Source organism: Microtus pennsylvanicus, chromosome 12 (assembly GCF_037038515.1).
Source record: "Microtus pennsylvanicus isolate mMicPen1 chromosome 12, mMicPen1.hap1, whole genome shotgun sequence".
Lineage (NCBI taxonomy): Eukaryota > Metazoa > Chordata > Mammalia > Rodentia > Cricetidae > Microtus > Microtus pennsylvanicus.
The window spans coordinates 45,561,428-45,632,720 of record NC_134590.1 but is presented as its reverse complement, the minus strand read 5'-3'; the positions used below and the strand labels follow the sequence as shown (position 1 = coordinate 45,632,720).

Sequence of the window (71,293 nt, the reverse complement as noted above, 5' to 3'; positions counted from 1 at the left end):
CCCCCAACTCTCTGAAAGGCAAGCTGAAGGAAACATTGTGTATTTTGTAAATCACCAGAGGCACCATGAGCAATACATCACTAAATACTTTAGTCTTCCTCATGGCCCCTTTCCATGTTCCAGCCCAGCCTCACCCCCATCACCATACCTCAAGGAAAAGCCATTTTTAGCAGACACTGAAAGCATAGAGGTGAAGTGACTGGACTGAGCTTTCTATCTCTGAAGCAAGAGAGATGGCGCAATCTGAGAAAGGGAAATGTTGGATTTAAATTCTCTCTAGCCTGGCATGGCAACACACAGCACTCAGGAGACAAAGGCAGGCAGATCTTTGTGAGTTCAAGACCTGTCTGGTCAATATAAAGAGTTCCAGACCAACAAGAACCAGCCTCTAAAATAACTTTGTTTAAGTGTTTAGTGTTTCAGTTGCTTTATCGTCACCTTCAATGCACAAGGTCTTTGAAATGATCAGCACGTGGAGCTTGGTGTGGCCTCCAACATTCTCCTTATTTAGGAAGCACTGGGCAGACTTCATAATGTGTCCTTAAAATAGTCACTGATCACATTCTGATCTGGAAGCCAGCCGCTCACCTGGCAGTAATTAGCATGAAGCCAACCCATGTCCGCTTCTCATTTCACACTTTATAGACCCCTTAGTTCCACTTCAGCAGTTCCGGAGGGAAACTATTTAAGTATTTATATATGCTAGATCACACAGGGAACTCTCAGAAGGGCAATGGCTCGGATAGAATTTAGCAGGGGAATTCTTGTCTCTTGTAATACACACCAGTTTTCCAGCTGCCCAGCATCAATCTCACGGCAAAGTCCTTTTCCTTCCTTTCCATGTTGGGCTCTCGGTGACCACCCCTAAAGCCATGTGACTTTTTGGCTGAGCTTGAGAGACAGACACTGAGCCTGGCGGTGGTGGTACATGCCTCTAATCCCAGCACTTGGGAGGCAGAGACAAGTGGATCTCTGTGAGTTCGAGGCCAGCCTGGTCTACAGAGTGAATTCTAGGACAGGCTCCAAAGCTACACAGAGAAACTTTGTCTCAAAAAACCAGAGAGAGAGAGAGAGAGAGAGAGAGAGACAGAGACAGAGAGACAGACAGACTGTAACTATAAATCTCTTTTCATAATCTCCTGTGGCAAGCTGCTATACCAGTTGGCACAGGTAGATCAAAAGAAACCTTTCTTACCCCTGGACCCAGCAATACCACTCTTGGGAATATACCCAATAGAGGCCTTATCATACAACAGAAGTTTATGCTCTACTATGTTCATAGCAGCATTGTTTGTAATAGCCAGAACCTGGAAACAACCTAGATGCCCTTCAATGGAAGAATGGATGAAGAAAGTATGGAATATATACATATTAGAGTACTACTCAGCAGTAAAAAAACAAGGACTTCTTGAATTTTGCATGCAAATAGATGGAAATAGAAAACACTATCCTGAGTGAGGTAAGCCAGACCCAAAAAGAGGAGCATGGGATGTACTCACTCATATTTGGTTTCTAGCCATAAATAAAGGACATTGAGCCTATAATTAGTGATCCTAGAGACCTAAATAAGAAGGTGAAGCCCCCCAAAAAACATATAGGCATCCTCCTGAATATTAACCTTCATCAGGCGATGAAAGGAGACAGAGACCCACATTGGAGCACCAGACAGAAATCTCAAGGTCCAAATCAGGAGCAGGCCAGGAGGTGGTGGCGCACGCCTTTAATCCCAGCCCTTGGGAGGCAGAGGCAGGCGGATCTTTGTGAGTTCGAGACCAGCCTGGTCTACAAGAGCTAGTTCCAGGACAGGCTCCAAAACCACAGAGAAACCCTGTCTCAAAAAACCAAAAAAAAAAAAAAAAAAAACAACAAACAAAACAAAACAAAACAAAAAAACCAAATCAGGAGCAGAAGGAAAGAGAGCACCAGCAAGGAACTCAGGACCGCGAGGGGTGCACCCACACACTGAGACAATGGGGATGTTCTATCGGGAACTCACCAAGGCCAGCTGGCCTGGGTCTGAAAAAGCCTGGGATAAAACCTGACTCGCTGAACATAGCGGACAATGAGGACTACTGAAAACTCAAGAACAATGACAATGGGTTTTTGATCCTACTGCATGTACTGGCTTTGTGGGAGCCTAGACAGTTTGGATGCTCACCTTACTAGACTTGGATGGAGGTGGGCGGTCCTTGGACTTCCTACAGGGCAGGGAACCCTGATTGCTCTTTGGGCTGATGAGGGAGGGGGACTTGATTAGCGGAGGGGGAGGGAAATAGGAGGCGGTGGTGGGGAAGAGACAGAAATCTTTAATAAAAAAAACAACCTTTCTTCCCCTTTTTCTCTTACAGTGCTGAGGATGGAATCCAGAATCCTCCATTCTAGACAAATGCTCTCCCATAGTCCCTGACCTTAGCCCCAGCGACACAGATTCGACTGATCTGTTACACGCTGTAGTGACACACTTGTCATACAGGTAATTGCTCAGTCAGTTCAGGTTCTGAGTCCTGCTGCCTACAAAGTAGAAGACTGAATGCAGATTACACAACAGGCCCAGAATGGCACTGCTCCTCTTTTCTCTTTTGCAGACATTACTTTTGTCATAGGCCACCCGTTTCCTGGAGCATATGTCCTCAGAGGGCTGAGAGACCTGAACTGACCTAAAGAACTTCATGTGTGAGAAAATCTCTCTCTCTCTCTTTCTTCCTCCGTCCCTCCCTTCTCCTTCCCCAGTATTGGGGAATGGAGCTTCAGACTTGGCCTGTTAGGCAAGCATTCTGCTATGTTCTCAAGCAGCTGTGACTACCTGTTTTCTTTCCATCAATATTTGAAAGTAAAATACAATGACATCATTTCCCTTCTAACCTCTGCCATGTAATCCCTCTTTGCTTTCAAAGTCACAGCCTTTTTGCTGTCATTGTTTTATATATATTTATCTTGCTCAGTCTGTATATTGCTTGTATGTATATACATGTGTGTTATTTTAGGACTCAACAGTCTCCAGGTTCAGTAAGCAACCCTGTCTCAAAAATGGTTGTAATTATAGTTTGTGTTTTAGTAAATAAAGTTTGCCTGAAGATCAGAGTGCAGAGCTAAGGCACTAGAGGCCAGGGATAGTGGGACACACCTTTAATCTCAGGACTCTGAAGACAGAGGCAGAGAGATTTCTGTTAGCTCAAGGCCACTGCAGCTACACAAGATTGAATCTGTCTGAAAGAGAAACAGAGCTCACACAAAAGTGATCCCAGCACTTGGGATCACATGCCTTTAATCCCAGCACTAGGGAGGTGGAGACAGGAGTGTGTGGCTGGGCGGAGAGATGAATATAAGGCAGGAGGAGACAGGAACTCAATGCAAGCTGAGGTTTGGTGGAGACAGATGCAGTCTGAAGAGGTCCTCTGAGGACAGGATCTCCCCTTCCATTGGTAGAGGTAAAAGAACTCTCTAGTGGCTGGCTGCTCTGCTTCCCTGATCTTCAGCATTAACCCCTGTTTCTGACTCTGGGTTTTATTTATTAAGACCAACTAGAATTCGTGCTACAAAGGGTGAAGAGCGGCTGAGAGAGACACTAATGTTGACCTGGGACTTTTGCATGAGCATGTGTGCACACACTGATACGTACACAGAGATATTTCCATTGTACAATGGGTATTGTTCTTGGAGTTGAAGAATGACAGGATGATTTGGGCTCAATCAGACATGGTCCTAGATGGGATTAACCGCATGCCTGTGGAGCGTGAAGCCCAATGGTGTGGGTTCTGAAAGCTCAATCACACTTCCTCCTAGATGGGATTAAACACATGCCTGTGGAGCGTGAAGCCCAACTGGACTTTGTCCTGGGATTTCTTGCTGGGAGCAGGTGAAAGTTTTGTAACCAACCTTTAGGGGAAGATGCCAGGTGCTCAAATGCACAGAAATTAACCCTGCAAACCAGCAGCCGTCCAAAGGGCGGTGTAGACAATGTCACGGATTATATTTTAGAGCCAAGTAGGACAGCCCCTATCCCTAGAGCGATCAGCGAGAGGCTTCTGGTCGCATAGCTTCATGTCAAAGAGCCAGGCTGTGGGATGTCTCCAAAGTAGGTCACAGTAGAATGACAGACAGTAGAGCCCACTGGGAGTCAAAGAGCTCCAGATCCTCTCCTATGAATTAGTGATGGTCAGAGTTCAGTTATTGATTCTGGTCTTCAGGGAAGAAGCCTTGATTGCTAAGCCAAGGAGAAGGAAGCTATCATATCCACAGGGAGCCTTAACTTCACGGCTGACATAGTCTTCAGGTCCTAAAGGACAGCTTTCTGACTAGCTCACAGGCATCACAATAACTCTTTCTAAAAATCAGGAATTCATTCCGATCGCTCCTTGCTAGGTAAATGTGGTTGATAAGTCTCTTTCTTCCCACCTTAAGCATGCTGCCAATGATTCCCTGAGACAAGGAGTCTTCATCTGGGAAGACTCTGAGGTCCAGGAGGGTGAGACACAAGTTCAGGAGGCAGGGAGAAGAGCATTACTTGCATCTTCCTTAGTCAGGGTTTCCATGAGCACCCAGCATCATTCATTCTCAAACCTACCCTGCCTAGCCTAGCATTCTGATGTAGGTTTGTACATATAACAATATCTATTAGTGTTTTCCATTATTTTGCTTGCTTAAATATTTCCTTGCTTGTGGTCTTTTCCTCACTCAGTATGTAAACAATTTTCTTCTTGTCACCTTCTGTCCTCAGCATCCATGGCTGGTTTATGGTGGGTATTCAATACACCTTCGCTGAATGAGAAGGTGAATGGAGATAGAATAGAAATGAGCTGGGTATGCACCTTCTCTTGAGTCCTATACTTTCCTTTAAAAGAGCCACACTGTTGTCTTAGAAATTTATTAACATGAAACGGGGTGTAGAGGTCCACTCTTTTAATCCTTGCACTCTGGAGGTGGAGGCAGGCAGGTCTCTGAGTTTGAGGCCAGCCTAGTCTATATAGTGAGTTAGGGGACAATCATAGCTACATAGTGAGACCCTGTGTCAAAATAAATAAATAAGACTGGAGGGATGGTTCAGCACTTAGGAACCACTGGCTGACCTTTCAGAGAATGTGATTTCAATTTACAGCACCCACATGGTAGATCACAACAGTCTATAACTATAGTCCTATGGGATCCAATGCCCTTTTCTGGTGTGCAAGCATACAAGCAGATAAAACACCCATATACATATATACACACTACATATTTTCAGAAATGGATAAATAAAACAACAACAATAACAAAGACATTTATTAAAATGAAGCCTGGAGATATGGGTTAGTTGGTTTAGTGTATGCCTGAATAGCACATATGAAACCTTGAGTTCAGTGCCTAACACCAAATAAAGCTGGTGTCTTAGCTACTTCTCTGTTGCTCTGACAGAAGCCATGACCAAGACACCCTATAAAAGAGAGGATTTAATTGGGATTACTGTTGCAGAGGTTCGAGTCCATGATGGTGGAATAAAGGCATGGTAGCAGGAACAGCTGAGAGCTCGCATCTCTTTGTTTGGTTTTTGAGGCAGGGCCATTCTATGTAGTCCTGGCACTTGCTAGATAGACCGGACTGGTCCTCCTGTATCTGCCTCCCAAGTGCTAGGATTAAAGGCATGAACTACCATGACTGGCTAAGAGCTTGATCCACAAGCATGAGACAGAGAGAGAAAGAACACTGGGAATGGCAAGCATCTTTGGAAACCTCAAGACCTGCCCTCAGTGACACACCTCCTCCAACAACGCCACACCTCCTAATCCTTCTCAAACAGTTTCACCAAATAGGGACCAAGTATGCAAACATCTGACTCAACAGGGGCCATTCTCATTTAAACCACTGCATTGAGCACCAGTCGGCAGTCCCAGCACTAGGAAGATGGATCAACATCATTAGCATTATCCCTGGCTACCTAGGGCTGCACAGTGAGTTTAAGGCCTGCCTGGACTATCCAAGACCCTGCCTTAAAATAAAGGAAAGGGGGAATCCTAAAAAAGAGATTGTTTACTTTTTTTTTTTTTTTTTGGTTTTTCGAGACAGGGTTTCTCTGTGGCTTTGGAGCCTGTCCTGGAACTAGCTCTTGTAGACCAGGCTGGTCTCGAACTCCCAGAGATCCGCCTGCCTCTGCCTCCCGAGTGCTGGGATTAAAGGCATGCGCCACCACCACCCAGCGATTGTTTACTTTTGTGGCAGCTTGTTGTTTCCACTTATGTGAACAACAATCTAGCAGGGTGTGACAGCATACCAGTAACCAGAGCCCTCTTGAGACAAGATCTAGGCGAGTTCAAGGCCAGTCTGGGTGACAGACCCAAAATAAAAAGTAAGGAGAGGACACAGGGTGAGTCTCCGTGTCAGCATTGTCTAATGTGTGCAGCCTTAAATTTAATCTCCAGTACCACAAAACCAAACGCTATGGGGTCCGGGCCCTGCTGTATGACCTCACTAATCCTTAGCTATGCTTTTAGGATCCCATTTCAATAGCATTGGGAAATAGAGTTCTTCATAGGAATTTCAGGGAGGGAGGCCAACACCCAGGCCATAAAGAAAATGTTAGCCAGGCATGGTGGCATATACCTTTAATCCTAACACTTGGCTAAGGCAAGCAGATCTCTGTGGGTTCAAATACAGCCTGATCTTCGCAGAGAGTACCAGGACAGCTAGGACTGACTATATTGTGAGATTCTCAAAATAAACTTAAGCTGTTAGTTATTAATTATTATTAATATTATTATTAATTGTTCATAAAGAAAGCTAGTCCTACTAAGTTCACAGAAGTACAAAGACCCTGTTCCCACCATTAGGAACTCCATCCATCCATCCATCCATCCATCCATCCATCCATCCATCCTGTCATTCTCTAAGATCCTGGCTTCTTTCCCTGTCTTCATCTGACGATGCCAGACACCATGGCAGTTGTGTGCATATTAAGAGAAACTTATCTGGCCAAGAAGTAGGTTTGGCAACACACTTTCTAAGCCTTGTCTTACCTCAGGGTCTTCTGGAAACTCTCCCCAAACCACATTGCCTTAGCCTCACTTTCTCTGATTCTATTTCCTATTGATCTTTAAGTGAGCTAGAAGTCACTTATTTCACTGGGTGGTTGTAAGGGTTAGCTGAGTGGAACATCATAAGCGCTGTTCTCTCTCTCTCTCTCTCTCTCTCTCTCTCTCTCTCTCTCTGGTGGTGGTGAGGCAGGCTGGTCTAGAGTTACAGGTATGCCTCACCACACTCAATTTTGTTAGCGACAAGGCTAGGCTATCCTATAACTCAATATGTACCAAGGCTTGCCTTGAACTCGTGTTCCTTCTGGCTCTGCCCCCAAGTGCTGAAATTATCGGTACATACCACCATACTTTTGGCTTCGTACGTATCGAAGAGGTTTATCTAGGGTAGAAGAAGAATGTTCACGGACCACAGAATTTCCTCATTGTTCAGGCATGAAGGGATTGACATCTCAGCACTATTTCAAAGTTCTAGGCAAGGGGCTAATTAGCACAGCTCCGGTCTGAGGGCTCTGGTCTAACCAGTTGGGGTGGGGGTAGGGAGAACACCATAGAAGCATTTGGACGGGCAGAAGATTGCAGAGCAGGATGAGGACTTCCTGGAGCGTTGGAGCTCCAGGCTATGTGGCTCATAAGTCCCTAGCTTTCCTGAATGATTTGTCCTCAATGCGTCAATGCACTGAGCTGTCCAGGCTGAAAGTCCAGGGAGCTAGAGCTGATCTACCTTGGGATCCTGCCAACTATCTGGGTCCGTAGATGGCACTAGGACACGCATCACCCCAGGTGAGAAGCAGGCTTCACCGGTCCAGGCAACCCCTGTGACCCTGGAAGCGGGTGGGGAGGCAGCCTGTGCCGAGTTGGTGACCTCAAGGTGCAGAGAAGAAATGAGAAGCCAATTCCTGTCACTAAGGGAAAGTGACCTGCACACTGCTAATTAGATGTGACCCCCACTTTTGGGGTCTGCGGGGGCGGGGGTGGGAGGAGAGGCTGAGGATGACAGGAATGGGGTGGGCAGAGCTCAAGAAACCAGCCCATCCCTTAACACCACAGATGCAGAGGTGTCACGATCTGGGCCTTCTTGATGACCTTTTTGGGGACAGAACTTCAACTTGGGGTCTGTGCACCCGTTCACTATCCTGCGTCTCATTTGTAGAAAGGTGCTTTATTCTGAACCTTGGGACCAGGCCAGGAAGGAGTAAGGGAATTCCTATCAGATGATCTGTGGTTTGGTGCCCCTTGGACTCCACAGTTAATCCCCCATGTGAGCTTCTGGCTGACACAGTCCCCCCACCCTCCCCCCACACTCCAGTGACCACCAGAGGATTAGGGGCCAATTGGTTGGGTAGGTTACACCCTCTCAGCACATTCTTAGGGATGCTTGGTTGAAGCTGCTTTTGGGTCTGAACCATCTGGAGTCCCAAAGAAAATCATCTAGGCCAAGATCCTCCTGGTCCATCTGAGATCAGCAGGAAGTCATGCATCTAGGTGGTTTTGAGGACACACGGAAGTTAGGCTCTCAGAGACAGGCTTACCTTGTCAACCAGAGAAGTCCATTCTGGGAGCCTGTCCTGGTTTGCTTCCTGTTTCTGTGATAACCAAAAGCAATTTGGGAAGGAAGGGATTTCTTTCCTCCAACAGTTTATAGTCCACCATGAGGGCGAGTGAGGATAAGAGCTCAGGGCAGAAGCCTGGTGGCAGAAACCGAAGCAGAGTCCATGGAGAAAAGATACTACTTATTGGTGTTCTTTCCCTGGCCGGCTCAACTATCTTATACAATGTAGGACCACCTGCCGAGGGGTGGCACCGCCCACACTGGGCTGGGCTCTACCATGTCATCAATTATTAACCAAAAAAATGCCTCACAGACTTTGCTACAATCCAACCTGATGGAGGTGGTTCATTGATGTACCCTTCCCCCAAATGAAGTTAGGTGGTATCAAATGGACAGAAAACTAACCAGAGCCAGGCGGTGGTGGTGCACGCCTTTAATCCTAGCACTCAGGAGGCAGAGGCGGGCAGATCTCTGTGAGTTCAAGGCCAGCCTGGTCTACAAGAGCCAGTTCCAGGAAAGGCTCCAAAACTACGGAGAAACCCTGTTTCGAAATACCAAAGGAAAAAGAAAAGCCAGAAGAAGAAAAAGAAGAAGAAAAGGAAGTCTCCCAGTTGGCTCCAGAGAACCTTCTGGTATTCTTGAGCTACAATAGACTGATGACCTTCAGTTGTCAGGGTCAGTGGGACAGTAGCTGCCAGGAGAGGAGTTAATGAGCCTTGCTGTAGGCGATGCAGGGAGGTGGGATGTCATCCTCTGTAGAGTGTGGCTGTTGGAGGAAGGCCTGTGCATGAGACGCCAAAGTGTTTCTCTTAGCATCCAGAGGAGACAGGACCTGCCAAGCTCTGAGAAGCCATGCGCTAGAAAGCCAAAGCCCTGGTGCCAGAGCCAAGCTGCCATATCCCAGAGAAAAGAGGCGGCTCCGTTGGCACAGGGGGAGGATGCCACAAGGGAAGGGACAGGTCCCTTGACTCACTTGACCCCTCCCTCCATCTTTCCAGTTCTGGATCACTTTCAAAGTCCTCGCAGGCTGCTGTGGGTGGGCTCTGCAGAGAGACCTCAGAGGCCAGAGACCACGCAGCCACCGCCAGCAGATCTCTGGATTTTGTGAACCCCATTGCTACAGAGACCTGCCTCTTTCCTCTGGGAAGGTGGCTCAGTTGTGAGCTGCAGTTACAGATTCAGAGTGACTTTGCTTTTATTCGGGTGTCTATTTTCGTATCCACTTTCTATATCTAGATCTGAGGTAGCTACGGGTCTGAGTGCTGTATTAATGGCTTTGCCACTTGCCTGAGATACACAGAGCTCATTATGGGATCTTGGAGAGCTGACTTCTTGACCTGAACGTGTTCTGCTTCCTTCCTGCATCCCCTTTAAGAGAACTACCTCGCAGTTGTTCAGGCTAAATTGCTACCTGCCCCTGTACGTTTCTTTCCTTCGCTCTCTCAGCAAGTGCGGTGAGCTTGGCTTCCCCCGGGGGGTGCCCAGCTGTCCAGATTTTCCAGACACTGCCCCATTTAACATTTAAGGTCTCTGCACAATGCTTGCTCCTTCCTAGCTTTACAGGCACACTGTCAAAATGCCAACCACCTTAGTGCCTACCTGACTTGCTCCTTTTCCTCGGCACACTGTGCCATGTCTGAATCTCTCCTACAAGGGTCGCCACTCCTCATCTCTCATAGCTTAACGTAAGGCAAGAGGATCCAGATGTTAGACCCCTACACTTAAGCTAATGGAGGCTAACGTTCATACCGTGGGAGGCTGAGGTGGGAAGGATTCCTGTGCCAACACAGTGAGCTCCAGGATAGGCTGGGCTATAAATTAATTTATACTACTTTGGTTTTAAAAAATATCTATTTGTCTTGTGTGTGTGTGTGTGTGTGTGTGTATACGACATTGCACGAATGAGGTCAGGGGACAACTTGTAGGAGTGAGCTCTCTCCTTCCACCATGTGGGTTCTGGGAATCGAACTCAGGTCATCCACTGGCAGCAAGTGCTTTTATCCACTGAGCTATCTTTGGCTCCTCCTCCTCCCTCACTGCCTTCTCTCCAAGGCTTCTTTTTCTCCTTCTGTTAAACGTGGTTTCCACCCTGCCCAGGCTGACCTTGAAATCCTTAGCTCAGAAGGTTGAGTCTTTAGGCTCCTTCCGCCACGCGCCACCACACCCAGTTGAATTAGTGCTGTTTAGTGCTGGGGACTGGAATCTAGGACTCGGTGCGCGCTAGGCAAGCACTCTACCTATTGAGCTACACCCCAAGCCCATACATTCGTTGTATAAATACCTTTATATGATTTATAAATCTGCTGAAACAGTTTGAACAACCAATGTTAAACGTCTTTTATTTACAACTTATAAACTTTAATTATATTATTTTCTTCTGTTCTTTCTCTTGCAGTACTAGGGACCTCTTGGTCCTCATACAGTCAGGCTGATATCTTACACAGCCACAGCCTCACTTACAGAGAGAGAGAGAGAGAGAGAGAGAGAGAGAGAGAGAGAGAGAGAGAGAGAGAGAGAGAGATCTCATTAGGAGACCCCAACACAACTCCATAGGTAGCTGAGGATGACCTTGAACTCTTGAACTTGATACTCTCGCGTCCAGCTCTCAAGTACTGGAATTTAATTTACAAGCATGCCAGTAGTGTTGCACACCTTTAATCCCAATACTCCCGGAGGCAGAGGTAGGAGGATCTCTCTAAATTCAAGGCCGGAGTGGTCTATACCAGACTGGTCTACAGAGTTCCAGGACAGCCAAGGCTACACAGAGAAGTTCTGTCTCAGAAAAAAAAAAGAAAGGAAGGACTTTACAAAGTCCTTTCACCTGAAAGACAGTGAACTTGGAGGAATTCTTCTCTAAATCAATTTTCTTGCCCCCGGGCCTCACACCTGAGACACTCCTGCCAGATTGCGTCAGTTCAGGTGCTGCTGAGTTGTTGCTCACGTAAATCTCTGGCCGCGCTGGCCACAGCAGCAAGATAGTAAGAGACTCACTAGTTCCATGCTGTGACCTTGGAGTTGTGCAAGCAGAGAGAATCGCTCCTAGGGTTGAGGGAAGTCAAAAGGACGCCAGTAGGTGGGGAGAGTTTTGGGAGAGACTTTTGAGTTGTCAAAGTTGCAGAAAGATTGACACCATGAGGACGTGTGACAGACCAGACGCCACTTGGATTACCAGAGCTTAGTCTCAGACGTGACTGCTGGCTGACAGATTTTGGTAGCAAGCACAAAGGCCAGCAGAGGCATCCCTTCAAATCGTTACTGGAATTTCTTTGTCCCCAGGAGCTGCTTGCTTGGGCTCCAGGAAGACATCCCAGGCATTTCAAACATCTGTCCGCCTCCCTTAATCTGTTAGCATTGGGACTAGAGGAAGAAAACAATCATTTGACTTCCCACGAGATACCTTTTGCAAGCTCAGTGATAAGAATAAACTACTTTTTATCCCATTAGCTTGGAGCTGAAATGGAAAGGAATAATGGGGTAGACAGGAGCCAGACCCCAGGCAGGAATTACAGGGGCAACCTCCACCCATTTGGAAAAAAGCAGAAGTTGCGACCCATCAGGATGTCTCATCCCTGGTGCTAGGAAGCTGCTGGTGGTTCTTCTCACCCCTGGTACTGTTGGACCCTAGAGTCCAATCACTGAGGAGAAGTCGCCCCAAGAGACCATCTCTCACACCACAGCTGATGTAAAAGCATGAGGATTTTATTAATTCTGTCATGACAGGGTCTTTCAGCATTAGAGGCCAAAAAGACCCCGAATAGCTGGTACAGGATACTTTTAAAGCAATAAGCCACAAAAGGAAGGGGGGCTTCTAGGGGTTGTTCTTTAGCTATTATGATTGGCTTATTCAAAAGGACTATTACCAATAATTGATTGGAGAGCAGTTGCCAGATCAGATGAGGTAAGAGGGAAACATCTGGGGTCACTTTGCCTCTTTCCCAGGGCCTGAGTCAAAACATCAGTAACTGAGTCAAAACCCAAGGCTTATCTTGCCCCTATTCAGGGAGATGGAAAGTTCCCAACATCTCAGTACATGCACAGGTAGCTGTTAGGTCCTTGGTTCCCGGGGGAAGGGGAGCACTACTGCTGAGACTGAGATTGCTCAGAATTGTCCTCAGAATTGTCTTAAAGTTTTACAAAAGAACACAATCATTTGACTTCCCATAAGGTACCTTTTGCAAGCTCAGCCATAAGAATAAACTACTCTTTATCCCATTAGCTTTGGAGCTGAAATGGAAAGGAATAATGGGGTAGACAGGAGTCAGATCCCAGGCAGGAATTACAGGGGCAACCTCCACCCATTTGGAAAAAAGCAGAAGTTACGACCTGTCAGTATGTCTCACCCCTGGTACAATGAGGCTGTTGGCAATTCTTTGCTGGGGCTTTTAGTCCTGTGTGTTCCAGGGTGTTCATAGAACCTCTGGCCTCTGCCTGCTAGAAGACAGTAGCAACCCTTGTCTTCAGTATGACAGTCAATGAGACCTGCAGATGTTTCCAAGCATCCCCTGGGTACAGTTGTCCTTTCCCACCTTGCTCTACCTATAAGTAGCAAGAAGAGTTTATCAGGCATCAAGAGAGTCTCATGTCAACGATTTCCTTTTCTTTCTTTCTTTCTTTCTTTCTTTCTTTCTTTCTTTCTTTCTTTCTTTCTTTCTTCCTTCCTTCCTTCCTTCCTTCCTTCCTTCCTTCCTTCCTTGATGTATGAGATAGGGCCTATCACATGCTAAGCCAACATTCAACAGTTAATTGGAATGTCAGAGGCCCAGTGTTTGACCCTCCACAGTGCCTATTCTGGGGTGACAGTGGCACACAGATCTCTAATTGCAGCCACTTCCAGTGGCACTGAAGCTGATCTCCAGCAGCAAGGCCATCTTCTCAGGAACAGACTCAAAGCAGGTTCAGCTGCTTTGAGCTGCCTCTGAGTTACAGCCAGATTGCAGGGCAGGTGTAGAAGCATTTCATTTAGTGCCTTTTGTTTTGCGGTTGGGGGTGACCAGGGAGTGGAAAGGGAACTTGAGGCATCCCTTCCAAGTGCTTGGCAATTGGTTTTTTTTTTTTCGAGACAGGGTTTCTCTGTGGATTTGGAGCCTGTCCTGAAACTAGCTCTGTAGACCAGGCTGGTCTCGAACTCACAGAGATCTGCCTGCCTCTGCCTCCCGAATGCTGGGATTAAAGGCGTGCGCCACCATCTCCTGGCTCCCTTGCTTGGCAATTGTTATAGCATCAAATCACTCCCACAGTTTGTCGTAGTAATTTTTTTCCTTTTCCTTTTGAGGCAGTTCAGGTTAACCCCAGACTTGTGGTATAGATTAGAATGATCTTGAATCCCATGATCCCCCTATTTTTGTCTCCCTAGTGCTGGGAATTCACACCATGCCAAGTGACCCTCCCCAGTTTTTGTTTTGTTTTGTTTTGAGGCTTGTTTCTCTGTGTAGTCCTGGGTGTGCTGGAGCTCGCTCTGTAGACCAGGCTGACCTGGATCCACTCAGGAATCCACTCAAATGTCTGGATTAAAGGCATGCATCACCACACCCGGCTGACATCTCTTTTAAAAACATTTGAAGCCGGGCAGTGGTGGCGCACGCCTTTAATCCCAGCACTCGGGAGGCAGAGGCAGGCGGATCTCTGTGAGTTCGAGTCCAGCCTGGTCTACAAGAGCTAGTGCCAGGACAGGCCCCAAAGCTACAGAGAAACCCTGTCTTGAAAAACTAAAAAACAAAAAAAACAAAACAAAACAAAAACAAACATTTGAGAAGTTTCTTTTAACAGCTGGAGGTGGGACGAAAGGCTTTAGTAAATAAACTGTTTTCTGGGAGCTAGGGACGTGGCTCCCTAAGTGGAGAGCTCAGTATGCACAGAGTACTGGGCTCTCTCCCCAGGGCTGCACAAAGCAGATACCACATGCCTGTCACTCCAGCGCTCTGGAGGTGGGGACAGGAGATTGTGAGGAGCTCAAAGTCATCCTTTGCTGTATCACAAGTTTGAGATCAGCCTGGTTTACCTAAGATCCTGTCTCAAAAGGTGTGGAAGAGCCGGGCAGTAGTGGTACACGCCGTTAATCCCAGCTCTTGGGAGGCAGAGACAGGTGGATCTCTTTTGAGTTTGAGTCTGCCTGGTCTACAGATCGACTTCCAGGAATCTCCAAAGTTACAGAGAAACTCTGTCTGGAAAAAAACAAAACAAAGCACAAAGGTGTGTGAGGATACAGGGGAGATGGCTCAGTGATTAAGAGTGCTTCCTGCTCTTCCAGAGAACCTGAGTTTGGTCCTCAACACTTACGTTGGGTGGAGCCAATTATTAATGGGTATGGGCGTGGTGCTACATACCCATTATTCCAGCACTGAGAAGCTGAGGCTGGAGGATTGACCCAAGTTCAAGGCAAGCCTGATCTGTATGGTGACTTCTAGGTCACCCTGGAACTGCATAGTGAGACGCTGAAAAGAAAACAAACAAACCAACAAACAAAAACAGATTTAGGGCTCTTACAGCCTCATCACCTCTAAACCTTCACCTTGGCTATTATTAGGCTTCAGTACGGGGTTCTGAAGTATCATAGTCAGATAATTTAGTAATTTTTTTTGTTATACTGGATCATGTTGCTATGTGTTTTTTTCTGAAATGCCAGTTTTCAGTGGCATTTCAGCCTAGGTCATCCAATGAAAGTCTAATTTATCCAGTGAAAGTCTGGTTCATCCAATGAAAGTCTAGTTCGTCCAATGAAAGTCTAGTTCATCCAAAGAAAGTCTAGTTCATCCAATGAAAGTTTGGTTCATCCAATGAAAGTCTGGTTCGTCCAATGAAAGTCTAGTTCATCCAATGAACGTCTGGTTCATCCAATGAAAGTCTGGTTCATCCAATGAAAGTTTGGTTCATCCAATTAAAGTCTTGTTCATCCAATGAAAGTCTGGTTCATCCAATGAAAGTCTTGTTCATCCAATGAAAGTCTTGTTCATCCAATGAAAGTCTAATTTATCCAGTGAAAGTCTGGTTCATCCAAGGAAAGTCTGGTTTATCCAATGAAGGTCTAGTTCATCCAGTGAAAGTCTGGTTCATCCAGTGAAGGTCTAGTTCATCCAATGAAAGTCTGGTTCATCCAAAGAAAGAGCTACAATTTATGTCTAATGTCAAGGCACCACTCACTCATTCTGAAAACACAGTTTTCTTCTTTCTTCATTTTTTTATTCTCTAATATATGTTTTCATGCTTTTTTTCTTGCTGTTGTTTTTTAAATATTTATTTATTCATTATGTATACAATATTCTGTCTGTGTGTATGTCTGCAGGCCAGAAGAGGGCACCAGACTTCATTACAGATGGTTGTGAGCCACCATGTGGTTGCTGGGAATTGAACTCAGAACCTTTGGAAGAGCAGGCAATGCTCTTAACCACTGAGCCATCTCTCCAGCCCTGTTGTTTTGATTTTTGAGACAGGGTTTCTCTGGAACTAGCTCTTTTTTTTTTGATATTTATTGAGCTCTACATTTTTCTCTTCTCCCCTTCCTGCCTCTCCACCTCCCCCTATTTAATCCTCCCCCAAGGTCCCCATGCTCCCAATTTACTCAGGACATCTTGTGTTTTTATACTTTCTACTTTCCATGTAGATTAGACCTATGTAAGTCTCTCTTAGTGTCCACATTGTTGTCTAAGTTCTCTGAGATTATGGTTTGTAGGCTGGCTTTCTTTGCTTTATGTTTAAAAACCACCTGTGAGTGAGTACATGCGATAATTGTCTTTCTGTGTCTGGGTTACCTCACTCAAAATAATGTTTTCTAGCTCCATCCATTTTCCTGCAAAATTCAAGCTGTTGTTATTTTTTCTGCTGTGTAGTACTCCATTGTGTAAATGTACCACATTTTCCTTATCCATTCTTCGGTAGAGGGGCATTTAGGTTGTTTCCAGGTCTGGCTATGACAAACAAAGCTGCTATGAACATAGTTGAGCACATGTCCTTGTGGCACGACTGAGCATCCTTTGGATATATACCCAAAAGTGGTATTATTGGGTCTTGAGGAAGGTTGTTTCCTAATTTTCTGAGAAATTGCCACACTGACATCCAAAGGGTGCATTCCCACCATCAATGCAGGCAGGAGTGTTCCCTTTCCCCCACAACCTCTCCAGCATTAGTTGTCTTCAGTGTTTTTAATCTTGGCCATTCTTACAAGTGTAAGATGGAATCTCAGAGTTGTTTTGATTTGCATTTCTCTGATGAATAAAGATGTTGAACATTTTCTTTCTTTTTTTTTTTTTGGTTTTTCGAGACAGGGTTTCTCTGTGGTTTTGGAGCCTGTCCTGGAACTAGCTCTGTAGACCAGGCTGGTCTCGAACTCACAGAGATCCGCCTGCCTCTGCCTCCCGAGTGCTGGGATTAAAGGCGTGCGCCACCATCGCCCGGCTGTTGAACATTTCCTTAAGTGTCTTTCAGCAATTTTAGATTCCTCTGTTTAGAGTTCTCTGTATAGGTCTGTACTCCATTTTTTTTTATTGGATTATGTGATCTTTTGGTGTCCAATTTCTTGAGTTCTTTGTGTATTTTGGAGATCAGACCTCTGTCTGATGTCTTTTCACTTCTTAATAAGAATGTGTTCCACCACCCTCAATTGTATCCACTTGAACTAGCAGAGGAGAGTATCCGGTTCACTGCTTCCTCAGTGATGTCTCTAAGAACTTCTGCTGTCAGGGAAGTTTTATTATGCACTCCAAGGAGAGAGGGCAACAGCAGAGGAGGACTATGCGCAACGTACGATGGCATATGCATATTGAAACATCATAACGAAACCCATTGCTTTATGTAAGAACTAATAATTTAACATAAAATATAAAAAGTGAAGGTCAAGGCTAAATATGGTGGCACGTATCTTTAATTCCAGCACTCTGGAGGCAGAGTTAAGCAGATATCTGTGAGTTCTAGGCCAGCCAAGGCTATGTTGGATCCAATCAAAACAAACTGGGGCTGAGCTGACTCAGCAGTACACGTAGAGCATGTACTACTAACAGAGGGCCAGAGTTAGGATCCAGCACCCACATCAGGTGGTTCACCCAGATCCAAGGGATCCAGTGCATCTTTCTGACGTCTATGGATTCCTGTACAGACGCATGCATACACACACACACACACACACACACACACACACACACACACACACACACACACACGGTATGTGTGTGTGTGTGTGTGTGTGTGTATATATATATATATATGAAAAGATATAAAAATAAGTATCATCCATCTCCCTTCATTCTCACTTTCTCCCAAAATATGTACTTCAAAAAACCAATGTTAACTAAGAAAGAATAAAACCCTACCAAACAACCAAATAAACAAATACCTTTCCTTCCCCACTCTCCACTACCCCCTCAAAAAATTTTCTAGCAATGAAGCTTGGTATGCTGTCAAACACCTGTGATCACAGCATTTAGGAGGTGGAGGTGGGAGAGTCAAAGTTCAAGCCAGTCTGGGTTGTAGAAAAGTCTCCCCTTCCCCCCAAAAGCCCAAAGACTGAGAGTGCCTGCATTTTTCAAAGTTAAAGTGATGTTCATCATTAGACCCATGACATTTGATGTGTGTTTTCTGTTTGCTCCTTTAATTCACAGATGTGCCAGTGTCTAATTGACCATTTGAACGAGCTTTACAAATGGATGAACGATACTGGCTTTTGTCATATTCAGTGTGGAAAATTTGTTTGACGGCTGAATAGTCAAACACAAGACATTTGTCTAACTTCTCTCTCTTTCAAGTGTTGTTGTTTTGTTTTTTCCCTGTGGTCAGAGTTGTTTTTCCAGACAGGGTCTCACTATTTAAGCTTGGTTGGCCTTGAACTCACAGAGATCTCTCTGCTTTGACTTCAAGTGCTGGAACCATGCCCTACTGATTTGAATTTTGAAGACTATGTTCTTCAGTGGGACTTGCATCTTGTATGAGTCGGTTTTCCTGGAATTGTGAACTAGTTACTCTAGAAGCACATTGATACTCCTTAACCTTTTCTTTTCTTTTAAAGTGTTTTGAGACAAGGTTTCTCTTTAGCTTTGGAGCCTATCCTAGAAATTAGCTCTTGTAGCCCAGGCTGAGCTTGAATTCACAGAGATCTGCCTGCCTCTGCCTCCTGAGTGCTGGGATTAAAGGTGTGCGCCACCACCACCTGACAATCCTTAACCTTTTAAATGACCATATATTTAGTCGAGTAGTGGTGGCATATGCTTTTAATCCTATTTCTCATGAGGCAGAAGCGGGCAGATCTCTGGGAGTTTGAGGCCAGCCTGGTCTACAGAGTGAGTTCCAGGATAGCCAGGGCTACACAGAGAAACTCTATCTCAAATTTCCAGAAAACCAAAACAATTAGATGACTGTTTATTTAAGACAGGGTCTTCTGTAGCCCAGGTGGACTCAAACTTGCAACACATAGCAGAGGCAGGCCTTGAATTCCTGGTCCTTCTGCTTCTGACTATGGAGTGCCAGTGCCCAGCTCTGTGTCTATAAAGTCCAGAGAGGGCATGGATTCATGCCTGAAGCTGAAGTGACAGGCAGCTGTGACCCATCTCCTGTGGGAGTTGGGACTTGAGCTTGGATCCTCAGAAGAGGTTTAACACCCTAAACCAATGGGTGATCTCTCCAGCTCTTGTTTGTTTTGAGACAGAGTCTCACTTAGTAGCTCAGGCTAGCTTCGAGTGTCGGAGTTATAGGTAGTGACTACTTTGCCTGACATAATTCTTAACCTTAAAATTGGTTTTGGACTGGGTGCTGCAGCTCTGAGGAGACCTTGCCCACGTTTAAGGCCCAGGAATAAAAACACACAAATAAATAAATAAATTATTCTGGGTTAAAAGCACAATTTTCAGAGTGTAGTTTCATTGTCATAACCACCGCAGAAATGACTTTCAAAATAAATAAATAAAACCGGTAACAGGGTGTGGTGGCTCCTACCTGTAATTCCAGAATTTAAAAGCTAAGCCAGGCGGTGGTGGCACACGCCTTTAATCCCAGCACTGGGGAGGCAGAGGCAGGCGGATCTCTGTAAGTTCGAGACCAGCCTGGTCTACAGAGCTAGTTCCAGGACAGGCTCCAAAACCACAGAGAAACCCTGTCTCAAAAAAACCAAAAAAAAAAAAAAAAAAAAAGCTAAAGCAAGAAAAAATGTCTCGACTGGGCGGTAATGTTTCACGCCTATAATCCCAGCACTTGGGAGGCAGAAGCTGGCAAATTTCTATGAGTTTGAGGCCAGTTTGTTCTATAGAGTTCCAGGGCAGGCTTCAAAAGCTAAAGAGAAACACTGCTTCAGGGAAGAAAAAAAAAGAAAAGAAAGAAAGAAAAAGAAAAGTGCCTCAACTTTGAGGCTGGCTTGGGCTATATAGTGAGTTCCAAGCCAGCTTGAACCACATCGTAAAACACTGTCTTAAAAAAAATAGTAATAATAATAATCCTTCCCATGCAGTGGCGACACATGCCTTTAATCCCAGCACTCCAGAGGCAGAATCAGTTGGATCTCTGTGTTTGAGGTCCAAACACAGAGCGTGAGTTCCAGGATACCCAAGGCGACACAGAGAACTCCTACCTCGGAAAACCATCACCACCAATGATAATAGTAAAATAATAATCCTAGCCAGGCTTGGTGGTCCACATCTTTGATCCCAGCTCTGGGAAAACAGAGGCTGGTGTGTCTTTGTGAGCTTGAGGATAGGCAGAGCTCCATAGTGAGACCCTGTCTCAACCAAAACAAAGAAAATCCTTAGCTCAGTGTTGTGGTGCACACCTTTAATCCTAGCACTCTGTAAATTCTAGTCCAGCCTGGAGTTCTAGGCCAGCCAATGTTACATTGTTAAATGTCTCCACTGCACACAAAAAAGACACCTAAAAACAAACAAACAAAAAAACCAAGCAAGCAAAAAACAAGACAAACAAAATCCAAACCTTTTTTTTTTTTTTTTTTTTGGAGACAGGGTTTTGCTGTAGTTTGAGAACCTGTCCTAGAACTAGCTCTTGTAGACCAGGCTGGCCTCGAACTCACAGAGATCTGCCTGCCTCTGCCTCCCAAGTGCTGGGATGAAAGGCGTGTGCCACCACCGCCGGAATCCAAAACCATTTTGAGGTGGGAGAGTAGCTCGGTGGTAGAAAGCATCATCCACAGTACTGCCCCTTCCTCTCAAAAGAGAAAGGATTAAATGAACACAAGGAAGTAACTGGGATGATTCTGGGTAGGGCGTTTTTGTCCCTAGGGGTGGAGCTAAATTACACAGCCTCGCCTGACTCTGTAAAAGCTTGCTTCGTCTTGGTTCTCAGGCAGTAGTCGCTCCCAGTGGCTCCTAGTTCACCAATGGCTTCCAGGTCTTCAGTGGTTCCCAGCTCAGACCCCCAGCTCCTCCGCTATTCCAAGTTGCCCTCCTTCCAGGTATGAAAGTCACAATGGGGTCCGAGGGCTATTGCAGCGGTCTTCAGGAACATGGAGGGGGGGGGGAGGATTTGTGAAATGTTGGGACCTGTTTTCCAACCCTGATGGCTTTGGTGTTGGTGAGTACCTTCGCTTGGCATAGCACTTCAATGGCGCGTTCTTAGAACCGCCCCCTCAAGGCAACCTGATGGAACTGGGGAAGGGATTGCACGGATTCACTCATGCCCAGGCCAGTGAGAAACATGAACATGGGCTTAGCTTGAGTTTATCTGCAAAATGGAGGTGAAAATCACCAAGTAATTTAACAATGTGTGTGGGGCCTGAGCAGGTCAGATGTGAAAAGTGCAGGCTTCTGGCCTGCTGCTCGGTGGTGCGGTACAGGGATTCCGCAGCAAAATGGTGATGGATCCAGGCTCCCAGGTGGCTGGAGATTAAAGAGACTCAACCCAAAGCCCAGGGCTTAGCCACCAGTCATCTTGTTCCATCTTTGGGAAACATGGTTTCTGGTTGGTTGCCTCTGCTTGGCAGGAGGTCTTTTCCCTGTTTCAGGCAAAGAAGGGCTGCTTGTTGGGTTGAGACAGGGCTCAGGCATGGCTTTGCCTCTTGGCTCAGTTAATGACCACTTTACTGTTCTCACCTCTGGGAATTTAGATTGGGGGAGGGGAACTAGCGATTTTCTGGGTGGTTGTTGGAGTAACTCCTCCTTGGTTATCCACAGAGCTTGTTAATGCAGCAGAGGGTTCCTAGTGTATAGGGTGCCCAACTCCGTAAAAGATAAGGAGGAAAAGACAGGGAAGGAACAACTCTCCACAGGACTGAAAAGCCTTTGCAAATGTGTATGTGTGTGGAGGGGTCCAGTCTCTTCTGAATATTTAGTGACCAATGTTAGGAGCAACTAACTAGGTGCAGTAGCCTTGCCTTTAAGAGAACATTTGGAAGGCAGAGGCAGAAGATTTAGTAGCTCAAGGTTATCCTTGGCTACACAGAGCCTTCCAGGCCAGCCCTGGGGTAGTTGAGACCCTCAAAGCGATAATGGCATTGTGGATTGCTCATTTGCTAGTGTATGCCTAGCATGCATGAACACCGGCATTTGATCTGTATAAACCAGGCTGCAAACGTTTGTAATCCTAGCACCTTATAATCTCAGCATTTAAATTCAGCTCCCAGAATGGAGGAGGTCGGGAAATCAGGACTTCAGGATTATCATTCTCTCTCAAGAAAGTTCAGTCTGAGCCGGTCGGTGGTGGCATGCGCGCCTTTAACCCCAGCGCTCAGGAGGCAGAGACAGACAGATCTCTGAGTTCAAGACCAGCCTGGTCTACAAAAGCTAGTTCCAGGACAGGCTCCAAAGCTGCAGAGAAACCCTGTCTCAGAACCAAAAGTTCAAGTCTGGGCTGCACTAGACCCTACTATCTCAAGTAAAATTTAAGAGCCAAATTTGGTAGCATACACCTTTAATCCCAGCATTTTGGAGAGAGATAGGTGGATCTCTGTGTCTTGGTCTACAGAGCAAGTTCCAGGACAGCCAGGGCTACACAGAGAAATCCTGTCTTGGAAAAAAAAGTAAATATTAAAAACTTTGAAAAAAGAAAATGCACAGAATACAATTCAGGAGGGGACAAGAAACAGGAGCTATGAAAGGAATGAGAAAATCTTATTGCAAATTGCATCCTATTTGCATGCTGGTGCTGCAGAAATAGATCCTATTTACAAGGTCCCACCTGGACACCCCGGTTTATCAGCTCCGAGTCTGTGGGGCAACACTAAGTCCCATAGAATGTGGAGTTAGGATGATTTGTGCTTTTTTTTTTTCCTTTTCTTTTCTTTCTTTCTTTCTTTTTTTTGTGGGGGGGGGGTTTCGAGACAGGGTTTCTCTGTGGCTTTGGAGCCTGTCCTGGAACTAGCTCTGTAGACCAGGCTGGTCTCGAACTCACAGAGATCCACCTGCCTCTGCCTCCCGAGTGCTGGGATTAAAGGCGTGCGCCACCATTGCCCGGCTGTGCTTTTTTTTTCTTTGAAGAAAAAGGATGTTTCAACCAGGCAGTGGTGGTACGTGCACTCAGGAGGCAGAGGCAGGTGGAACTCTTGAGTCTGGTCTATGGAGAGAGTTCAAGGACAGCCAAGGCTATGCAGAGAATTCTGTCTCAAAAAAGGGGGGGGGATGTTTTGTAGCTTAGGCAAGATGACAACTTCAGCTCCTGATCCTCCTCCTCCCTCCATCTCAAACCATGGGATTACAGGAGTCTACAGCTATGCCTGGCTTTGGATTTAAAGTGCTTGCTTAAATATATATATATATATATATATATATATATATATATATATATATATATATCTTTAAAACAAACAACTTTGGTTCAAAGGGAAGCATTCTCGTTATTACAGCATCTGACTGAAAGTGGGGTGGGTGAGCCAAGAACCATAAATATGTCGCTGCTGAAGCAAGTGTCCTCCAAGCTTGCCCTCTCCAGGAGCCCAGACAGAGAAGGTATGCTAGACAAGTCTAGAGGGCTCTCTGAGCTTAAGACACTCAGCTAGTCTAGGTCTTCAAAGGAATAATAGAGTGACAGCTCTTCAAAGGACAGGATGGCCCCTGGACTGGAGGGTTGCTGACCTTACCCATCACCTTCCCTCCCTCCCTCCCTCCCTCCCTCCCTCCCTCCCTCCCTCCCTCCCTCCCTCCATAAGCACTGTGTATCTTGGGTTAGATTTGCATTAACACCTGAGTTAAATGTTTCAGGGCAGGGCCTGTTTCTGCTTAACCTCAAGGCTCACATTTTTTCCTATCTCTCTCTCTCTCTCTCTCTCTCTCTCTCTCTCTCTCTCTCTGTCATTCTTTCTCTCTTTCTCTCTTTTTGAGACAGGGTTTCTCTGTAACAGTCCTAACTGTCCTGGAACTACCAATGTAGACCGGTCTGGTCTTGAATTTACAGAGATCTGCCTTCCTCTGCCTCCCAAGTGCTGGGATTAAAGCGTGCCGCTTGGCTCCTATCTTTATCTCTATCCTTTCTTTTCTTCCTTCCTTCCTCCCTCCCTCCCTTCTCTCTCCTCCTTTTCTCTCTTTGTTTGTGGTACGAGGATCAAGAGCTACACCGTTAAGTCGTATCCTCGGCCTCGTTTACCTCAGAGACAGTTTCAATGTAGCCCAGGTGGTCCTTGAACTTTGATCCTCTTGTCTCAGTCTTCTGTGTAGTTTGAATTATATGTAGTCTTGATTTCTCAGGTCTAGATTCGTTGAAGTGAACAACATCATGAGTACTCCCTGGTATTAGGTGCTCAGAGGACCTTGAGTCAGAAACAGCCTTAGGGAGCTCATGGTCTGGAGAGTGGAGAAAGGTGTGTGCCCCCACCGCCCACTATAGAAGCCTTTTTGAAGCTGGCAACATCTAGGCAGAGATCAGACATGGTCACGGAAATTGTTTATGTCCAGGAAAGGGGACCAGGAAGGTCAATGGTTCTGAAGCAGGAGTGTGGGGGCTTTGAGGAACCGCTGGAAGCCTGCTGCAGGAGGTGGTAGTGAGGGCGGCCCAGCTTTCTGTGGTCCGGGATGATTTTCAGCTGTTCTGTAACTGATGGAAAGTTGGAAGGCTGGAAAGGCTGGGGCCTGTCGCTTGTGGCAGAGTACTTTCCTTGTATCTTTGTATATAAACCCAGGACTCTGGCTGTCACACTGGAGAAAAGAATGGAGCAGGTATAGCTCAGGGTGAGCCTAGAAATCCATGTTGAGGAGATTTGGGTTCTTCTAACTCACAGATGAGAACACATCATCAGGGTTCCCGAATCACAAGTGCTGGGACAGCTCAGCTCTTTGAGCCCAAGATGACTTAGAAACTGCTCTAGTTGGGTATAGCCTTTAACTCATGATCCCCCTGCCTCTGCATCCCAAGTGCTGGGATTACAGGCATGAGCCACCAGCAGCTTCTGCTGTTTCTTTTTATTTTATTTTTCTTTTTATGTTCATCGGTGTTCTGCCTATATGACTGTGGGGTGGGGAGTGTCAGAAGCCCTGGAACTGGAGTTACAGACGAGTGTGAGCTGCCACGTGGGTGCTGGGTGTTGAACCTGGTTCCTCCGAAAGAGCAGTCAGTGCTCTTAACCACTGAGGCAATTCTCCAGTCTCTTCTTTTCAATTTTTGTTTTAAAAGTTTTAGCTCAGCCGGGCAGCTGCGGCACACGCCTCTAATCCCAGCATTCGGGAGTCAGAGGCAGGTGGATTTCTGTGAGTTCGAGGCCAGGCTGGTCTACAAGAGCAAGTTCCAGGACAGGATCCAAAGCTACAGAGAAACCCTGTCTTGAAAAACAAACAAACAAACAAACAAACAAAGTTAGCATGTCTACAGATGTTCTAGAGTTTTTGTTTTTAGTGCTGGGATCAGCCTTGGAATAGAGGAGAGCTTTACGAGGCCTGCGTTTCCCAGCACTCACTTCTGACTAACACTGCTCTCTGCCTCCTCTTTCTTCTCATGAGCTGGAATCAATTGTACTTCATCTGCTTGTAAGTTGCCCTAAATCTACATTGGAGCAACAAATGGAAAACTACAGCTCCCCGCCACGGGAGAGCACTCCTGAGAGTGCTTTTGAGTATCCCTTTTTAGCACCCTGTCTCCATATTTATGAACATACCCAAGTGAGGCTGAAAATGGACCACCATTCCATCTGCCCCGAGCTTTCGCCTCTCACTCTGCCTCATTTAAGCCTGCTTCTTCGAAGTCTGGGGCTTTCTCGGGACTACCTAATGCATTGCCGTTCTTGAATTCTGGCCTAAGAGGATAGAGTCTCTGGCCGTGAGCCCGACCCAACCATTCTAAGATTATCAAAATTGCCACAGGGCCTGGGAGACGCTCCTGACGAGTGCAGAAGCTCGAAGTGGGTTTGTTCAGGTGATTTACTGGGAGCCACTGCCTCTGCCATTCGTGACAAAGTCTATTCTAGGCCCCTTGCTGCTGCTCATGGTCAGGGAAGCAAAGAGCCAGCAGTTTGTTCAGTGGCCTCAGAGGAGACCCAAACAGGTGCGCACAGAATGCAGCTGCCTCCTCTCAGGCCTGGCCTGCCAGGGCAGCTCAGAACCTTGCAGGCTGTATTGGCCATCTTCTGCCTTCTGAACCTGGCAGGTTTGCAATGAGCAGGGCTAGTCCGGACGCTCCCATTTCATTCCAGGCTGGGATTTTCCCCAGGCCTGGTGACTCAGGGCGGGGCATGGCACCGAGGAAGAGAGTCTGGCTGTGGGTGGCCTTCTCCGTCTCCCGTGGGTGCCCCTGTAGAATCTTTCCATCATTTCTAGTTCTTAGAGAGCTTTGTTCCAGCCAGTGGCCTAGCAGACAATAGGAAGAGAGAGAGAGCCTGTAGATGCTGGCCAGAAGCGACAGGCCAGGGTCCATCATCAGCATCTGAGATGACATCGGGGTCAGGGTGAGTGTTGGCAGTTCACACCTGCTTTATTTGACTTTCCCAACAACTCAGTTTTTCATTTATTTCTCAGTACTTCAGCGCTGGACCACGCTCCCTGCACATGGTTCTTTTCTTATTATTTTACTTCATTGGGACAATTGAGACAGGCTGGCCTGGATAATCATGAGCTCCAGTCCTCCACTTCCCACCTCCCCAGTGCTAGAGCTATAAGTGTGAGCCACCACACCCAGCAGTGTTGACTCGTTTATTTACCTATTTGTTTGAACGCACAAAGCCTGGGTGTCTGGCTTCCCCAGTGAAGTCCAAAGATCTACCAGATCAGATCATGCCTCGCTGTACCTGCCCCTGACCAGTGCCCAGCTCCTCCCAGAACTTTTCCCCTGTGACTGAACACGATACACCCGACTTGGCGTGATCCATTGCTGGCTGCTTGGCTCAGTTGGGCGGCTCCCCCACGTGCTTGTCTGAATTCAGCTGAGGCGCCAACAGCCAGCGGTTAAGAAGAAGATGCTTTCCTCTTCCATTCCCTGCTGTGTCTCCCCCCTTTCATCCCCACTCTTCACCACTGCTACCAGCTCTAGAGGTGGGTTCTGTAGACGGGGCAGACTGGAAGGCGGGACATTTGGGGAGGCAAGCTGTCTTAGAGTGCTGGGTTTCTAGGAAAGAAAAGGTTCATCTGAAGGGAAGCAGATTGAAAGCTGTTTCTGGGGAGGAGGTCTGCATCGTGAGGTGGATACTGCAGGAGGTGAGCCCACAGGAGGAAGGGCGCTACCAGCCCCCTTTTTAAAATCTGTTTTTGTGCATTGGTGTTTTACCTGCATGTGTGTCTGTGTGAGGGTGTCAGGTCCCCTGGAACTGGAATTACACACAGGTATGAGCTGCCATGTGGGCGCTAGGAATTGAACCTGGGTCCTCTGAAAGAGCAGCCAGTGCTCTTAAACCCCCTGAACCATCTCTCCAGTCCCACTACCAGTTCTTTGAAGTCTCTCACAGGTGTACTTGTTACCAGAACCACTCCATGTATTTGGCATGACAGCATGTGGGGGTATCTATACTATGGTATAGGATGGACATCATGTATTTGTATAATTCTTTTACAGTTCTGAGCCCTGAGATATTAGAACAGGTCACACCTGTGAGTTAGGTAAGGGGGGGGGTCTGTCTGGTCTATGCACTATATAAATATGCCCATTTAATAGATGAGGAAACTGAGACTTGGTTGAGCTAGCATATCTGTGCCAAGTTGCAAATAAATGGATGGATAAGCATATCATAATTTTAAAGTTCTTTCTGACTCAAACTGGCATGTTTAGCTGAAGGTTTTCATGATGAAGACTATGAATCTCCTGTTTATTCGTGCTCAGGCCAGCACCAGTCATGTACTCTAGCCATGCAAAGGCTGGAGCTGTCTTTCTGCTTCTTCAGAGCTGCTCCTTGTCCACGGTTGGCTTGATAAATGATTTCATTATGAGATTATGAAACAAATACAGTGTCTCCTTGGTCTGTTTTTCTTCTGCTTACAATGTAATTTCCCACACTGGGTTAGTCACAAAGACAATGTTTATTCTGGTTTCATTGTTCATCCGATGACCTTCTTGGCAAAGCCCAGAAGTAGTGCTAGAAGGTTCTAGAGACCCAGGCAAACTGGCTTTTAGGGCAGACCCACTCTCCAGAGAACCCGTTAGTTGTTAGTCTACCAATTGCATGGCTAGATAATCCATTCATTCAGGGGGGCAGAGCCTTGAGTATCTCATAAGGCAGATTGTAAATTTGGTCTGTGTCAATATGCAGGGTGGGGTGGCTCATGTCTATAGCCCCTCATTTAGGAGGCTGAGGTTGAAAGACATGGAGTTCCAGGCTCTCTTTCTTTCTATATATCAGTGTGAATACCACAATGATTTCTAGACAGCTCTTCACTATGTAACCCAGGCTGGCCTGGAACGTGTGCTCTTACCTCAACCTCAAGTGCAGGAAGTGGAGTTATACACCTATTTAAGCTCACTCCAACATTTGTCAATACTTTAATACAAATATATCATGCAGCAAAGTCCAAAGGAAGAGATTCGCCCCTAAGAAACCACACAAAGACAAAGGACAAACTGGCTCTGCAGGATAACCTCCGATACTTAAGGAATCCTAGGGTGATGATGGAGTTTCGGGAGTCTGTTCAGTTTGCTTGTTGCCATCAGGAAAATGTCTAGTTTGTCACGAGATGATGTCACTGTGCTGCTCAGGGTAACCTCCTACTGCAGGGCCTCCTGCAATTGTCTATCTCAGTCTCCCTGGGTACAGGCGTTCATCGCTGTCTCCCTTCTCACTGCATGGTGGGGTAAACATTTGTGTGGCACTAAGGTTTAGCTCATAAGAAACTTAGTCAAAATTAAATTGCAACGGTGGTAGCAGGAAGCACAAATTTTAAATGGCGGTGCAAATGCTGGAGCCAGACGGCCAGGTGTAGATTCTAGCACTTGTCGGGACCTTGGGCAAGATGAGCTCGCTATCTTAATTTACTCATCAATAAAATGGAGATGATAAACTTATCTTGTAGGAAGTAATGAGTCAGTGTGTGGAAAACTTAAGTGTCCTGCACAGAGTAAACAGGTTCCATAGCTACACTGACCACAGTACAGTTTCTATAGCAGCCGGCAATCAGTTCAAGTAGAGCGATCCACTGGTCTTCTGCCAGACCCCACCACGCCATTCAGTTATTGTGGTTTTGTAATGTAAATTGCTTGCTTAATCAAGGTGTGGTTGTCCACACTTGTAACGACTCTTTCTCAACCAAATCCCAAGTATACAGATAGTACAAGAAAATTTTTTTTAAAAATGGCTAGTAAAACTTGCAAATTGACCACAAAGGAAATGACCACTCCTAAGATTAGTTAGGGTCTAGTTAGCCTGGGCAGTCAAAACTTCCTCCCAGGCAGAATGACTTCTGTGGCGTGCCCTTGCCCCTGAACTTAAGTTACACCCTTAAGTATGCATTCCTGATGTTCAAATTCAGTTGGAGCTGGTTTGGGGATTTTAAATTAATGGGAGCAACTAGGATGTCTTCTGACTTTGTTTGGCCTAATACTGCGTCTGTGAGATGCACTTCCTTTAGAATAAGTTATTCATTTTCATTGCTGTGTATCATCTGGCTACTTTGACAATGATAAAAGTTAATCATTGGAGTGTTTTTTCAGTTAGCTTCTATTCCTGGGAATGCATATCAGAGATGTTCAGAGCTGTGTTCTTCTGGTCTTGCTTTGTTGATCATCTGTACATGTATTTTCTTTTATGACCATGCCTACCAGTGACTGTTACTCTTCACTCTGGCTTGGCCATGCGCTCTTTCTGTTTAATTTTTTTTTTAAATTTCAGAATTTATCTTTTTATTATAATTTCTTTTCTGTTTTTTTTATTTTATTGATTTTTATTGAGCTCTACATTTTTCTCTGCTCCCCTCTCTGCCTCTCCCCTCCCCTCTTCAGTCCTCCCCCAAGGTCCCCATGCTTCCAAATTTACTCAGGAGATCTTGTCTTTTTCTACTTCCCATCTAGATTAGATCTATGTAAGTCTCTCTTAGTGTCCACATTGTTGTCTAAGTTCTCTTGGATTGTGGTCTGTAGGCTGGCTTTCTTTGCTTTATGTTTAAAAACCACCTATGAGTTAGTACATGCGATAATTGTCTTTCTGTGTCTGGGTTACCTCACTCAAAATAATGTTTTCTAGCTCCATCCATTTTCCTGCAAAATTCAAGCTGTCGTTATTTTTTTCTGCTGTGTAGTACTCCATTGTATAAATGCACCACATTTTCTTTATCCATTCTTCAATCGAGTGACATTTAGATTGTTTCCAGGTCTGGCTATGACAAACAAAGCTGCTATGAACGTAATTTTATACATATGTATGTGCATATGTGTGCAGAAGTTCAGAGGTCAGAAGAGGGCATCAAATCCCCTGGAACTAGAGTTATAGGCAGAGTGGGGAACTGAGCAGTAAGTGCTAAGACATCTCCAGTCCTCATTGTGGTTATCTGTCTGTATCTATCTATCTATCTATCTATCTATCTATCTATCTATCTATCTATCTATCTATCTATCTGAGATAGCAATTCTCTCTATTATATAGTCCTGGAACTCACGTAGCTCAGGCTGGACTTGAACTCACATCACTAACCTGCTTCCCAGTGCTGAGATTAAAGCCACACCCCCAACCTTGTGTAATTTTTTTTTTTGACACAGTGTCTCACATAGTCCAGACTTGTCTTTCTATATATCAACTTGAGCTCCTGAGTCTCCTGCCTCTACCTCCCAGTACTGGAATTACAGGTGGGCCCACTACTTCTGGCTACTTCTTCATTTGAAAGGTGTGTTTCTTTTAATGTCTGGAATGTTTGCCTGTAATGATTCCAGACTTGCCTTGCCCCTCTAGATCCATTATGTGTTTGAGGTAAGGGGCAGGGGTCCATTTCATTTGTTCTCGTCTGATGGCTGTTTATTTCCTGAAGAATGCACTGCAGTGATATCACTTTGAATCAAGAGTTTTCATTTGTGCACTTATAGGGTTTGAGATGTGGTCTCACGTGGTTTAGGCTGGCCTTGAAATTCTGACCCTTCTGCCTTTAAAAAGTTCTGAGCCAGCCCACTTGGCTCTGGGTTTTCCTTTACTCATACAGGTACTTTTGGGTTCTGTGAAGGAAAAGCATATTAAAGAATAGGGGAAACTTGCTGATACGAACTCTTAGCTCACTTAGTGCCATGACTATGCAAAGAGGTACACATGGATTTCCCATGCTCAGTCTTTTACATGAGTTTACATGAGAAATCAATCACATTGCACTCAGTATCAATAAATACATCTTCACAGTAAAAAACACCACAAATCCAAAGAGCAATGACTTCAAGGGTTTTCATTCCTCTAAACGGTCTTATTTTCCTACACACCAGCCCCAGAGGCTCAGGTTTCAGATTAGTACCAGTTATACAGAACTGTATCTTTATGTAGCATGGGGAAGATGGTGGATGTGAGCCTCAATTTCAGACTAATGATATGATTTACCAAATTCCACCTCACAGTGCAATGCTAAGCCGCGGTGAGCTGGTGTAATCCACGTTGGTGATAGATGGTATTTTAGAAGTTGGCCTGTAAACACAGGCTTTATCACTAACGAGGATGGTCGGTATCTCAAAGCAAATGAACATAGGGAAGGAAGGGTTCAGAAGAAGCCAGATAAAGAGGGCTGAGAGTAGACACTGCAGGGAAGGAAAGCAGAGAGCTGCAGGCAAGCGCGAGCAAGAGCCACCCTGAGGGCCATCTATGCTCAGTAAAAAGCCTCTTGGATCGACTTCCTTCGTCTCCTGGAACATAAGGGAGCCTTCCCAAGGTTTCTGCAGAGCTGGTCTTCAAGCTTTAGCTCCGTTTGGGGAGCAATTTTAAAGCAAGGGGGAAGGCAATTAGGTCCCCGCCTCACGAAAGCTTTAGCCACTGGGAGTCAGCTCACTGAATGACCGGTGAGCAAAGGCCAGGAGAATCTGGAAACTTAGAGTAGGTGGTGTACAGCCTGCCTTGACCACCATTGGCCGCAGGCAAGGCTGAGCTCCTTGATCACGTGAGAGCAGAAGCCTTTTACGCTGGACTCCACTCCACCAGCCACGGGTTGGAGAGGTGCTTGCTGAGCTGAGCCACTCCCTAGGAATGTCTTAAGTCCACCTTCTAGAGCAAGCATCACCCCTCTGCAGGACCTCTAGGAGGATTAGCTTTCTTCCCCGTGTTCAGCAAGTCCTGTCCTTTGCTGCTGTAGGCAGTATTGGCACTGTGATCAGTCTAATACCTTCCTATTCTTCCCGTCGCCAACAAGCCTCTTTGAAAGCAAGGGTGGGTAGCACATTGAGTGCTGTGTGCCACCGGGCCGTATTCCCGTTTTACGTTGGAGCAAATGGGGCAGTGGAAAGCAAGGGGGGGTAGAGCAGGGAATTCAAGACAGGCAGCTGAGCACCAGAGATCTTGTCCCATCGTGCAGCACTTCAAATAATTAGTTATGGGCACGTAGACACCTGGAGTTGAGGCCGAAAGGAGTAGGCTAGCTCTCTCTTTTAGCAGAGCTAAAGTGAGCCTGTGCCAACACCCACGTCTTAATCTTGGCTTCTTGGCCCCCAGGCAAAGCTTTTATGCTCTGATCAGAGGTGGTGTCTGTCCTCAGTGTTCAGTACTAGCCCGGGGGCTTGTTCCCACGGCAGATCTCCCGGTCACGTTAGAGAGGGTGGAGGTGGAGGAAACTGACCGAAAAGAGTCTTGACAAACCTTAGAGTCTCACAGTGGAGACAGCAGCCCTTTTCCAGGCGTGCCACTCAAGACCTTCCCCAGTCTCGAAATCCTTGCTGGCCTTGTTCTAACTACCCAATCCAGACAGGTCTCAGGGCAGAAGCACCCCGAACAATCCTGGCTTTGTTGCGAAGAATCTGTCCCTGAATTTCCCCGTCTATGCCCAGTGTCTAACCTCTCTCCAGCCCTAGAGACCGGAAGGCGCAGGCTCCCTTGGAGGAGTCAGAGGGCAGGGGACGCAGCTGGCTGGTTGGCGTTCACGGGAACCCGCGTGGGAGGGCAGCAGAGGGTTCGAGGCGCGCGGGGCGCCACCGGGGCGCGGGCCATTCGGCCGTTCGTACTGCCTGCCTGGTCTGAGGTTTCTTCCCGCAGCCCTCGAGGTCGCGATGGGCTCATTAAGCCGGCAGGTAGGCAGTGCCCTGGCGGCGGCAGGCGGTCCTGGAATGTGCGAGGGGCGTGATGACAGCGACTGCCGCCGGCCTCTTTGCGCAACACCTTCACTGTATATATACCGGGCTCTCAACTGCGCTCCACCTGGGTGCCTCCTGCAGTCCCTTACCTGCGAAGGGAGCGCTGGTGAGTACACCGCCGCTGCTACCGCGCTGCTTCTGCCCTCAAGGACCTTCACTGAGTTTTTTTTTTTTTTTAAGTGACTTCATTCTTATAGATGTCCCTCCGTGCTGAGCGCAAGAGACTTCCTTCACTGCTTCACTGGCTCTGGGCTGCAGAGGAGAAAAATAGAGCATATCTTTCCCATCTTTATTGTCAGGCCGACTCTTGAAACATTAGGGAGGTGGACATGTCCCACCTGGAGCTTCTATGGTAGCTGTGCCTGAGTGGCGTAGGGTGGGAGCTACCTGGCTGGGCTCACTCTTTGGGTCACTATCTGTGTGTGACCCCCCTTCAGGTCCCTGCCATGCAGTTGCCCTCCTGGTGACACCTGGGTATTTTCTGCAAATTGTAGTTTTCTGGTCGCTGGAGGATGAGTCGCCTCCAGGGGGACTCAGCCAAAGGCTTCTGCCCATCAGATGTGTGGAGCAGAACCTAGGGTTTGATTTCTGTTCAGGCAGAGGGTACTAGGCAGCGAGGTGTTAGTAACTTGCAGGAAGAATCTACGTTCAGGGGAGACCCAGCATGAAGGAGGGGATTGCCTGTACAAGCTCCATGCCTGCCTTAGGTGCTGTGGTTATTTTCTTAAACCTCTGCTTTCCTACTCTGGGTGGGGGTCTTCAGGAGAGTTTTGTGCTAGCTGGGATGGCTCTGTCATCTTGTGTCCCTTTTCTGACTTACAGACTATAAGCTGCCCTGTGTTAGGCGTTTCTGGAAAACCCGAGCCTCCCCTCTGTGGCCATTGTTTGGGATTGGAGACTTGTCTTATCCTCTGCCAGCTGATAATGACCCGTTCTGTTTTGTAAGCTTGTAAATGGATGGCAAGAAGGGCAGGCTTTGTAGTAGTTTGGGATGTTCTTCAAGTTGCTCCTCTCTCGCCTCTATTCCAGGCTACCACAACTGTAGCTGCTAGATATAAGCCAGGCACAGAGTAAATTCAGGAAGAAAGCAACGTTTGGGGAATCTGATGATAGTAAACTAGTTTTCAGTAATGATTACATTATGCTTAGGTTTACAAATTCAGGTTTTTTTTTTCACTCCCCCAATCAAGGCAGAATATGGTTACAGGTCAACTACAAAACTCATTTGCAACCTAAGGATTGAACTCAGAACCTTGTCATGCTAGGTAGTCACTATGCCACTGAGATGGAGATGTATCTATCACCAGCTTTTTGAGACAGTCTCATGTGGGTCAAAATAGTACTGAACCAGTCCTGTTCAGGCCTCAGCTTCCCAAGGGCTGGGATGATAGACTAAAAGTTACTTTAAAATATCATAAATGCAAACTAAAAGGACATTGTGACAGTGTGAGGGCCCAAATTTAAAGAGATGGGCCAAATGCCTATTAAAAATTAATTACTAACCAGGTGGTGGTGGGGCACGCCTTTAATTCTAGCACTTGGGGAGGCAGAGGCAGGTGGATCGCTGTGAGTTCGAGGCCAGCCTGGTCTACAAGACCTGCAAAACAACAGAAACCTTGTCTCAAAAAGCCAAAATAATAATAATAATAATAATAACTACTGCTGGGCGGTGGTGGTACATGCCTTTAATCTCAGCACTCTGGAGGCAGAAACGGGCAGATCTCTGTTAGTTCAAGGCCATCCTGTGTACAGAGTTCCAGGACAGGCTCCAAAGCTAGAGAAACCGTGTCTCGAAAAAACAAAAACAAACAAAGCCATTCTCAAGATCTAGAGCCGGGCCGGGCGACGGTGGCGCACGCCTTTAATCCCAGCACTCGGGAGGCAGAGGCAGGCGGATCTCTGTGAGTTCGAGACCAGCCTGGTCTACAGAGCTAGTTCCAGGACAGGCTCTAAAACCACAGAGAAACCCTGTCTCGGAAAAAAAAAAAAAGATCTAGAGCCGGTTAGTTGCGTCTCCCGCTCCCTTTATGAACAAGGTCTTGCTGTATGTAGCTCAGGACATATCATACATGACAATCCTCCTGCCTCCGCTTTTGCAGTGTTGGGATGTCAGGCATGTACCACAAGCACCACGCAGTGTCTTCAGATCATGTCACTACCTCTCCTGTGAGGGAGGGGTTTTCCTGATTAAAGGAAGCAAAGGGAAGGCAGCTCTTACCCTCAGTGATTCTAGCTCCTTCATTTAAAGCTTAAGAACTTCTTAGGTCTCCAGAGAACATTGGATGCATGGAGTTGAGTTGTCTCTGAAGCTGTAGTGATTCTCTGAGGAGTTTTTCTATATCTCAGATTTCCTTTAGGTACGGTCATAAAGTTAGCACCAAAAGATAAATATAAAACCGATCTCTCCCTCTGGAGAATGGTGTTGAAGGTGGTCTCAGAGGTGACACCTGCAGTCCCACTTCTGGAGAGGCTGAGGCAGGAGGATTGCCATAAGCTATATGGGTTATATAGTACATCCTGATCCCCCCAAATGCCATAAATTAGATGAGTTACATGACTTATAACACAGCCTTAAGGTGCCACACCTGTCTGCCAGCGCCAGCCACTGTCCTTTAAAGTTCTGTGGTCATTCTTGTGCTGTGGTCACACCTGGTGTGAGAAAACAGGACCACTGACCTGGACCATTTCACGTTTTCATTCTCGGACCTCGGCTAGGCAAGCTCTAAACACAGCTCCCCCAGCCCCCATCTCCCCATCAGGTCCTGGATGGAGAGGCACAAACAATGCAAAGTAAAGGGTGTGGGTGACTGCCAGGTGTCCCACACTTCCCTGTTTGGTGAGTCCCAGAAGAGCCCAGAAGTTTCCCCTTCTGGGCCTGCCCAGGAGGAATGAGTTCCTCTTGGCAATGTGTGTGATTGTGATTGCCTGAAGTGGAGCCAAGAGTGAGGTTCCCATCCAGCTCGGTAGAGGCGGGCCTGGTGTGGGCTCAGGATGTGGGGCACTTGGGATAGCTCTTGCTCTCGCTGGACAGTTGGCACCCTGTTAGATGGAAGGCTTCCCTCCTTGTTGGCTGTTTCTGGCAGGAACGAGAGAATGCAAGGATATGGTGTTAGGTGGGCAAGTAGAGGAACCATGGCATCTGGAGGTAGGAGAAACCTTTGGAGGGGCCAACAGCTAAGGCCCCTTCCTGCAGGAAACAGATTCGGTCCCTGCCATGTGTCTGGGTCAGTGATCTCAGATTGACATCCCAGGCTCTGTCTGTCCTCTTAGGAGCTCCTCCCCTCTTCAGGAGACGTACCCGGAGGACTGCTGTGTTGGGCAAAACAGTCATTGCAGAATTCCTGATCACTATATTGGGTATTCAGTTGGCCACAGGAGTGATTTCTTGCAGAGGCCACAGGAGTGATTCCTGCAGTCGTGTTCCTGAGTCCTTGATGAGCCGGAAAGAGGCTCCTGGTGCTTGCATGGGGCCTGGAGGCTTCCCTATTCCCCCCCCCCCGCTGTGAGGTTCATGGTGTATGAAGGCTCTGGCTCTGAAAATGCACCCTTGGGTTTACACATTTACACACACGCATGCACACAGAGACACACTGAGATGTGTGACTTTTAGGCAAAATTTTTCACCTCTTTGCCTTGGTTTTCATTGTATCCTGGAAAGAAAAATTCCTTCTTTGTTCCAATAATGTCATCCCCAGGCAATGGTGTGACTATAGACTGCTTCCTTGGTTCTCTTTGCCTCATTTGTCTTTTGAGAGGTCATGTCACGGGGCATCGCTCATCCCCTGGGATCCTTATTGTGCCCAAGGCTGGCAATGAAATCTTCATGTAGACCAAGAGGGGCTTCGACTAGTTCATGATGCCACTCATTTCTCCAGTCTGGGTGACTTTCTTGGGCAGTGTTCAGGCCTCACCTACACTCTCCAGGAGGAATATGACAGACACTCTATTTTTGAGATGATGGCATTGAAGCCTAGACGGCTCCTCAGGGCTGGCCACCCTCCACCACAGCACTGTCTCACGGCTGCTTGTCAGACACTCTAGTCTCCACAGAAGTATTACTTTCAGGGACCTGGAGGATCCCTGGGAAGATGATCTGCTCCACTGGCCAATTGTAGAGTATTTGCTTGCTCCAGGCCTAGCCTTAGCTCCAGAGTTCCCGCTGCAGGCTCTGGGTCACCAGGCAGAGGAGCCCGGGAGAGTGGGGCTTGTGTGCACCAGAGCAGCAGAGTGGCAGGGCTGGACGGTTGCCAGATGTCCTGCATCTCCTACTTTTAGGATACATACAGCTGTGGGACTAGAGAGAGCCAGGAATGGCATTTTAGCCAGATGTTTTAGGGAGCTATGGCTGGGTGGACCGTGCTCCCGATGCTGCCAAAGCTGGTTGTGCAAAGTGGATGGATCTATGCCTCCTTTCCTGATCTGCCAGGAAATGGTATCTAAGTGGTGATAGAGGAAACTGAGTACTGGAATTGCTTCATAGGGAAAGTGTTTATGAAGTGTACTTGAGTTATTGAGCACAGAATAAGGTGGTCCTCCCAAGAAGGAGCACGGGCAATCCATAGAGACAAACTAATAGTAAATGGCACTGGAGGTGGGTGAAGGCAGTGCAGATCGGCCACAGAGGCTAGGGACAGTCTTCCTGTTTGGGTCCTGGCCAACCATAGAAATCTGATTCTGGTCAAAGAATACACCCTGTAGCTAACAGGGAAGTAACAACCCCAGTTCCTTGGTGGGGCTGTAGTGACATCAGGCCACGGGTTCTAGGGATAACTGCTCTAGTCAACACATCTTGGCCAGTCCCACTTGCATATGGCGGCAAGGGACAGCCTCCTATCAGGAAGACTCAGGCTCACTTTGCTACTTAGTCACAGTCCATGGATGGGTGTATTCCCCCGGCAGACCCTGAGTACTGGCTTCTCATTTGGTTGCTGTGTTCATTCCCCTGGGCACTGGAAGAGAAGCCAGCAGGTTACTGCCCTCTGAGAACTTAGGTTTGCTTTGCGAAGGTGAGGTAAAGGTTCATGAGGGGAAAACAATCCCTGTGTTTAAGATTATTAGAATTGGGGGGGGGTGTGGGGGATGGCTCTGCAAATTTCTCAGTATGCCTCCAAGAATAGAGAGCCCTTTCTGTGAGCCCCCACATAGTTCCTCGAGTAGCCACAAATAGCTCGTTGCAGTTCTAAAGGTTTGTGTATGAGTGTGTCTATCCTGCTTTTTAGTTTACGTCTGTTTCACTATACTGGTCTGACATACATCTTGCCATTCTCCTGCATCAGGCTTTCAAATTTCAGGATTGCAGGAGTCCATTGCCTTGCCCAGCTTGAAAGCGGGATTTTGTGTCTGTGTGTCTGTGGCGGGTGATCTGGGGACCAGGTCTCGCTATGTCGCCCCAGCTAGCCTAGGCTGGCCTTAAACTTAGAATTCTCTAAGCTTGCCTCAGCCACCCGAGCTGAGATTGGTATGCTCTTTGGTTTTTGAGACAGTCTCACTGATGTCTTGGACTTGCTATCTTTCCCTTTCTTCAAGTACAGGGATTACACAGATTGCAGTTTTCATGCTATAGCTCCTAGTGATATAATAATCTTCTATCGTCATTTTAGCAAGATACTCCATAGTCACAAGGGCTACAGTGTTCTGAGAAGCCCCATCAGTACAGTCGTCATTTCCATACAGGGAAACAAAAAGACAAGGACTTACCCAAAGTCACAAAGGCAGAACTGGGTCTTGAACCCAGGAAGTGGCCATCTAAAAATCCAAGTTTCCTCTGGGAGTCTTCAGTCCCTTCGGATATTTGACTGTGTTTCAAGACGTAAAAATCGGAGTGAGTGAGGATCTTGGCATTTAATAGAGACAGGGCTGACGCTAAATATCCCTCAGTACACAGGACATCCTCCCCCACCAGACACCTGCTCGCCCCAGTTGTCAGTGTGTAGGTTAATAAACACCATGTCCACGACAACACCTTATCTGAAATGTAAATCATATGCCAGTTGTAGCCTACCACCCAGTCCCAATTCCATGGAAAACTCTGCTGCAGGAAGACAAGTCGTGTTGCTGCTGCTGCTGCTTACGGTGGGTGAGGCCCCAGCCTGGCAGAAGTGCTGGCTCTCGGCTGCCAGGCTGCTTCTGCGGTAGTTGTGCCTTCTTTTCCGTGCACAAAGCCTGAATAAGAATGTCTATCAGGCACCAGCTTGGCACCGGGTAGCTCTTTGATGCCCATTATTAAATGTTCCTAGTTATTAGAGATTAAGAGATGTCACAGTGATGTGTGAGGGAGCGCCAGATGAGTCACACAGTTAGCACGTGCCAGGACTGAGAAGGACAAGGCCAGCGCACAGAGGAGGGAGGATCTGGGTTCGGTGCTGGAGCACTGTCTGTGTGAGGATAGAAGTGGGACTTCAAAGTGGTGGGACTGCACTTTGGGGGGAAGTGAACCCAGAGAAAAGGGACCAGCTGAAGGCAGCAATGGGCGGTAGAATGTGGGGGAAACTGTGTAGCCCAACTGTGTTAGGAAGGTTCATCCATGAGATGTGGGGCCACACGAGGGAAGCAGTGGCTTCCATTCGGTTGCAGAGGCCCTGGCTGCGGGAGGGGGGGGGCGGAATGGGCAATGCTTTCCAAAGGGAACCAGGAAATGCTTCCAGGTGGAGCCGATAGGTCTGGGAGGTTTAGGAACACTCGGAGATGGCTTTGAACGTCTGGAACAATGACAGCAAGAGTCAAATAGAAAAGTTCTGCTGAAGGGAACATGTGTCTTGACCGAAGGACAAAGAGTTAGCTTAGATTGGGGTGAACTTGAAGTGGAGATGTCCATTGGCAGCAGCAGAGAGGTTGATAGCCCCAGGGAGCAGGTCAAAGACTCCTCCCATACAAGCTCCTAGGGCAGGAAGCTCGGGTTGGAGCCCTGAGTCAGGCTCTTCCTCCCTGCCTTGTGTGCCCAGGTGCCATCCACTCTTTCCACGTGAGGTGAAGCAAGACACTCACTTACTTTGTTCTGGACCTGCAGTCTGAGCCGTTTCGCTCCCGAGCGGACTCAGACGAATCCTTAGCTCACCTCTTCACCCAGGTGTGTCAGGAGACACGCTGAGACCAGGAGTCCATGATTTGGCGGGGACAAGGGATGAGGTGTCTTCTCACTACTTGTCCCAAGTTGGTCTGGAATGCTCAACCTTCCCACCGTTGGCTCATGGATACTAGGGTCCTTGTGTATTCCCTCCTTGGCATTAATTCAGGGAGTGTTGCACAGATCCTCTAGAATGGGATCATGGTTGTGATTGACTTCCCCATCTGAGAGCTTAAACCTGGGTAATGACCGTGAGGTCACACAATGGAGCAGTGGGGTATGACAAACCTATTAGAAATTTACTGTCGTTTGTTGCTGTTTTTCGTGCCTTGGTTGTACCAAAGAGCTAATTCCCCAGCCCAGTGTGTGTGTGTGCGTGCGTGCATGAGTGCATGCGTGCGTCCTTCTCTTAGCCCAGCCTGATCTGGAATCCCCTGTGTAGCCAGGCTGGCCTCAAAATCACAAGTCACATACTTGGCTAGAGCCAGCTCTTTTAACCTGCAGTGGGATAGATGTGGACGTCCCACATGACTCTGAACCCCATGGAATGATTCTGGATTTCCGTTACAATGTTGCCTGAATCGGGACAAGTATGCTCCTATTTATAATAAAGAGCACTTGCCTGTGTTTGGTTTTCCTTACCGCCGTCAATGATCTGCTATCTGTTACACCTTGATCTGCCTTCATTAGAACACACGTTCCTGGCTTTTTTTTTATTTTACAAATCTGTAAATGACTGAGCAGGAGATACCTTCTGCTTTGTGTTGCCGTCACTTCAGTGAACATGCTTCGGGCCTTACCGCGGGCCAGGCAGAGCTTCGGGCCCTAAGGATGCCCCTTTCTTGGTAGTGCCTGTCCTTCAGTCGGCAGGAAGTAGAGGTCAGTTGGACCCTGGTTCTGGGAACCCTCTCAGGAGAACTGATCAGGATAAGACAGGTGTTTCTGAGCGCTCACGTTCCTCCCCTTCTAATTTGCATAAGGGAAATAAAGGAGTAGGGCAAAGATGCGGGATTGAAGGTACCTGAGCCGTGGTGCCACCCATTTCTGAGCCTCCTGCCTGTGCCCACAGCATCCTCTCCAGGATGGTACATCTTCATCATCTTCGTCTGGAGATACGCTCCTTCTCTAGTCCAGGCTTCCCTAGAGCTCCACTAGGTGACCCAGGCTGGCCTTGAACTCACGGCGATCCGCCGTGCCACAGGCTGCTGAGTGCTGAGACTACGGTGTGAGGCAGCGAATCTAGCTACCGCAGCACAGTAGATTACCCTCCGCCCACACCACTTACTTCGCACATCTTGAATTGCTGATGAGGCTGGACTCTTAGCTGTTTGTACTTCCTTTTCTGCGAATCTTCTGTTCTTTGGATTGTTTTGCTTCGTGGTGGCAAACGGTGGCCAGCCAGGTGAGCTGGCACTGTAACTGAGAGGGGCATTGTGGAGAAAATGGGTTATGAGGAAGTCTCCGCGGGGGCTGGAAACAATGCGGCTCTGATGAAGGGCCACTGATCATGGCAGGGCGACCCAGAGATAGCTGTGACTTATCGGCCCCCATCTCATGGCTCAAGAAGGATGAAGCATTGTCCCCAATCTACAGTGGAAATTGGTACTGAATGGTGGTACTGAATACTTGGAGGCACACAGAAGGGTCCTGAGGCGCATCCACTCGTGAGTGGCACTGTCATGCTTTTGCAGAAGACCCAGATGGTAGGGAAAGCAGGCTGTCAAGGAGTATGTATGTCTCTCACGCTTAGCGTAGGTGGATGTCAAGACCACTGGCTGAGGCTTGGTGCTTATTTACGGTTGAACTTGCCTCGGTGCAACTAGCAGATGGAGTCCATTGGTGTACGCATCTTTCCTGTCCCCCGTTCCTCAGCAGATTTGTACAGCGTGGCTTTCTCTCAGGCGACTCTCACACGAGGGGATGCATCCTCAAGCTCTCTCTTTTCTTTTGCAGATCATGGCTCCTTGGCCCGAGTTGGAAAATGCCCAGCCCAACCCCAATAAATTCATTGACGGGGCCCCAGGTCCACAGTCTAACATAGAAGTCAAGGACAAGGAGCCCACCCAAAGTAAGTGCTCCTTACCGAGGTGGGGATAGGCCCCATGCGAGGACCCACCGAGACTCGGCTCTCGTTCCTCACGGCCTTTACTACTTGTTTGAGCAGATGAAAGTGGGACTCCTGTAACCAAGATTGAGCTGCTACCCTCCTATTCCACTGTGGTCCTAATAGAGGAGCCCACTGAGGGGAATGACCCCTGGGACCTACCTGAACTCCGGGACACTGGGATCAAATGGTCAGGTAAGAGGATGCCCAGCATCCAGCAGGGACCAGCAAAAAAGTACCCAGCCAGCCCGCAGTGTTTACCTTTGTGTCACATGTACAGGTTTCCAAAGAATGATAATTAGGGAGCCCTTTGTTCCTTCAAAGAACCAGGGACGGAGGCCATAACAGATTCAGCGTACACTGATGGGTCATGGGCTTTATACGAGCTGCCGAGAATACAGCCAGCAAAGCTGGGAGGAACAAGATTTTGCTTCTGCTCCAGGTGTTGGGATTACGATCAGCAAGGGGCCCAGCCATCTAGGATAGACTTGGGTGGTCAGAGGGCAAGGGAACCCAGTCGGAGAGGTAAGAGGACACTATTGTAGCTTAGCGCGGGCTGTCTGAGGCTGGGGAATCAACCAACTTTGCAGCTTTGATTCCAGGGCTTATCTGCTGTTGGCAGTGCTTTATGGACATGTGCCTGTGACCCTGCACCATGTGACACATGCTCTTAACTACTCACCCCCCCCCCCCCCCCAGGGACATTGTGGTTCACTTAAACATCCATTCTGGTCCGCTGCTTCTCCTTTGATTCTAGAAACACTCAGGAGGGTGCAATGAAATACATCCTATAGAGAACTGGCAGGAAACCAGGCCACCCCGCTTCCAGGCCTTGGTACAGAAGCTACTAGTGGTAGAAGGTGGAGCCATCAGCTCCCTTGCCAAACATTTCTGTTCCAGCTGGGAAGACTCTAACTGTGCCTTCTCTCCCCCATATCCCCCCAGAGAGAGACACCAAAGGGAAGATTCTCTGCGTTTTCCAGGGGATTGGGAAATTCATTCTTCTCCTGGGCTTCCTCTACTTGTTCGTCTGCTCCTTGGATGTACTTAGCAGTGCCTTCCAGCTGGTTGGAGGTAAGGACCCTGGAGGCCTTGGGCCGGAGGTGGGTTATTCTCGACTCCTGAATTTCATGTCAGGTGGGCGCAGCTCACAGGCCCTCATGCCTCAACATGGTCGGGAGTGGCTGAGGGCAAACGTGATGGAGCAGCTCACACTTCCCCATCACAGAGAAGAGGACTGGAACTTAGTGGCTCGGGTGGCTTAAGTCAGGAGCCAGGGCTGGAGCTGATTTCAGCTATCAGTCCCTTCTATTGTACCCAAATCCTCTCAGGAAATTGCTTGACTCCTTTTATCTGGGGCTCCCTGCTGTCTAGAGTAAGGGCCACAGCAAGTAGGCGAGATCAAAGCCTGCTCTCTTGCTGAGGAGAGTTCCCCCACGCACACACAGTGGATGCCTTCCCTGGGCTGAGCCCAGGACTGGTGGCCAGTGTGTCAGAACACCCGAAGTGTAATGGCCATGTGTGCTCAGTTAACTTTGGACCCTTCCTGGGTGACAACAGAGAGATAGCACCCTGAGTGGCCCTGTCTGGAGAGTCCTTCCTAAAGTCCCTCCCATTTGTAAGAGGGGACCAAGGTTCAGAGGTCACTAACTAACCAGACTTAACCCAACCTGTAATGAACACAGTGAGGATTCCAGAGCTCAGACCGGGGTGACAAGCCTCTGGAGTCAAGTTCTGCTTCTTTTGCTGCCTTGAACTAAAAACAGAAATTTAAAAAAATATATGTTTTTTTAAAATTCTGTTTTCCTAGTTTATTTATTTGTTTATTTTTGAGATGGAGTTTTTCAGTAGCTCTGGCAATTCTGGAACTCCCTATTTAAAACACACCGCCTCTACTAGGAGTAAAGGTGTGCTCCACCACACCCTTTCTAAGCCGGTTTTAGGCCAGGGTCTCACTATTTCTGGCTGGCTTGGAACTCACAAGTTCTGGGATTAAAGGCGTGGGTCACCATGCCCAGCTGAGCTGATCCTTTTGACCTGAGAGATGGAGGGTGAATGGTTAGGTCAGTTGTTAGGGGCTTAAGAGGTTTAAATTGGCCTTTGGATGTGGTAAGTTTCCCTGATCCTCGGGAACATTCTTAAGGAAAATGGCTTGTGAGCATGATTATTGGGCTAATTTACATCCAGTCCCTCTTGAGGCATCCGCTTTAAAATGGGCTGGGGAAGGACTGAGGGTCACATAGACACTCCCAAAGAAACCTAGAATTCAGTGAGCCAGGCTCAGCTGGAGGTCTAGAGATTAGGATTTATGCTAAGCCCAGTTCTTGATCAGAGAAGCCTGGAAAAAGGCTGACTAGGGGCATGCAAGGTGGGAGCTGTACAGGGATAAGAACCATGGCTGAACCAGGTCAAAGACATGGAACGGGAGGCTCGCGGTTACAGAGCTTCCCTCTCAGGACCACGCAAGGGGAAAGAACAGGAAACACGACCCACAGCCCAGTGTGGCTCCCACTGTGGAGTGGGTTCCCACTCTGCAGACAACAGGCCCTGTGTGGACATTAGGACTGGGTGCTGAAGCCCCCACCATCCATCCTCACACGACCATCACTTTTCCTCCAGGGAAGATGGCTGGACAGTTCTTCAGCAACAACTCCATCATGTCTAACCCCGTGGCCGGGCTCGTGATCGGGGTGCTGGTAACCGTCATGGTGCAAAGCTCCAGCACGTCTTCGTCCATCATCGTCAGCATGGTAGCTTCGTCGTGTGAGTTGGACCCTCTCTAAGTCTCTCTAGGCCAGGTCACAATTACCTTCCCGTCCTTTTTTTTTTTGTTGTTGTTCTTACACCAGTCTTTTAGCCAAAATGAATTAGAATTTTTCTACGTTGAGAGTAGGAGGGTAACCTAAGCTGCACAACACAATGTCTCATGAACCTTTGGGCCACACACCATACATACAGTGTTCTTGTCAACCGCTAGACTCACTCCCTCCCTTAATCCCAATTCCTGGAGTCCTGTGAACTGGCTCAAGCTCTGTCTTAGGGAACAGGGGATTTCAAAGCGAGGCCCATAGGGGGCCTCAGGGGGTCAGCTAGTGCCCTAAAATTACATTCAAGAATAGGGCCCATGCAGATTCATTGACGTCCCCCATGGATTTTTAACAGCTGTGTACTGTTATGTATGCCCGCTCCCCCTCGCAACAGCTGCAGTCAGTACATTCATCCCACATTGGGGGTTGGGTGGAACATGGCTCAGGCTGTCTCACGGTTCTTTCCTGCTCTTCAGTGCTGACCGTGCGGGCTGCTATCCCCATCATCATGGGGGCCAACATCGGAACCTCCATCACCAATACTATCGTGGCACTTATGCAGGCGGGAGACCGGAATGAGTTCAGAAGGTAGGCGTCTTAGGGCAGGCGTTCTGCCCACCAGGTCTGTTGTTGGCGTCAACGCCTTTATCTAGTCGTGAAGGTGTGCTTGGAAGTTAACTCTGAGCCTCAAGAGCCCAGCGAGGGCTGGGAATCCTAGGTGATGAAAATCTACTTCTTGATCTGTAGAGCCAGAACAATAATATCCAGCACCTGGCACTGCATCAGGGTACACGAAAGGTAAGCACTAGCTAGACATGCGCTGCTGGGTGGCAGCATTAAACAGGGCCAGTTGGGGCGGCCTTTACTGTCTCACTTAGTCATAGATAATTATAACTCCCTAAAACTTCCATTTTTGGCTGTCTCAACTAACTACCTCTTTACCTGTAAGCTGGCACAGGCAAATATGACGTGGAAGATACAAAAATAGGGCAGCTGGAACCAGGCAAAGGGAAACCCTCTTAAAACGTTAACCTGCGTATTAAGCGCGTTTCCCAGCATTTCCAACCAGCCATAGACTCTTACCAGAGCTTATTAAAATACAGAGGCAATTCCCAGCCTGTCTGTGATGCCATCGTGGTGTGGCCAAACAGCTGACATTGCAGTAGGCTGTTGGGAGACAGCTCATGTTTGTCGTGTCTGCCGGGGAATCGGCTATCACAGTGGTCCATCTACCTGCGCCACCTCATTTGGTTCCTGATGACATGTCTTGATGGACGTGATAATACACATTAAGGCAGGCACTCTCTAATTTGATCTCCTCATCAAGCCAGACAGCCTTCTCTGTTTCCCATCATATTCATCTTGCTGCCAAAGGCAACAAAGTGCTGTCATTGACTGACACAGCCAGGATTCCAGTGAGGTTTCAATTCTGGACATTTGGGGCTCATCTTGTATTACTTACATTGATTGCTGCCTCATAGCCTATGGAATTAGAGGCCTAAGACCTATCGTGGTGCATATATATATATATATATATATATATATATATGTGTGTGTGTGCATATATATATGAGTGTGTGTATGCATGTATATATACATATGTATATATTTATATATAACTGACTTAGCTTACTTTCCCATACTATGATTGTGTTTTCCATAACCAATATTGGTTGTGAAATTGATTGTCTGACATCCGTCTCAGAGGTTTATACACACACACACACACACACACACACACACACACTGTATCAAGTGTTTATAAGTCTTGTACATTTTATTGAACACCAGGAAATGTTTGAATCATTTTCTCTTTCATCAGCAGTATATGAGAGTCTCTTAAATTGCCTTCTCCAGGATGAATGAGAGTGGCTAATTCCATAGAGCAAACATTGGGGCTTGCAATGCGCTTCTTTGACCAGTGAAATGAAGTTTTTCTCATTTGCTTATCAAGTGCTTCTCTCTTGAAGGAGAGTGTCATATACCAAGTGCAAATAACAAGAGTGTCATATACTGAGCCTGTCTAGTGGGACGATTTTCTGACATGGAGATCTTTCTAGAAGCAACATTTTCCATTTTCAGTGAGGAAAAAGCCTATGTCAGTGTTTGGATTTTGCCTGACTTTGTTTTTAAGATAGTTTCTTAATTTGAAAGTTGTGTGTCTCAGAATTTTGAGAATTTGAAGGTTTAGAATTCAGGGACTGGTAAGATGGCTCAAGTACTTAGTGTTCTTCAGATGGCCGGGCTTTAGTTCCCACCGCATGTGGTGGCCCACAACTGCCTGTAGTTGAAGTTTCCAGGCTCCTGATGGCCTCCATTGTGGTACTCATGCACTGAGGCACACATACAGGTTGTAAGATTCTGATTGTCTGCCCCACTGCTCTCCATTTTTCAAAGCTCAGGTCACCTTTAAAGCAGTTTAAAGTGGTCTAGGCACAGTGGAAGAGGTGGCTCAGTGGTTAAAAACAACTGTTCTTGCAGAGGAACTCAGTTTGATTCTAGTCACTATGGTGCCTCTCAACTATATATAACTCCAGTACAGGGACTCTAACAGGCATGGATGTGGCATACATACAAGCATGCAGAGATAGCATTCATAATAATTTATAATTAGTGTGTTTGCCTATAAATGTATGCACGATATACATGCCTGCTGATACAGGAGTTATGGGTTCTTGAAATTGAACCCAAGACCTGGAAGAACATCCAGTGTTGAGCCATTCTCCAGCCTTAAACATTTGGTAAAGGAGGGCTTGGGGTGGCCTGATGCAATTCTGCTAACCAATGGTCTTTAGGATTCTAGCCCTCACATACTATACTGGTTGACAATGTCCTACTAAACCAACCACCTGTGTGTTCTCGGGTAGATGACAACAAATACAATGCCCAATTGTCTCGCATCCCCTCACTCAGAATATAATATTGGTGGTGGCTTCTATCCCTTAGGGCATTTGCGGGGGCCACTGTCCATGACTTCTTCAACTGGCTCTCTGTGTTGGTGCTCTTGCCTCTGGAGGCCGCCACCCACTACCTAGAGATCTTGACCAACCTTGTGGTGGACACCTTCAAGTTCAAGAACGGAGAAGACGCCCCAGACCTTCTGAAAGTCATCACGGACCCCTTCACAAAGCTCATCATCCAGGTATGGTTATATTAGTACAGCCCTCATCGCAAGAGGCCAGGGACTGGAACACAAGCTTAGGTAGTTTCGTGAGTGTCAGATTTATTTCCTTGACTTCAGCCTGGTTTGCCCTCTGTTGGGTTAGGGACTGGTCGGGTGAGGCTTGAGGTGATGGGCACTTCTGCATCAGCATTTGGGGCCACGTTCTTCTCATTATTGTCAGCACAACTTATTGATAGTTACTGCTCTTCCCACCTGAGGCCAGTCATGCCCTCTGGTCCTTGGTGTCTGTCCTAGATACCGATAAAGGGCCAGCTGGGACTTGAACTTTGGCAGCAGGTATCCACAACCTCCTGACTATCAATGCCCTTGTTGTACAGTCTCCCTTTGAGTATCTGCCAATCTCTAGGGGATAATGATATTCTCTGCAGGAGGTTAGGATTGGGTGGTGGGACTAGAGGTCTTTGCATACAGTGTGAGTACATTGGCTCACAGTCACAGCCCCCAGTACACCCAAGGTCCTCTGACACCCACCACATCCGCCAGGCATCACTGTCAAGGGTATGCTGACCCTTCTTCCCCATTGATCCCCTCAGCTGGATAAAAAGGTCATCCAACAAATTGCCATGAGTGACCCGGAAGCCCAGAACAAGAGCCTGATCAAGATCTGGTGCAAGACTGTAACCAACGTGGTAAGTGCCAGCAATGTTGCTGGGCAAGCCGTGGGAGATGGGTGTGTAGGTGTGCCACCCTAGGGGTTCAAAAGCAGCAGTCAGAAGCCAGTGGGGGAAAGAAATGAGGCTCTCGGGAGTCGAATCTGACCACCTCCTTTCAGGGAGACAGCTGCCTTTGCTTCACTGTTAGGGACACACTCCTTGGCCTGGGACAATGCCTTCTCTCACAGAAGGCTGATGGGTTTCTGCTGCCTCTTTTTGCTTTTGTTCTGGAGACTGTGAAGTCTCTGTCCCACAGCACAAAAGCAGGCAGCAGGGGCATCTCGACTTTCCAGGTATTCTTCCTGAGGAGGAATGCATACTGTGGCTCTCACATAGAGAAACTTGCCCAACCTGCTGTGCAGTCTGGGTGTGGCTCTCCCTTAATTCTTGGGTGGAGCGTGTGTGTGTGTGCACGTGATAAAATAATGAGGCTGAATTTTATCCCAGTGGTTCCAAGTACTCTTCAAGGGGTACCCCTATAATAGAGCCCTTGCATAGCCCCACTCCGTTCCTACTGTTGTTTCCTACCACGGACACTTCCCATGTTTGTCATTTAGACTCAGATGAATGTCACCATTCCCTCTCCTGATAACTGCACCTCCCCTTCACACTGCTGGACTGATGGCGTACAGACCTGGACCATCCTGAACATCACCCATAAGGAGAACATTGCTAAATGTGAGTGGAAGGTGGCTGACTGGCCACGTCGGGGGTAGCCTAGAAACCTGACCAGCAAAACTTCTCTCGGAGAGCCCAGTGATTACAGAAGAGAGGGGGGAGACTAGCCTCGGCCTTCTGGTGACTCTACACCACCCGAAAGGCTTGTGAGGGGATTCTTCTGTGCTCTCTAGTATCCCTTTGTCAGGAAGTCAGGATGATTGGTGGCTGCTTTGACAGTGTGGGGACTATTCACTCAGAGTCCCATCTGAACAAGGCCCTGAGCCTGCCTGATGCTTCCCTCTTTCAGGAAGACTTTCTTCCATTTAAATTAGCCGGAACCCCAGTTCTTCTCTATCCCACCACCATGAATGCTGAGCACTGTGTATCTTGAAGCAGTGTGATTCTTTCCACAGAATAGGCAAACTTGTTTCATCCCTAAACGCTCTAGTTGCTACCTGTCTGTAGAACTGTGGTTCCCAGGATGTGTCACCAGGAACGTCTCCAAATGCTTTGTAGTAAAAATCACTTGGAGACCAATGGTAGAAGAATCGGGCTGGACACCTGCTCCTGCCCATCCCAAGCGATGCTTAAGGACCTCACTTCACCTTCCGTTCCCAGGAAGTGCAGCTTTTAACACGATTCAAGTTTAGGTCTGGTGGTACCTGCTTGTTATCAGAGGAGGTAGAGGTAGGAGGAAGATCAAGCTAGTCTTTATTTTGGAAACCAGCCAGGACTATACCACCAGATCCTGTCCCAAACAACAAAAACCAGGGGCTGGAGATAAAGCTCAACCGTTAAACTCACATCCCACTCATGCAAAGAACTGCAGTTCCTGTATCAGGTGGCTTACAACCACCTGGAACTATCCTCCTAGGGAATTTTGACTTCTGGCTTCTATAGGTACCTGATATGGGCACAAGCACATGCATGCGTGTGTGTATACACATACACACACACACACACTTTAAAAACATTTCTGTAAAAACAGCAAGCAGCATTGTCTCAAGGCAAACTTCAAAGAAAGACATCGTTAGCTTGAGCTCCAACATGTCTAGTTGCCACTCAAGATTGTTCCATGAAAAAGAAAGAACAGGTTTCAGTCTTTCCAGATAGGGTAACCCCTGCCCTCCTGACAAGACTTTTTGTGTTTCTCCAGGCCAGCACATCTTTGTGAATTTCAGTCTCCCAGATCTTGCTGTGGGTATCATCCTGCTTGCTGCCTCCCTGCTGGTCCTCTGTGGCTGTCTGATTATTATAGTCAAGCTCTTGGGCTCTGTGCTCAAGGGACAGGTGGCTGTTGTCATCAAGAAGACCCTTAATACTGGTAGGTTCAACACTTCAACCCCGTTCTGGCCTTTTCATCTTGCAATTTTCTCTATGTGGAACTCATTCTTAGATCCACTGAGCTACAACGATTAAGCTGCTATTTTCCCCGGAAATTCTCTGGAATGTCCTGTTGTAGGTCAGGGAGGTGAACAGGTACAGGCTCCCCTTGCAGGGTGGGCCAGGACCTGAGAAAGAAGCAGCGGGTTCGACTTTCTCCTGGGTAGGACTTCCATATGCTCCAGACTACCATGTCACCCCTTCAGATCTCAGTGTGGCTATGAACAGCTGCATCCAGGGCTGTCACAAGAGAGCCCTGCTCTTACATATTTGCCAGAACCAGGGGCCCAATTCTATGCATACAGAATTCATAGCTTATCCCTGAGTGCGAAATGATGCCAGACCAGGCTAGGGAAGGGGGCGGTAGGCTTCTAACTCCACCTCTGTCATTCTGTGTTTGTCTGACACTCAGCCATAGCCTTGGCATCTATGTGAATTTGCAGGATGACCTAGATTAAAGGAACCTGGCACTCTCAGATCATGTGTGGAGTTCAACCCTTTGCCCTAGCCTCTGCTCCTGGGTCCTGAGGAAGAGCCAGCCAGGCCTTCCACCCATGCCATTGTGGCCATCCCCAGGACCTGTGACATTTCTTCATTCCCTGTCTTCCAGATTTCCCCTTTCCCTTTGCCTGGTTGACTGGCTACTTAGCCATCCTTGTGGGGGCAGGCATGACCTTCATTGTCCAAAGCAGCTCCGTGTTCACTTCTGCCATGACACCACTCATTGGTGAGTTGTTGCCCTGGGTCCTCCTTCCAGTCACCATTGCTCCTCCCTCCGTTACCCAGGCTCATGCCCTGTGTTCTGTCTTTCTGCACTAGGTATTGGAGTGATCACCATTGAGAGGGCATATCCACTCACGCTGGGCTCCAACATTGGAACCACCACCACCGCCATCCTGGCAGCCCTAGCCAGCCCAGGAAGCACCTTGAGGAGTTCTCTCCAGGTCAGCACCTGCTCCTGGTCCCTGGGTGGGCTACATACAATCCATCTGTGGTTTTGCAAAGCAGTGGTTTTGTTTTATTTTGGTTTTGGAGTAGATCTCATGGAGTCCACGTTGGCCCCACCTTTATAAAAAGTGGCCATGAGAACTCCTGTCACCTCCTGTGTCCCGGGATTCAATGGCACACATATACCCAGATGCAGACTATTTTCTCATGAGAGCCACGCCTTCTATGTTACATCCAAAAGGCAGAACAAACATACTAGGAGAAGCCACCACAGGGAGCCAAGTGTGAGGGCAGTCAAATCTGTGGGTTCGGAAGAGGCAGGCGTTTAAAACAGCTACTCTGCTGAGACACTAAGCCCAAGGCATGGTGAAGCAGCAGGCAAGGCCATGCAAGGTGGCACCTTCTAACCTGAAAGCTCAGCTATTCAGAGGAGTCACTTGCTTCCCGTCCTTCCAGTATCTCCAGACAGTTAAGCGAAGTGTTTTTACAGAATGTATATAAAACTCTGCACGGGCCCAGCTATCCACGCACTAGAAAGACATTGGGCGACTTCTGTTTCCCTCCACCCTCTCACCTCTCCAACACCCTCAATTTCAGATTGCCCTGTGCCATTTTTTCTTCAACATCTCCGGAATCTTGCTGTGGTACCCAATCCCATTCACCCGACTGCCCATCCGTCTGGCTAAAGGCCTGGGCAACATCTCTGCCAAGTATCGCTGGTTCGCGGTCTTCTACCTCATCTTCTTCTTCCTCCTGACCCCGCTGACGGTGTTCGGCCTGTCTCTGGCGGGCTGGCCAGTGCTGGTGGGCGTGGGCGTGCCCATCATCCTGCTGGTGCTTCTGATCGTGTGCATCCGGATGCTGCAGTCCCGCTGCCCTCGCATCCTGCCTCTGAAGCTCCGGGACTGGAATTTCCTGCCCTTGTGCATGCATTCCCTGAAACCCTGGGACAACGTCATCTCCCTGGCCACCACCTGCTTCCAGAGACGTTGCTGCTGCTGCTGCCGCGTCTGCTGTCGTGTGTGCTGCATGGTGTGTGGCTGCAAGTGCTGCCGCTGCAGCAAGTGCTGCAGGAACCCGGAGGAGGAGGAAGAGGAGCAGGATGTCCCAGTCAAGGCCTCTGGGGCCTTTGAGAATGAAGCTATGAGCAAAGAGTTCCAAGATGAGGGCAAGGGCCAAGTGGAGGCCGTGGGCATGAAGACCATGTCCAATACTACAGTGTTCTAGAGGGACCTAGGAGTCGGGGGCAGCCAGCCTAAACCCCATGAGATCCGCTACTCCCGGATGTCTTGCCACCTCACCAGGATTCCTGAGGAAAAGCAAAGTTGACATCAACTCTAACTCTCTTACCAGAGTTTCAGCCTATAGGTGAATTGGACTTGTCCTCTGCTCCCCAAGGGCATCTCCCCTCTTGGAAGACAGTCACAGAGATTGAGACTGTGAACATGGGCCCACAGATGTCTCATGCCTAGCCTAGAATATGCTAGTAGAATAAGACTGTCCTCGCCCAAAGGGCAAGCGTTAAAGGAGGCATTAGGGAAGGTTCTGGAAAGGGCCTATGTAAGAGTATATGTAAATAGCTGTACAAAGCTGACCTTTCTTGGTATAAAGCTTCATCTACATTTTTTCTCTTTATCAAAGTCTACTCCCTCTCCCCGGTAGCTCCCCCTAGGCATTCCTGCCTCAGACCAGCCAGTTCAGACAAAATGAAGCAATTGTTTGGAGCTCACATTGAGCCTTTCTAGTTTACTTCCCAGGACAACCCATTCTTCAGGGCTATCCAGGCCAAGCAGTTGCCCACAGTACTCTCATCTTGAGCTTTCTAGGATGGGGGTCAGACCTGGCTAGGGGTCCATAACATGTGGGGTTCACCCTTTGGTTTGCATGCCTGCGGTTCTTCACTGGACTTATCCAGAAGCAAACTGTGAGGTATTGTGGCTGCCGACTAATGAATGACACTCTTGGTCAGATAGCAATATTCCTGATGGGACCCAAGCCCTCCCTCTTGCTGCCATCTGGTATCATCTGCCTGTGAAGGGTCTGCTTGTCCCATTTCTTTTTTTGCAAGACGACGTTGTGGGCCAGCTTTTAGTGGTCTGTTTCATCCAACCACACTCCCTCCCACTCACGCATTCATGTCCTCTGTAGGTGAGCTTTGTCCTGCCTCCCTCCATGCCTACAGAGCACCGAGGGAATTCTCAGGAGATTGGGAATGGCTAGCCGCCTTCAGTCATGATGAAGCTCGGAGTCTGAGGGCGACTCCAAGTGAAGGGCAGGCTCCTGTTCACACCAGATAACATTTGCTGTGCCTTTTAGAGCCCCCCCCATTATTTCTACCACAGCTTTTCAGCCATCACCCCTGCTCAGCTTGACTCAGGAGAGAGTCGGTGTGGCTGTACCACAGGACTGTCCTCCACATTCTCTCTCAGCACACTCTTCACCGCCTGAGCAGGCTGAGATGCCAAATTTGAGCCCTTCTGTAGACATTCCCAAATAGCCATTTATGGCATATTTATAGCCATGCATCTGTACAGAATACTTCGTAAGTTATATAGTAAATAGCAATTTATTTTATAGTGTCTCATTTGGGAATGAGGCCGGGTTCTTTTATGTACTGTGAAGAACAGAAAGAGCACCTTTGTATATTTTGTAATACTGCCTTTAGTCACGCCTCTGAGGCCACGCCACCCCCTTTCCTCTGTAAATATGTAAGTTACACCGCAGGAGGTGGCTTTGCACTCTGTTGATTGCTTTTTTTTTAAAAAAAAAAATGGGATCCCTGTACTTTTGTTAATTGTATTTTTTTTACTGGTTGAGGGAAGGGAGAAATAAAAGAATCACCCCCCTCCCAAAAAAGTGTGTTGCTTCCAATCACGGGATGCTAAAAGCATTGGGCATCTTCCCTTACTCAAATCTCACCATGCACCAAGGGAAACAGTTTGAATCCCCAGTGCCTCTTATGGACACGAAGAGGATTTAGTCCCATCTTTGCTTGTCTCTTTTGCAGGTCACAGGGATTAGCTAGTGAGCTATACTGAATAAATCATTGCATTTTGTGGTTATGAACCACTCTTTGGATGCAAAGAGTGTTAACTCAAGGGGAGTCCTTGAAATCACACAGCTGACGTTTTGAAGCTTGGGTGAGCTTTTCATCATTTCAGGAATGGACCTGACTGTAGCCTGTGCAGGCTATGCTTTCTACCAATGCTCCACATGAGGAGGAGCTGAGAGGAGAGGAAATGGGAGGGACCACTTCACTTGTGTGTGGCTTCTCTGTCAGCCTTTGTAACTAGAGGAGGGAGAAGGGAGACGGCAGGTTCCCTGGTCACTTGTATTTCCCAGAATGCCTTGGTCTTAGTTTTGTTTTTAGTGCCCTTTGCCAGCCAAAATGCATAAGGCAGACTTTTACACTGCCAGCATAGCATCTCCAGGCCAGCTGAAGCAACTGGGGGCCAAGTCTCACAGTATAGTGGTGCCAAGTCTGGGTCTGAACCTAGGTGTCATTTGCCTGCTAATGTCAGTTTCTAGGTCCTGGACACACTTGACCTGTTGTGATTCTTCAAAAGGACCCTAGGACCAACTGCTCCTCAGGGGAGATTAATCCTAGGACTACTTCTAACCCATCACAGCCAAGTCTGAGCTGCCTATAAATTATGGCAGTATTTGAATTGCGCTATACACTTTGAGTCGTCTCATCTATATATTGCTTATAAGGCCCAATCCAAAGTAAATGCTCCAAAGAAACAGGCAAGAACAGTCGACTTGTCTCGTCTATTTGCAATTGTAACCTAGGCTGGCTATTCATCCCTTCCTGCCAACCACGTTCATCCCAAATCACTAGCTAGAACAAGTCAATGAAACGGTGACACATTTTCCAGCACCAGGCTTGGGGTTGTTTGTTACACAGCACGTGACCGACTTAACTCTGCCTCTCAAGCTTAAACATTGTTACGATTCCTGAGCTCCCTTGCCCACCTGTTTTCTCCAGGGCTCCTTTGGTTTAATTCCCCCAGAATGAGCCTCTTGTCTGGGAGAGTAGATTGTCAGACTATTATTTGCTCGTTAGATTCAGCGTGTCAATGGTGTGCTATATTAGCAGAATAAGCTGTCCTCCCCTGGTGCTGGCTAAGGCAGGGGTCTAGGAGTGCAGCTTCTTTAGAGTTGCTGTGAGGCATAGCCATGCCTCTTCATTTGGCCCCGGGTTAATTACATAGGAATAAGGGATTCCAGGGCCTGCCTGCTTATGTTGAGGTTGGAGTTCTGGAGAGCACTTGTTGGTGTCCAAGGCAAATAAGTAATAAATATCCCTTTCAGTATTAGAATTAATTTTTAAAAGGAGAGTCTGAAGAGAGCGCAATGAGATGAAAACGTCCACTTAGGAAACCAAGATGTTCCTGATGTGAACGTAAACCGCATGCATCCTCGATTTTGAATATGTTTGAAAACAGGGATATGGAAGTCTTATTATGGATGTTATGCTGTGCACATATGAAAATCATAGCATGGGTATTCTGGGTTAAGTACAGTATATTTATTAAGATGAATTCACTGACTTATTCAGGGGATTTTGGATCCCCTGAAGCTGAACATGGGTGCTGGGAACAAAACCATGTCCTTTGGAAAAGCGACAATCGCTTTTAACTGCTGAGCCATCTCTGATGCCTCGTACTTGCTGGTCTGAAACTTGTGGTCCTCCTCCTGCCTCTGAATTCTGGGATTATAGTGGTATGTCACCACACCCAACTCTTTTTCCTTTTAAAATATGGCTGCCAGGACATTTTAATGCACACATGACTCCATGGTACATTTCTGATACAGACAGTATCAGAATGATTCTAAATGATAGAACCAATAACATCAACCTATCAATGTGTTGGAGTCTTGTTTTCTTTAAATATGAAATAAGGCTTTTCTAGTTTTCCTAGAGCATTCTAGAATTAATTGTACATCATTCAACAAAGAGAGTTTCCTCTGTATTAGGTGCAACTAGAATCAATAAAACTACCCAACCCTATGAAAATATACTCTCTTCCCCCCAAAGTGTTTATTAATGATGAGATTACATTGAATCTCAGGAGATCAAGAGAATACCAAAATAGAGAGTACACTTAACCCTGTACATCACAACAAAACCCTGATAGCCTCATAGCAAGACATAATTGGACAAGTCTCTGACTTGGAGTTTTTAGCTTAAAGGAGCTTTTTTTTTTAAAAAAAGATTTATTTATTTATTATGTATACAACATGCTACCTCCATGTATGTTTACACACCAGAGGGTGCCAGATCTCATTACAGATGGTTGTGAGCCACCATGTGGTTGCTGGGAATTGAACTCAGAACCTCTGGAAGAGCAGCCGGTGCTCTTAACCACAGAGCCATCTCTTTAGCCCTTTAAAGGAGCTTTTAAAGACATGATTTGAGGTGTGTCCCTTAGGATTCTGGGGACTTGGTCAGTTTGGTGTCATTATTTTCCTTATGGTCACTGCATTTACCTCCCCACTAAGCTCTCTACTTCAGCGACTTTAAATGCGTGCCAGTGTTACACATCAGGTGATTGCTGCATGAATAAGACACGTGGGAGAACTCAAGGTTACTCGCAGTCGGGCCCACAACGGCTGTGACATCGTAGATAATGATGGCTCTGTGACCTTACGTTCCAACGCACCTGTGGATATAACTCAAACACTAGGGACTATAAAATCTATGACTTCATTCCTGGGAGTGCGCCAGACGTGGTGGCTGCGAGAAACACTGCATTATTTAATTATATTATCAGTGTACTGAGAGGATGATCAAAGCGGGACTTGTTAGAGTCGATGGCATAGAAACGAGGTCTGGCGGATCCCTGTGCAGATGACGCTGGTTGGGCTTGGGAAGTCACCTAAACCTGGGCTGATTGGCACAAAGTTGAACAAAAATTAACTTCAGCATGTTTTTGCTCTGTGTTGAGGTTCAAGTCTGGGGCTATACATCTAAGCATGTTCTCCTCAACCTTAACCCTTGAGCTGCTTCTTATAAATTCTGGTACAGGGCCTAGGGAGATGGCTCAGCTGGTAGAGGCACAGGCTGAAGCCCTGCGCTGGGACCTGAAAACCGCGTGTGGGAAAGGTGGAAGGAGAGAAGTGTTGAAGGAGCTGCGGGTGCGTTCCTGCCACCCCAGCTCCCGGGTGCATGGCTAGCTTATGCCCTGAAATAATTACACAGAAACTGTATTCTTTTAAACACTGCCTGGCCCATTAGTTCCAGCCTCTTATTGGCTAGCTCTTACATATTGATCTAACCCATTTCTTTTTTTTTCTTATTTTTATTTATTTATTTATTTATTAAAGATTTCTGTCTCTTCCCCGCCACCACCTCCCATTTCCCTCCCCCTCCCCCAATCAAGTCCCCCTCCCTCGTCAGCCCAAAGAGCAATCAGGGTTCCCTGCCCTGTGGGAAGTCCAAGGACCACCCACCTCCATCCAGGTCTAGTAAGGTAAGCATCCAAACTGCCTAAGCTCCCACAAAGCCAGTACGTGCAGTAGGATCAAAAATCCACTGCCATTGTTCTTGAGTTCTCAGTATTCCTCATTGTCTGCTATGTTCAGCAAGTCCGGTTTTATCCCATGCTTTTTCAGACCCAGGCCAGCTGGCCTTGGTGAGTTCCCGATAGAACATCCCCATTGTCTCAGTGTGTGGGTGCACCCCTCGCGGTCCTGAGTTCCTTGCTCGTGCTCTCTCTCCTTCTGCTCCTGATTTGGACCTTGAGATTTCTGTCCGGTGCTCCAATGTGGGTCTCTGTCTCTGTCTCCTTTCATTGCCCGATGAAGGTTAATATTCAGAAGGATGCCTATATGGATCTAACCCATTTCTAATAATCTGTGTAGCCCACAAGGTGGCTTACCAGGGAAGATCTTAACCTGTGTCTGTCTGGAGTGGGAGAATCATGGCGACTCCTTGACTCAGCTTCTTTCTCCCAGCATTCTGTTCTGTTTTCTCCACCTACCTAAGGGTTGGCCTATCAAATGGGCCTAGGCAGTTTCTTTATTAATAAGAAATCACTCCCACATCAGAGAAGTGGTCTTCTGATGTCAATATAAGCACCATGGCGTATTCGCCCCTCCCTCCTGCACACTGTGAGTGGCCCCCATATCCGCTCTGCTTTCCTACTCACTACAAACACACATGGGCACAAATAATTGATTAAATTGAAATGCAGACCTCCTTTTCACCAATCGGAGGTAGCCAACTGACCAAGGCTTTCTTCCAGTGACAAACTGAATTGAGCAACTGTGACACTAATCAATGTTTCTTTCCCTGCAAAGACCCCTTCGGTACCACTTCCGGCTCCCAGCTGCTCGATCCGGTAAGGTCTCAATCTGCCTTAGTTTACATTTTCAGTCATCCAGAGCTGCCTCTCCTCCTCCCGTCAGTACTCCGAAGTTCAAATTCCTCCACTGAGTCCAGCGGAAACTTGGTGATAACTGCCCGGCTGTAAAAGTCACCAGAGGACATGCTGTTGCGTGATCAAGTTTTTCCGACTGGCTAAAGTCCTCAGTTCTAGCTAGCACGCACTTGAGCTTCTGGGGCCGCAGACCTTCCAGACAAGAACAGCCCCTTAGCCAGATGTTGTAACACACCTGAATTCTTAGCATAAGCAAAAAAATGTCTGGCCACCTCTTTTTATTTCCACAATTGCATTTTCTTTTTGAGGAAGAGTCTGACATTTCCGAGGCTGATCCGGCTCTACTTCCCAGGTGCGGGGGATGACAGGCCTGCAACCACCATCCCCGGTGCATGAAGGGGATCAAAGCCAGGGCCTCAAGCATGCTAAACAAGCTCTCTACAAATGGAGTCACACCCCAGCCTGCTTCTTCCACATTTCCACTGTCTTAGGTACAGCATTCAGAGGGTGAAGGAGGGGAGTGAGCAAGTGTGTGGCCGTGTTTGTACTTGTGTGGACACCCAAGTGTTGCCCCCCGCCTCTAGATAGTTCCTTTAGGACCCACCCTCTATTTGGAACAATAGTTCCCTCTCCTCAGGGTTTGAGAATTTCTAAGTGCTAGTCCTGACTGGTCACTTCTAGCTCAGATTGCAGTTTTCCTGTCAGCCGTCCTTGGTCATCAGATTCCAGCTTGGTCCCAGGTCGTCCTTTCTTTCAACCCTCAGAGCACCGCACCTGAGCTATTTAAAGCCATGGGCTTCCCCAACACTCATAGTGCCTTAGGGTTGGCAACATGATCGTAAAGAAAACTTAAATCTCATGCTTGTCTGCTGGTTGTGTGATCGCCTGAGTCCCTCCTAGTCTGCCTTTCTCCTCAGCTTCCCAACCTAGGGCTATGCCTGCTGTCCTCAACCTCCAGCCTTCAAAGTCTCTGCATCGCAGATGTCCATATAGGACATCAATTAACATACAGGCCAAGGGAGGTGTGCACACCTTTTACTACACAGACTGGTTGGACTTCCTTCAAAATTGCAGGTGTGGGCTGGGGAAATGACCCAGAAGATCCTGGGTCATGCTGCATAGTACCTGATGACCTGAGTTTGCTTCTCAGGAGCCCACAGTAGTGAGAACCAACTCCCCAAAGCCCTCTGACCTTCGCAAGCACACCATGGCACCCACACACCCACACTCACAAGAACACATTGCACCCCTATACACACACAAGAAAATTCAATTCGAAGTTGCCCTGCTGGACCAGGACATGAGCGTTGGGATGATTTTTCTCTCCCATCAAACATTGCTCCCCATTGTTCTGCTGTCTCCTTCTCTCCTCCCTCCCCCCTTTCTCTTCCCTTCTCCTCCTCCTCCTCCTCTCCTCTTTTCACTGTTTTTCCTCCACAGACTATTCCTTTTTGCTATAATGACATAAAAAGATTTCTAGTCATTGCTCAATGCTGAAATTACAAGTCATTTTTCATTTCCCCATTTATATGTTTGTGCTCTCACTTTGACATGATTTTCCACAATGAGTGAATGTTATTTGTTATTAATAAGAAAATATAGCAAACAGAAAGCCTCAAATGACTCCAGGAAAAATGACAATAGGGAAGCTGGGCTCTGCCCCAGAAGCTCTTCTTGCTCAGGGACAATGCCTCATCTCCCTCCATAGATATTGTGTCTCCTATAACTCAAAATAAATATTTCATTACATTTTCTTTTAGTGTGCTCTCTGTGTGTGTAGAGGACAGAGGTTAATGTTCAGTCTCTTCTTTGATTGCTCTTTATATTATTAGTAGTAGTATTAATATTAGTGTTAGTATGGAGACAGGTCTCTCACTGAATCTGGAGCCCAAATGTTCTGTTAGCCAGGCTGGCCAATGGGCTTCAGGGCTCTCCGACCTCCGTACCTTCAGTACTGGGTCATGGATGGAGCCCGCTTGGTTTGACTTTCCCAAGGGGTCTGGACCCCTCGGGCACTCTGCTCTAGTGTGGAATGTCACCGTTTTCTCCTCCTAGGTGCACTCTCGTCAAGTGTGTCACTGTCACGAGCAGCCGCCAGACTTTGGACTCAAACCTCCTAAACTCTGAGATCCGTTAATCTTTCCTCTCTGTAAGTGTAATAATTGTCTCCAGAATTTCATCACAGCAATGCAGAGATAACCGATAACCGGCCCAGTCCACTTCCTGGTCCTGCCAACTCAGACGAACTCTCTCACCTCTGGGTCTTTAGAAATGGAAATGAATGAAGTGTTTGTTACACAGGATAGCTGGAGAAATTAGAAATTTCCCCCAAACCTCTTATATTAGTGCCTTGCCTTTCAAATTCTTGCTCAAGGACATGTCTTATCCCCACAGATTTTTTTCGTATAACACCAAAGAAATATTTCATTACATTTTATATATAAATGTGCAGTGTGTGTTGTCACAGAATATGTTTGGGAGGTCAGAGGACAACTTTCGCATGGGTCCTAGCATGCACAGGGTCCCAGGCTCGGTTCCCAGTACCATAAAAACAAATTAACAAACTGCGAATTCTATCTCTTAATTAATGCTATTGTAACCTCTACATTAACATCACTCTAAACAAAAATATTTGTGAAGTCGGGGTTGGACCGACTTAATTTTTCTGTTTCAGCCTCTCGAGTGGTGGGATTAGGGACATGTGCAACTATGCATAGAAAGTTATTAGACGTTTGAAAGTTCAATCAGGTACCATGTATGACGTCTCATGTTCCCCGGAGGGCATCAGTACAGGCCTGAGGAGTACTGAAAGCCTACCAGAGGCTGGGTGCCTGTAAGGCAGACACACACTTCTGTTTGTTAGGAAAGCAAGCACAGACAGGTGAGAGGAGCCCAGATGCCACAGAAGGGACAACAGGAGGGAGGAGACAGCAAAGGACAGGGCTGGGGACTGAGCTGTCAGGGAAGTTAAAGGGGACAAAGGTGTCTGCCGGGCGGTGGTGGCTCACTCCTTTAATCCCAACACTCGGGAGGCAGAGGCAGGCGGATCTCTGTGAGTTCGAGACCAGCCAGGCTCCAAAACCACAGAGAAACCCTGTCTCGAAAAACCAAAAAAAAAAAAAAAAAAAAAAAAAAAAAAAAAAAAAGAATGAAAGAAAGAAAGAAAAAGGAAGAAAGAAAAAAAAAGGGGGGGGGAACAAAGGTGGTGCTTTCCTGGAAGACAGAGGGATGGCCGAAGGTCAGCAGGCCAGGGTAGGAGGACCTTAGGACACTCAGAGAACTGCCTGCCTGCGGAGGCGGTGCTGGGAGGGAACCGAGTGAGGGAAGCCAGATGAAGATAAAGAAGAGCATGCCTGTTCTTGTGGAAGAGATGGACTCTGGCCTGATGTCCATGGGGGAAAGCAAGAGCTTTGACAGGGAATCACATGATCACTGTGCGGCTAGCGACGCTCTGGGGTAGTTACTGTGAGTGGCTCCTGACAAGTGGGATTCCCGCTGTCTGTCCCAGTGTTCACGCTCTCTGGTGGGATGCCTGCTGTCTGTCCCGGTGCCCACGCTCTCTGGTGGGATGCCTGCTGTCTGTCCCGGTGCCCACGCTCTCTGGTGGGATTTCCGCTGTCTGTCCCGGTGCCCACGCTCTCTGGTGGGATTTCCGCTGTCTGTCCCGGTGCCCACGCTCTCTGGTGGGATTCCCGCTGTCTGTACCAGTGCCCACGCTCTCTGGTGGTATTCCCACCGTCTGTACCAGTGCCCACGCTCTCTGGCGGGATTCCCGCTGTCTGTCCCGGTGCCCACGCTCTCTGGTGGGATTCCCGCTGTCTGTCCTGGTGCCCACGCTCTCTGGTGGGATTCCCGCTGTCTGTACCAGTGCCCACGCTCTCTGGTGGGATTCCTGCTGTCTGTACCAGGGCCCGTGCTTTCTCATTCCTCCTTCTGTATTTCCCTGTTGTTTAACATGGGTTTCCAGGTGGGTCAGGCTGTTCATTCCTCTAGAAATGAGTGCCCTGTTCTGTTTGCACTGTCTCAGATAAGCTGGACCTGCTTGGTGGTACAAACCTGACCCAGAAGCTGTTTGCAGTCCCTTCTCCTGGTACCTGCGCAGGCCAGACGAGGGCATCAGATTCTCCTGGGACTAGAGTTGTTATGTGGGTGCTAGGGAAGGAACTCGGGTCCTCTGGAAGGGCAACCAATGCTCTTAACCTCTGAGCCTTCTCTCTGGCCCAGGGATGTCCTGTCTTAATTGTCTGATATTCATGAGATTCCATGGTATATGTTTTTCATATTTTCACGCCTGCCAGTACGTCTTCACCCTCATGACAGCTGCCTAAAACATCACAACTAGAGGCTCAAAATAACACATTAAAAATGATCACTTCTGGCCCAGCAGTGGTGGTGCACACCTTTAATCCCAGCATTCTGAGGCAGATGCAGATGGATCTCTGAGTTTGAGGCCAGCCTGGTCTATGGAGTGAGTTTCATGATAGTCAGGGCTGCAAAGAGAACCCTGTCTCAAACAACAAACAAATAAACAAAAAAATCACTTCTTACCTCCCAGGATTCTGGACTTGGCAAAATGTTGGCTTTGCAAAACCTGCAACTGGATGCTGGGGTTGGGGTCCTTTCCAGGTCTGTTTCCGCACATGGGCTGCAGTTAACTTGTGGTCTGGCCTGGGCTAATTCACCAGAAGGGACCTGGGAATAACAAAAAATGTCCCAAGAAATCCATGAGGTTGTATTAACTTTTGTGACTTAGCTTCAGAAGTCACATCACAGGCTGGGCCTGGTGACAATACGACACATATCTGTAACCCAGGACTCGAGATGTGGAGGTAGGAGAAGAACGAACCAAGGCAGCCTGAGCAACACAGGAAGACTGTGTTTCACACCCAACAACAGACACGCCCCGGTGGCAGCACGGCAGAGGGCATCTATGATAGACCCTCATGTTTTGAGGCGAGGGGCAAGTCACTGATCCACAGATGACCACATGCTGCCAGTTTGTGGAGCAGGGTTCATCCTGTGGGAATGCCGCATGGCTGGGTGTGCCGTCGTACATAAAGTTCTGGTCTGGCTTTCCGTAATGACATAAGTATATACTATACATATACATGCACATACACACACTGTTATGTGCATAAAACAAAGCACTATGACTTGGGTGACTTGAAACCACAGAAACTGATGATGCTGGGGTGAAGGTCTGACATGAAGATTTCAGAAGAGCTGTCTTCCTACAAGAATCTGTGTGGCTAGCAGGGAGGTGGTGGCGCACGCCTTTAATCCCAGCACTCGGGAGGCAGAGGCAGTCGGATCTCTGTGAGTTCGAGGCCAGCCTGGTCTAGAAAGAGCTAGTGCCAGGACAGGAACCAAAAGCTACGGAGAAACCCTGTCTCGAAAAATCAAAAAAAAAAAAAAAAAAGAATCTGTGTGGCAATACTTCCTTTGACATTCCTTCGTGGGTAAATGCATTGCACCCTCCTCCAAACTCACAAGGCTTTCTAGCTGTCTTCATGGTTTCTCCATCGGTACCTGCTGTTCCCATGTCCAAGTTTTCCTTTGTTATAATGATCCAGGTCACCCAAAGGAAGTCATTTAACTCACTTTCCTCCATGAAGACACTTCTCTGTGTACCCCTTAGCTGTCCTGAAACTTACTCTCAGAGATCTGCTTGCCTGTGTCTCTCAGACTGTTGGAATTACAGGTGTACACTGCCACCACCCTGCAAAGACGCTGTTTTCAAATTAAAATACATCATGGCACTGGAGGTTAGGATCTTGTGGTGGTTTCAATGTAATGTCTTGATGTTCTCACTAAGTATTGGGAATGTTTTGTTTTTCTTTTTGAGACAGAATCTTTCTATGTAGCCCTAGCTGTCTTGACCAGGCTGGCCTTGAACTCACAAAGATATATCTGCCTCTGCCTCCTAAGAATACTAGACATTTGAATACTTGGTCCTGAGTTGGTGTTCTTTTGGGGAAGAGTGGGAGGTGTGACCTTGGGCTGGGGAGATGGCTCATTGGTTAAGAGCACTGGCTGCTCTCTCAGAGAATGAGGGTTCAATTCCCAGCACCCACACGGCAACTCACAACTATCTGCAACTCCAGTTCCAGGGGATCAAACACCCGCACACAGGCATACATGCAGGCAAAACATCAATGCACTTAAAATAAAAATAAATTAAAAAAGAAAAAACAGAAGGTGTGACCTTGCTGGAGGAACTACGTCACTTGAGGTATATGCTTTGAGGTTTCAAAAAAATGCATGTCATATTCAGTTAGCTCTTTCTGCTTCCTCCTGGTGGTTTGAGATGTACGCCTTCACCTCTCAGCTTCTGCCCCAGCTCCCTGACACCAGCTGCCTCCACTTGCCACAATGGACTCCAGCCCTTCAGGACCATAAGCCCCAAGCAAATTCTTTTTTCTGTAAGTAGCCTTGGTTGTGGCGATCATCCCAGCAGTAGTGAAGCAGCTAACACAGACTCAACAGATCTTTGTGGAAGCACAGTTTGATTCATGACAGCTGGGTTCAGTGAGATGCTTCTGACCAAATCTCTCAAGCAACAGTTGCCAAATGCTGGCTTGAGAGGTGACATCCCTTCCTTCTTTCCTTCCATGTGATGTTAGAACAATTCCTCCTTTTTTGGAAATCAGTGTGGATATTTCTCAGCAATCAACTTCAAGACCCAGCAATACTGCTGTTGGGTATATATCCAAAGGAAGCTCAATCATACCACAAAGACTTGTGCTCAGCTCTGTTCATAGCAGCATTATCTGTAATAACCATAACCTGGAAACAAGGTAGATGCCCCTCCACCAAAGGCTGGATAAGGAAAATGTGGTCCATTTACACAGTGAAGTACCTCACAGCGGTAAAAAATAATGACATCTTGCAATTTGCTGGCAAATAGATGGATCTATAAAAAACCATATTGAGTGAGAAAGACAAATATAGTATGTATTCACTTGTAAGTGGCTTTTAGATACAAAGCAAAGAAAAACTAGCCTACAGGATACAACCCCAGAGAAACTAGACCGCAAAGAGGACCCTAAGAGAGACCTACATGGATCTACATAGGAAGGTGGAAACGACAAGATCTTCTGAGTAAACTGGGAGCTTGGGGGGTCACAGGGGAGAGTAGAAGGGGAGAAGGGAGAAAGAGAGGGGACTGGATAAAGATGTATAACTCAATAAAAACAATAAGAAAAGGAAAAAGTAATTCCTCCTCCTTCATTCTCCTCCTCCTCTTCTTCTTCTTTGTCTTCTTTCAAGACAGGGCTTCTCTGTGTAGCTCTGGCTGTCCTGAAACTCATTCTGTAGATCAGGCTGGCCTCCAGTTCACAGAGATCCACCTGCCTCTGCCTCCTGAATATTGGGATTAGAGACATGCACCACCATCACCCAGTTTGGCTAGAATGCTTCTTGAGCTCTTTCCACATTGGCGAGGATCTCAGAACACGGCTGTCAGAGAGAAGAAAATCAGACTCCACCCCTCAAGGGCAGACTTAGCAATGAATTCATTGCTAAGACCTATTTTAAATTTATTCCCTTTGTTCCGTAATCCTTCATGTTGGCAGCAAAACCCTTTTGTAAAAGTTTGACCATGACATTTTCTCGGTTACAATTCTTTGTGTAAGTGTGTTATATACATGCATGTGTATATCTGTGCTCATGTGTGTGTATGTATATGTATGCATGCATGTAAAAGAAATCAGTGTTGACATGAGGTGTCTTCCTCAATTGCTTTCTACCTTATTTATTGAGGTAGAGTCTATCTGAATACATAGGTGCCCGATTCAGCTTGTGTAGATAAACAATCCAGGGATCCCTCTTCTCTGTCTGTTGTGTTGAGATTACAGGCAGCTACCGCATTGTCTGGCTTTTTCCCATGGGTTCTGGGGATTTAAACTCTGGTCCTCATGTTTGCACAGCAAGAATTTATCCACCGAGCCATCTCAGCCCACCACAATTCTTTAATAATGTTTCACTGCTGGTGAGATAGAAACCAAACTTGTTGTTGTTGTTTCATAGAAGAGACCAGGCTGGCCTTGAATTCACAGAGTTCCACCTGCTTCGGCCTCCAAAGTGCTGGAATTAAATGTGCATGCCCTCATAACTGGCTAGAAGCCAACCTCTTGAATGTGACCTCTGAGATCTGCTTTTCTGGTGTCCCATCTACCCCATGTTGAGTCTAGGGCTGTCAATGTGACATCTTCTTGAAAGTAATGGAACATGACTTCCACTTGAGGAAGCTTCCAGAGCAAAACAAGATTAAATCGAAACAGGCACTCAGAAGGCACCTATAAAACCAACAAAAATTACGGCATCAGCAGTGACCTTGTGGGGCTGGAGAGATGGCTCAGAGGTTAGGAGCACTGTCTGTTCTTCTAGAGGTCCTGAGTTCAATTCCCAGCAACCACATGGTGGCTCTCAGCCATCTATAACGAGATCTGGTGCCCCCTTCAGGCATATAAGGAGGCAGAATGTTGTATTCATAATAAATACATAAAGCTTAAAAGAAGTAACCTTGTGGCTTATGTTGCCAGAGCTTGTGCATATGGTTTGCCACAGAGGCTGATCATCAGCACACTTCCAGTGAGGCCAGGAGAGAGAAGACTTGACCCAAGGGCCCATTCTGAAACCCCTACTGTGGAGATGAACTATCTGGATCCCGTGACTGAGTGACTCCATGCTCAGCTGCTCTGGTAATGGCCTGGCTCCCAGATGCTTCGTGTGGGAGAGAACATGCTAAGCTCTAAGCAGTGCTTCGGGGGATTTGATGACTAAACACATTCCTGGCTCTCCACAGACGAATAAACTGGCTTCCTACCATTCATTGGCCGCCTCCTGGGAGCAGGGGTGGGTGGGAGCCTGTCCGACCTACAGTGCATGTCATGGGCAGCTGCGGGCTCCTGAGCCCACAGGACGGAGGAAAGCTAAGGGTGAAACTGGAGAGAGGCAGCGAGGAGCAAAGCTGGAAGACAAGAAGTCCATCCCAGGACCTCGCAATCACTTCCTTTGGTTCTGAGCACTTGATCCTCTCCGCCTCACCCTAATCTCAGCCCAGGGACAGTCAACAGGGCACATGCCATGGTGCAAAGTCTTTACTCACTAACAGTCTGACTGTGGAAATGAGGATAGACTCTGGCCAAGAACTGAAGTTAAGCCCTGCTCCAGCTGCCTCTAGTTGGAGAGGTCCTCGAACAGAGAATTAGGCTTCTGTTACGAGCGACAACCAGACAAACAAGTGTGTTTCTCTTAGTTGCTCCGCTACTCCAAGGACAGGGCAAGAGATTCCTGGGACCATGAAAGTTTCCGCTGACTCAGCAGAAGGTGAGCATCGTCGTCCTGAGTGCTCACACAATAGGACTGTCCAGCGGCAGAGACCTGCATCCAGTCCCAACCGCACCAGGCTGGCTAATAGGCAGACATCTTCCAGTGTGAAAACAAACATAGGACCCTATACTTTCCTCTCCAACACAGTCTTTGCTAAGGGAGATGTCCCTCAGTTCAGTCCTTGGTTGACCCTGTCTAAAGTCACTGAAAGGTGTGTAACTTGGTGGGAGTCATTTATTTCTTCGATGGGTTGATCAGCCATAGGTTGTTGTAGGATCCTTGGGGTTCGGGGTGCTATTGGGCAGAGATGTCATTTCCAAAGTTGGGACAGGTGGACACTCCGGCTCAAACCCCTTGCATCCTGTGTGAGTAGAATGACGAGAAAGAGGTCTAATTTGGAATGAGATGAAGGGGAGGTTGCTGCACAAGCGAACATACTAGGCGCTACTGCATTTTCAGTGTGAGTTATGGGAGGGGCACAGGACGGAGCGGGATGGAGCTGGAGGACAGGAAAAGGTCTCAGACTTGCCGTGCATCTGTCCTGTCCAATGTCTTGGAACTCCTTTCAAATCAGCGAGGTAATGTAGCGAGGAGACACCACATCAGGTCGGTCCCACTTTGCTACTTGGGATTAATGTATCATGAAAGAAATAAAGGATGCGGATGGAACCAGTGATAAAGTCAGCAGTGTTAGGAACAGCAGCCAGCAGGCATTTAACCCTGGGGACTTTCCCCTTTGTCCTGTGGTTCCTCCTTTTTTCTTCACCTCTCAGCCCAGCTTGGACACCAACTAGCTTACCCCAGAAAGAAAGTATCTCATGGAGTGGGCCTCAGTAGTTAGGAGGAAGAGAGAATTGTGGGCTCCAAATTGAATTCTGTGAGCAAGTTATTTTAGCCTCTGAGAACCTGTTTCTCCAGATGGGAGATAGAGGCTGTACAGCTGTGAAGCAAATAGAAGGGTCGATGGGGTATTACCTGAGATGTCTTTGGCAGCTAACTCCTTCCCATTCTGTTTAGATGGTCACTCCCCAGTTTACTTAGTCTGGTTTGGTTTTGTTTCACAAATGGCTGCTAATTTTTATAATTGTAATAATAGGAATGGAGCAAGTTTTTGAGGCTAAGGATACTAAATCCTACGTGTGGGGTCCTCTACTGCCACTCCAGAGGATCTAAAATCACCTGCAGACAGAACTCTGGCGTGTCTGGGAGGGGTCGTCTCGGTTAAGTTAATTGAGGCTTATAGAGTCATGTCAATTGTGGGAGACAGCACTTCCCTGAACTGGGGTCCCAGGCATCACCAAAGGGACAGCTCTCAAGTCTCTCAGCCTCTGACTGCAGATTCATGAGCTGCCACCCCTGCTTCCTTCCCTGGCACGAAGGATTGTGTCCCCTTTATCGTACGTGGATCTAAACACTGGGCTCAAAATCCAATAAAACAAAACAAAATAGAAGGCAAGTCTGACTCTACCCCTGCTGAGATATTTATTTGTTGAAGAACACCTTTGACCCTCTCCTTATTTAGCAAAAACAAACAAACAAACAAAAATCTATTGAGGTGAATTTTTTCAATGATCATTTATTTTATGAGTACAGGTGTGTAGGGAGCAGTGAGACCCCAGATCCCGAATTTCTTGTAACCCCCTGATCTGAGTGCCTACAGCTGTTCTGAGCACGAGACCTTCAGGAGTTCCTGATGGCAGGAGAGTGGTTTCTGGTGGGTTTGGCTGGGGCGTGGCTATCTCTATAGAATCTGCCCCTGAAAACAATAAAAGGGGGTATTCTTGGGGAATTCAAGGATGACCCGTGTCACTGTCTCTCTGTCTGTGTGTGTTTGTGTATTTTAACCTCCAGCTCCCTTGCCCAAAGCTCGCGAACTGGGTGCCAGCACACAGAGCGCAAACCCGGGGGCACGGTGCCCTGCACAGGTGGAGTACTCATTGGGTCCCCTGAAAATGGAGTCACAGACAGCTATAAGATGCCATATGGGTGCTGGGAATGGAAGCTGGGGTTTGCTGGAAGAGCAGCCAGTGCTCTTAGCTGATATTCCATCACTCCAGGCCCCTGTGGTGAAATTCTTATGACAAACTACTGTAAAGTGAAGAATTCATGGGCATTTATTTTATTCATAATGTTGCACAGTTGCCACCTTTACCTAACTTAAAACTATTTCCTTTACTTATGAAGCAGTTTCCTTTTCTCAAAAGCTACCCCAGACCCTGAGACTCACCAATCTGTGTTCTGGCTCTAAATGGATCTATTCAGGACACTGCATATAATGGAATCATATATGGAATTTCTTTTAGAGACAGGATTTCACTCAGTGGATAAGCCTGGCTTAGAATTTATTATACAGCCCAACTTGGCCTTAGATTTACAGTAATCCTCCTGCTTCAGCTTCCTGAGAGCTAGGATTATGGGTGTGAGTCACTATGCCTAGCTCCATGCATGGTTTTGTTGTTGTTTCTGTTCTTAGTGGACTTGTAGGTTTCTCCGCATCATGGCACACATCAGCATCTCTTTAGGATGGCAGCAATACTTCATTGTGTATGTAAAGCCGGCTTGCTTACCCATCCCTCAGTTGATGGACATTTGGATCGTCTCTACCTCTTGTGTGTCGCAGAGAAGAGCACGCATGGACTTGTACCTGTTTGTGTTCCTG

The 71,293-nt window shown here is 47.4% G+C and overlaps 1 protein-coding gene across 1 annotated transcript; it reads left to right on the top strand.

Moving 5' to 3' along the window:
* The first annotated feature begins 42,133 nt into the window (after window positions 1–42,133).
* Slc34a2 (solute carrier family 34 member 2) lies at window positions 42,134–53,143 on the top strand. Its single transcript, XM_075943095.1, has 12 exons — window positions 42,134–42,245; window positions 42,339–42,476; window positions 43,227–43,355; window positions 44,901–45,044; window positions 45,565–45,676; window positions 48,035–48,230; window positions 48,806–48,901; window positions 49,483–49,603; window positions 50,742–50,909; window positions 51,579–51,695; window positions 51,788–51,912; window positions 52,514–53,143. The coding sequence occupies exons 1-12, from the start codon at window positions 42,134–42,136 to the stop codon at window positions 53,141–53,143; spliced, it is 2,088 nt and encodes a 695-aa protein (XP_075799210.1).
* Window positions 53,144–71,293: the final 18,150 nt, after the last annotated feature.

What these genes read in the sequence shown, in the direction of transcription:
- Slc34a2 (XM_075943095.1), top strand. Translation starts at nt 42,134, where the DNA reads ATGGCTCCTTGGCCCGAGTTGGAAAATGCCCAGCCCAACCCCAATAAA. An exon ending in GGACAAGGAGCCCACCCAAA is followed by an intron (nt 42,246 to 42,338) that starts GTAAGTGCTCCT and finishes TACTTGTTTGAG; the next exon opens with CAGATGAAAGTGGGACTCCT. An exon ending in CACTGGGATCAAATGGTCAG is followed by an intron (nt 42,477 to 43,226) that starts GTAAGAGGATGC and finishes ATATCCCCCCAG; the next exon opens with AGAGAGACACCAAAGGGAAG.